Consider the following 72,089-nt stretch of genomic DNA (forward strand, 5'->3'; position numbering starts at 1 on the left):
TACAGTAGGGTTTAAAATTACTAATTTAAAATTATATTTATTATTCAAATTTCTTTTAGAAAAGTAACTATATTATATTATAATTTATTTTGAGATATTTGGAATTTAAAATTAGAATAAAAATAAAAAATTAATTAATAGAATGTATTATTCTCTTTTTTAAGAAAAATATAGCGTAATTGAATTAAAAAAAAAAGAACATCTACATTTTGAAACAAATGAACTAAAAATTAATATGTATTTAAATTTTGAATTCTTTTTGTTTGGTTCATAAAAATAAATTTTTGTTTCTTTATAAAAGAAAAGTATATGAGCTCGGTATGATATATATTATAAGGAAATATATATATATATATAATAAGATTTTATCTAAATCATTTACTCTCAATCATTTAGTCTCAAGTACAATTCAAAGAAGATAATTGATATGAGGATCTACATACTGCCAATTTATATTCATACACAAGATATATCGATCTCTATGAGTTAGGTTACTAATGAAAAATATATTTCTTTATTATTTTATGCCTAGACAATGATTTCCTTAATTCATAACTTAATTTTTTATAATAAATTATTAATTTGTATAACATCAAATTACCATAAAGACAAAAAAATTAAAAAAAGAACTAACTAATTAGTTTTAAAATATATTTTCTTTTAATGATTATTTAGATAAGTTTAGTCAAATTTTTTTTTAACTTCTAATATTGTGTTCCAAAATTTAATTTAATAGTTTTTTATGGACCCAAAATGAGTATGTTTTAAATATTTATATCGCAAGCGCACGAATCGTATATATAGTATAGAGTTCGTGTAAGCAATGATGTCGAACTCAAATGAGTTGTTTAAAATAAAAAAGAAAACTATTTTAAACCAACATTAATAAACTCTAACTTAGAGCACTCCCAATGGAGGAGCTAAAATGTCTAATTCTTTATAATATAGAGAAAAAATGGTCAAATAGTCTTCCAATGGGTAATGTAAACTTATATTTTTTTTACCTAAATGAATAGTATTTTTCTATATGGAGTGAAACACTATTCATCAATGTATAAATATTTTATTATTTTTTTATAAACTTTTGTATATATATGAGTGTGATACTATTATATTTAATTATTTTATGTCTTAAAATGAATAAAATATTTTTTAAAAAATATAATATTTAAATGATGTAGAGAAAAAATAGAGAAGCTGGTGTATGGTATAATATAAAAGTTTGAGGTAAATTATAAAGAAATATGTTTTGGTGATGTATAGGATATTGTGACAAGAAAATTAAATAAAGGCAATCATAAATAAATTAAAGACTACAATATATATAACTAAATCAATAATTGTTAAACAAGATGACAGATTAAAGATTATTAAGATAATAGAATCTACAAAATATAACTTCAATAATATTTATAAGCACATTGATTCCCAAGTTTTAGTAATAGTAGAAATTAATCAAACCATCACTTATTCAAATTCGATATTCTATTTAAGTACAAGTTATTATAGAAATATAGGATTTGTCTTCACTTTTTAAGATATAATTTCAAAGTATTTAGTGTGAATCAACCTAAAGAAACAATAAATAAATCAATGAATATTATTTATAAGAAAAAATATAATATTTTTGTTCTAAGCATTTGATATGCACAATATAATGACACACCTTAATAAAAGAATATTATGATTTTGCACTAATGAAGAACAAAGTGTAAATATGTGCTAACAATAAAAAATACATAATATTTAAGATGAAAGAAGATAATTGAAGAAGAAAAATCCATAAAATTTGTTGCACAAATGGGAGATCAACATACAAAATAAATATTATCTAGTTACATATTGTTTCATCATCACCTTAATAATCTTAAAAATATTAGAAACTCATAACTAGAATAGAAATTACAAAATAAAGAGAATACATACTTGAAAAATACTAAAATGGAGGAGAGAATGGTAGAGAGAATTGGTAGAAAAGATGATGTTAACCAAAAAATTAAGCACCTTAAAATGGTCTTGAAATTCCATATTTATAGCCAAAATGGGAGTATTAAAATAATCAACTTAAATTAGTTAAATTGATTAGATTAATTAAATAAAGTAAATATGTCATGTAGATGTAAATTATAGGTGTAACCATGATTTTGTGGTGAAATATGTAGGAAAGTTGGGTAAAAAATTGGCATTTTTGGACAAGGGGACAAGGAGACATTTGTGGGCTCAAGAGGAGAGAAGGTGGCTGGGCATAGGTGTTGGTGGTTGGTGAGCTGGGCCGTGGGCTCGAGGCAGGCCCAGGCATGGCTGGGAAGGCTGGTGGGCTAGCAGGCTGGTTGATGCGTGCGGCTCAGGGGTTGGTGAGATAGGCGGGCCCAAGCGGTTATTTAACCCACTGTCTTCGGTTCACTTAGGCCGAGCCCAGTATTTAACCCACTGACTCCGACCCGCTTATGCCGAGCTCAATGATTATTTAGCTGTCCACAACTACCAATGGCTGAGCCGCGTCCTATGCGCAAATAACAGTGTCGGCACTCTTAGGCCGTTTATTTCATGCTCACATTGCATATCATAATCATACAATATCTGTATTCAAATATAGGGTAACCTTAGTCCCATCACAGCCACACAAAAGGGTGCAGTTTTCTTACCTTTATTTCCGAGTGCTTTAGTTACTACGAATGACCCTCGAGCACAATCCCGTTCCGAGCCCTAGCATACACCTAGTCACAATCCATAAATAGTACTTCGATGAGTTTAAATTTTAAAGGACAATCCCGGGACCAAACTCGCGCTCACGAGACCTCTAATTCCACCAAATGAAGTGGTGTAACTGTCCCATGAGCCCCCAAGAAAAAACCCTGAAAAGTACCCAAAAACCCAGTTCTGCAAGATGAGTAGCGCTACAACGCTACCGGATGGGCACTACAGCACTAGAGTCAGAGACTCCAGCCCCCTAAGAACGCAGCCTAGCGCTGTAGCACTCCCTACCTAGCTCTACAACACTGCAACCAGAACATGCAATTTTTTGGGTTTTTCCTTCGAATCTCCCCTTAGAGGAGGAAGAATGGACAACCGACCGACCCCTTCGAGGCAGAAGAATGGCTCAGGAATGTAGAGTCGATCCTAGCACACATGAACCTCGGCAACGCAAATCGTATATCTTGTGTTTCGTCTCTTCTGAAAAAGGATGCTAGAATATGGTGGTATTTAGTACAGCAAACTCACGACGTTGCCCCCATGACATGGACTATATTTGTGGAGCTCTTACACAAAAAGTACCATAACTCGGCAGTGATCGCTACGAGGGTAGAAGAATTTGACAATCTTAAGCAGGGAAATCTGATAGTAGTAGAGTATGCTCTACAGTTCGACCGACTAGCCAAGTTCGTGCCAGAGTTGGTCCCAACCGATTTCCTGAGGGTTACCAAGTTTGTTAGGGGACTCAGACCCAAAATTGAGCTAGGAGTCAAGCTAGCAAATCCTGGAACCACTTCTTACGTTGATGCTCTTGAAATGGCTATAGAGGTGGAGAGGCTACAGAAAAATGTTAGTAAGGAAGAGGCTAGTAAGCCTGAACCTAAACAGCAAAATCAGACGCATAATGGTCAGAACCACAACAACAACCATCAGCATAGCAACAATAATGATCAGAAGAGAAGGCATCCTGACAATAAGCAATCCGACAATGACAAAAGAGCACGGACAAGTAATGGGAATAATAGGTCGGTTTATGTAGAATACCTGTAGTGCTCCAAATGCCAAAAGAAACATCCTCAGGAGTGTCATGTGAACACCAAAGGATGTTAAAATTGTGGCTAGGAAGGTCATCGGAAGAAAGAATTTCCACAACTCAAGCACGAAGAGAAGAGGGACAATAAGATGGTTCCAGCCAGAGTCTTTGCGTTGACCCAGGGAGAAGTTGAAGCTAGTAACAAAGTGGTCATAGGTCAAATTCCTATCCTAGATAATATATGTTCAGTATTATTTGATTCAGGAGCAACACACTCATATATCTCATTAGGAATGATAGAGAAATTAGACAAACCTTGTGAAAGATTTAGAACTAGGTTTTGTGACAGAATTGCCTTCGGGCGAAGTAGTCCTATCATCACAGATAGTACGACCCGTACCGATCAAAATCGAGGACGTAGAACTAGAAGGAGACCTGATAGAGCTAGAGATCAAAGACTTCGACATAATACTAGGCATGGATTGGCTATCAAGGCATGGCGCAACCATCGACTGTAGACGTAAGCAAGTGACGTTCGAAACTCCTGACAGCCAGAAACTATGTTTTATGGGAAAGGTTTCAGGACTACGGACACCACTTATCTCATCTCTCAAAGCTCAGAGAATGATAGAGAAAGGATGTCACGCATTCTTAGCAAGCGTCATGGATGTGGCAAATGAAACACCGCTAAAGGTTGGAGACATCCGCATTATAAAGGAATTTCCAGAAATATTTCTTGACGACTTACCAGGATTGCCGCCTACTCGGGAAATTGACTTCAGAATCGAACTAGTACTGGGAACTGAACCTATCTCAAAGGCACCATACCGGATGGCACCAACAGAACTCAAGAAGTTGAAGATGCAGTTACAAGAACTCTTAGACTTGGGTTTCATTAGACCAAGCCATTCGCCATGGGGAGCACCGATTCTATTTGTGAAGAAGAAGGATGGAAGCATGCGGATGTGTATAGATTACCGTGAGCTGAACAAGGTGACAATTAAGAATAAGTACCTGCTACCACAGATCGACAACTTGTTTGATCAACTCCGAGGAGCGACCATGTTTTCAAATATTGATCTACGGTCCAGTCATCACCAGCTCAAAGAACAGGAAGAAGATATTCCAAAGATAGCTTTTAGAACTCGATAAGGACATTACGAGTTTCTAGTTATGTCTTTTAGTCTTACCAACGCTCCAGCCGCATTTATGAATTTAATGAATCGGGTCTTCAAGGATTACTTGGACAAATTCGTCGTAGTGTTTATTGAAGATATATTGGTGTACTCCAAGGACGAAGTCGAGCACGAGGAACATTTAAGATTGACTATGTTACGACTGAAGGAGCATCAACTTTACGCCAAGTTCAAGAAGTGCGAATTTTGGCTGTCGCAAGTGGCATTCCTCGACCACATAGTATCTAAAGATGGAGTTGCTATAGACCCAGCTAAGGTAGAGGCTATGAAGGATTGGCCAAGACCTAAGAATGCGCCAGAGGTTAGAAGTTTTCTTGAGCTAGCAGGCTATTAACTGAGGTTTGTAGAAGGCTTTTCTAAGATATCCATTCCGCTTACCAACCTAACCCGGAAACAGCAAAAGTTCAGCTGGACGGATATATGTGAAGAGAGCTTCTAGTTGCTCAAGGATAAGCTATGCTCAGCACCAGTACTTTGTGTACCGACACCTAACGACAACTTTGTAGTATATTATGATGCATCAAAGCAAGGTTTGGGTTGTGTGCTAATGCAAAATGACAAAGTGATAGCCTACGCCTCAAGGCAGCTGAAGGAATACGAGAAATGCTATCCAACGCAAGATATGGAGTTGGCAGTGGTGGTCTTCGCATTGAAAATTTGGCGCCGCTATCTTTATGGAGAACGGTGTGAGATTTATACAGACCACAAAAGCTTAAAGTATTTCTTCACTCAGAAAGAGCTCAACATGAGGCAGCGCAGGTGGTTAGAATTAGTAAAGGATTATGACTGTGAAATCCTATACCACCCAGGAAAGGCACTACAAAAAAAGAGTCTACAGCGACGACTTTTGTCGTCGTTGTAGATCAAGAAGTCATCGCTGTAGGTCTACTGCAACGACATGTCGTCGCCAAAACGATGTCGGTGTAGGTTCGTATGTGTAGCAATCTACAGCAACGACAAAATGCATGTCGTCACAGTAGTGTTTTACTACAGTGACAATATGTCGGTCGCAGTAGGAAATCCGTTTTTTCGGTTGGACTGGGATATTGTGACTACATGTCAGCGCTGTTGGTGGTGCAAATTTTGAAAATTTGAATTTCAAACACTTCTACAGCAACGACATGTGGTCGTTGTAGGTCTGTCAACCGCTCCATCTACAGCGACAACATGTTGTCGTGGAAGAGTGTGTGGGGTTTATATGCCTTCAACTACGACACGTCGTCGTTGTAGTGTCACGAAACTCAGATTTTCGTGTTCAGCGTGCACCCTACGACGACCACATGTCGTCGCTGTAGGTATACAACTTTTTAAAAATATATTTAATTAATTATATTGATTAAAATTTATTTAATAAAATATAAAATATTAAATATTAATTAAATAAATAAATAAAACCAACTTATTTAATTAAATAATAAAACCAATTTATTAATTAAATAATAAAACCAATTTAACAATATCCATAGTCTCCAAAATGTAAGATAACAAAACATAAGTAGTATTGTCTCCAAAATAAAAAAAAAACAACACAAAATATTAATAATTTAAAAATAGTAATTTAATAAAGCTAAATGTCATCAAATTCAATTCCAAAGTCATTATCATCGGGCTGTTGTGGTGGGTATGGCTGCTGTGGTTGAAAGCTTGCCATCATGGACTGTATCATGTTCATGTCCAAGTTGACAGACTGAAATAGTGGAGGTTGGATGTTCGGATTTGTTGTTCGCAAATATTGTTGCATTTGTTGGAAGTTGTTGTTCTGGGTCATAAAGGCTTGACTGAAGTGTTGAATCATGGACTGGAAAGCCTCAAGTGGTATCATTGGTGGGCCAACTGTTGTGGACGGAAACGATGATGCCTCTGATTGTGAAGAGGATCTAGTGGCGCTTGAGGCAAATGTACTAGTGCCCTTCAACTTTCGTCCAATACCTCGGTTGTGGCCACGACGTTGACCAAGTACCTTTGAGATGACTTGTGTCTCATTGACAGTGGCACTTTCTGCTTCAGATTTAGATTGAGATTGAGATTGGGATTGGGATTGTGTCTGGACTTCTTGCTGCAAGGCATCTTGCAGTTTAGAAACAAGACAATTAGTACATAATATAATTGAATAATATACATAGAAACAAAACTTAGAAAATTACTTACATATGCATCCTTAGGATTCATGTTCACCCATCCACGTGTCGGATGATTGTGCATGTCATAGAACGTATCGATAATGTTGGGTAGTTCCTTAGTCTGAAGATTCATCTTTAGAAAACAAAATTTAACAAAATCTCAGTTAAATATTGAAATTATTATTAAGATAACTTAAAATATTTCAAATTATCTATATATTTTTATTTACCTTATTAAATCGAGCAAAAGCATAAGAAGTCTACCCATGGAGACTTGGATACTTCTGTTTTGCTCTATTGATAGCATTTGCCTTTGAGCGTGCCATGAACTGTGGAGTGGTGAAAAAGTCAACCAACTTCTGCCAACTCTCGTTGTCAATGTCCTCTGGTGGATTCTTTCTGGCTGTCTCGATATCATTTACCAAATGGATTAAAACCATCAGCAGCCAAACCCAAATGAACGTTTCTGGGTTCTTTGGAAAAATCAGGATATTTGGAATCAAATTGTTTCCAAGCACCCCCATCAACAAGATGGCGCATCACACCATCTTCTTTCGACCGTCCCCTACTATGCTAGGTCATATCATTTGTTATATGCCTTGAACCATAAAGATGCTTCAGCCTAAGAGTCAAAGGGAAGTACCGCAACACTTTGTGGGCAACTTTTTTTTCCCTTTGTGTCTTTGTCAACCCATCGACTCTCACCACATACAGGACAACTCTGTTTTTGGGAATTCTCCTTCCATAACAAAAAACAGTCGTACTTGCAAGCATGAATTGATTGATAACCTAACCCTAACTTCCTCATATTTTTCTTAGACTTATAGAATGAAGCCAGAATCTTATTCTCCTTCGGGAATGAAAATTTCATAAACTTCAAAAGTTCATCAAAGGAACTATTTGTCCATTTATTCATAACCTTCATGTGCATCATCTTCGCCAAGAAGTTCAAGGAAGACAACCATGTACAACCAGGATATAACTCAGCTTCGACCTCTTGAAACAGGTCATCAAATTGATTCTCCGCATTATTGCCACCACCATCTGAAATTCCTTCATTTACGCCTTCTTCGTTAGTGTCTTCTTCACCAATAACATCATTGATGATGTCAATCATCTCATCAGTCACTGGAGCCCCGTCGTCCACTACTGGAGGCATATTAACTTCACCGTGGTAGGTCCACTTCACGTATCGTTGCAGAAACCCATATCTGTGTATGTGAGCCTCCACCACATCTAGTTCCTGATTTAGCATATTGACACACTGAACACATGGGCATCTGACTTCTCCTGAAGCATTCACATGATTCTTGGTCATTTGTATAAATGCTTGAAGACCATTCCAAAACTCATCAGAGTTACGTCGTCTATTAGTTATCCAACTCTTGTCAATCGTCATAACTAATTCAAGTGGAAAAAAATTATCACGATGTGATAATCATAAAAAATTAGCTTTATTTGCTAATAATTTTCTTATCACCAAAACACTAATTTTTTTAAGTAAATTATTAAATCTTATGAATAAATTATTAAATTTTATGAATATATATTCTAAAATTTAATAATTTAGTATAAAATTAATTAAATAAATAAATATTTAACTATAAATTTATAAACTTTCTATTAATGATTATTATTAATTTCTACTTTTTAATTTTTAAAAATAACAATAAAGTTTTATAATTGTAAAATTATTATTTTAATTTCCACTTTATAATTTTATGAATATATATTATCAAATTTTATGAATGTATTATAAAGTTTCATTATATATATACATATTTAATTATAAATTTATTAATGATTGTTATTAATTTCTTTGATAATTATCAAATTATTATTTTAATTTTCACTTTTTTTTTTCAAAAATAACAATAAAGTTTTATAATTGTAAAATTATTTTTTTTAATTTCCACTTTATAATTTTATGAATATATATTATCAAACTTTATGAATGTATTATAAAATTTCAGTATATTTACAAATATTTAATTATAAATTTATTAATGATTGTTATTAATTTCTTTGATAATTATCAAATTATTATTTTAATTTTCACTTTTTTATTTTTTTAAAAAATAACAATAAAGTTTTATAATTGTAAAATTATTTTTTTAATTTCTAATTTATAATTTTTTTATATAAATTTTTATTAGTTGCTTTAAAATTAATTAAAAAATTTAATCACACAAACTTTAAAATTATTTTGTAATGTTTAATATTTCTAAATCTACTAAAATTTCGGCAGCATAATGGTTGTAACATAGCCTATCCAAAAATTTAAAATCTGCATAAAAACATATAAATCAGTCCCAAAACATACAATCATTTGAATTCACAAATAATAACAACAAAAAGATATTATAAACATATTATTTATCTAACCTAACATATATATAATTCAAAACACAAATTTTATTTAACCTAACATATATACAATTGAAAACAAAAAATTAATCTAACCTAACAATTTTTATAACTTAATATAAAATTAACTATAAAATTAACAAACATACAAATTTAATTTAAAAACTATTTATGTATACAAATTAACTATCATTATTTATCAATACACTACTAATCACAAAACAAAACAAAAAATATTAAAAATTGGAAAAAAAATACCAAAAAGCTAGAGATGATATCCAAAGAGTACTCTAATGCAATCTGAAAAAATAAAATAACAATAAAAAATTTAACAAACATTTATCAATTAATATAATAATCAATCACAAAAAAAAAAAAAAAAAAAGATTACAAACAATACCCTGTTGACGCCGTTTTTCATCAACTTAAAATGTAGAGCACGTAAACAGTAAAGAATTATGGCCAGAAAAATGCAATAAAACAAGGAGAGTTTTTTACGTGGTTCAGTAGTTAACTCTGCCTAGTCCACGAGTCTTTGTTATTAGAACTTATGAAATTTCTGGAAATTCTTCAAGGATGAATTCTCCAGAGTTTCTCTCAAGATCACCAAATTTCGGTCCTTTACAAAGGTACATGACTTCTCTATTTATAGAGGAAGTCTCAGAATACTATCCCGCACGTTCAGGGAAGTTATCTTGTATATTAATAAATTTAATGGCTTTAAAGCCTGTAACTCCTATATACAAGGAAACGTCCCCTAAATACCAGGGGGCGTATAACTGACTAATAAATATCCTTTTATTATAGGGAAGTTACAACAATAAATGTAGACTGCGTCTCTTTAAGTGGCTCACTAAGCTGTTCGAAATCAACAATCAGCTTCATCAGCATCATGTCTGTCTAGGTCTCTGAGTAACTTACGAGTTACATTATTTTCCCCGAGACCACATTGTTTTGAGCTCACACTCGTGTCAGGCTCGGACCTCTTGATCCGAGGTCACCCGAAAATGGATGTCTTCCGATGTTGATTCTTTCGAGCTTGTAAGGACTTCGAGGTCGCCACAAACTATGAAGACTCGGTGCCTAGGTTGCGAACACGTATTCTAGATATTGCGAGCTCACACCTGACGAATCCAGCTTTCGAGATCACAATTCTCAAGGCTCGAAATCTGGGTGTAACATTTTGCCCCCTCAAAAGTATTTGTTCGAATCCTATGAGAAGGAAACTTTTGAACTACTTTTCTCGGGAACTGCACTGCCACACATACTCAAGTATGGACACGTGTCAGTTGGGTATTGCTCACTCAAGGTACTCGAGTACCTTGGAAATCTGCCCACGATCGTTCGCCTATCACCTTTTCGGCACCATCTTGTCATTTACCCCTGGCCGTCGGATTTGTTAAGGATCCTGGCCAATGGCTTGGATTAATCCCTTTTACCACTTCTGTTAGTCTATATATAAGGCTCCAGTCATCTCCTTCCTCTTACTTTTACGTTAATTAGAGAAAAAAAAGGAGAGAAAAAACCGGATACCAGTCTAGAAGGTTTTTGCTGTTGCATGTTTTCCCAGCCAAAGAAGCAAAGGACCGTCAGCCTGCTCGAGACCGTGAGATCATACCTGCTTCTTCAGTCATTTGTTTCTCTGCAACCACCATTTTCAGTGTGTAAGTATCTGATCTTAACATGTATGTATATCTTCTTTTTCTTTACGCCAGTTTCTGCCTTTGTTGCTTTTGCATTTTCTGGGAATGTGCTGGTTTATTCTGTAGTTTGATATACTAGGATACTTTGACCGATAGATATTAGTTTAGGTTCCCCACAACTGGTTTTGAATCCAGTTCAAATGTAGGAAGACCCAAATATGGTCTTTTTTTTTTTTCTGGGTTTTCAAATTTTGGAGGACATATCTTGTACACCAAGATATCGGGTACAAAATCTTGATTTTAAAGAATGCACGATACTCAAAAATACCATTTTTGAGTAACCGCCACCTTTTTTCCCTGATATTTCAAGATTTTCAAAAATCAAATCCACTTCCTTTCCTTTTTCGTGAAATACACGTCATGGCGCTAATCAGGTCCTCAGAATCAAACTTATCTCGTACCCACGCACTTTTGAGCTTGACTCACCAAGCTCGTTATTCTTAAACCCTTGCTGCATGGCCCTCACCATTTTTTTCTTTCTTGCTAGATGTCACAGAATCTGGAAAGATGGTGGGGGTTGTTGCTTGCCATCCCTTATTCGCCAAAAACTCCGAGCCCAGAGTCGTTGTTTGCTTGGAACCAGCGCCTGATTTGTGAACACGAACTAGCTTGTGAACAAGAAGAGACCCGAGCTCATTATCGTCGTCTAATTGTCGAGGTCATAGAGAAGAAGAGAAAAATCCTTCGAGAGGCTCTTTATCTGGAATCTGACTCATGGCCTAGACCAATCCCCCTTGATCCCAGGCTAAAAGTGACAGTCGTGTACAACCCGGGAGATCTTCGATTCTCATTGATGGGGGAGCCCTCCACCTCGCAGCCGAGGAGGGAAATTTTCGAGGCCGAGCATTATTGGAGCTCGGTTACCTCGCTAGGTCAGATAAACAATATCTTGGCCTTTCATGGTATAAGATTATTGGGCTCGCTAAGGTGTTGAGCCCCTAGCTCCCACGAGCAAAGCTGCCGCGCTCCAGGAGATGGAAACCCTGACAACAAGCTGAGATATGCGGCTTGGAGCCAGGAGCATATGAAGGCAGGAGCAATACTGCCTCTGAAGTCTTTCTTCAAGGACTTAACGAACTTTGTTGGGTTGGCTCCATTCCAGCTCAACACTATTTCTTACAGGGTTCTGTCTGCCCTGAGGTCAATATACCACGAGCTGAAGTGGGAAGGACCGCCGCCAGAAGAGATCCTGTATCTTTTCTGTTTGAAAAGCAATCCCTCCCGAGCTCGGGGAGGAGACGACTTCTATTACCTTTCGAGCTATCCCAAGGAGAAAAAGATGTTTAAGGATCTTCCCAACCATCCTCTTGACTTTGAGAAGGCCTTCTTCTGGACAGATGGCCTAGCTCCGTCCCGATACTATTCATTCAGACGGATTCGTAAGTACCCCAACCTTCTTTGTCTCTGTGCTCGGACTTTTGTCTATAGGCTCGTACTTAGTTGAAATGTATTTTATTTTCCAGCCAACTATCATCATCCCACTCCTTCTGACGAGATGAAGGAGCATAGAGAGGCTCTGCTCCAACTCCCTTATGGCAGGAGATCTCTCTCATACCTTTTGCATGAAGGTAAGCTTCGAGCTTGCGGGCTCTTGGGAGATGGCCAGTCTACCTCGGATTGGTCCAACAAAAAATATGACCGCTGGGAGCTCGTGCCTTTGCCAATAGGCATCCTCCCCCCACGGAGAGAGGTGAGGCCCCCGCCTCCAGTTCGCCGAAGGAGCCTATAATCAGGGAACGAGGCCAACGATGAAGCCTCGAGCTCGGGCTCGGATGATCAAGGTACAGTCATCCTAAGCTCGAAAATGTGGTCCCCCACCCTATTAAAACACAAACCCAATAGGTTAGTATTGTGCGAGGATGATAGGGACCATTTTTATGTATGGACTTGGGTAGATGAACAGGTTCATAGGTTCGATAGCTGGCTCGGGAAATACGACACTATGTATAGCCTGAACGAGGTATGGGATGGAATAGCCATCCAATATGGGACCGACAACTATAGGGACCTTTTGAGGTTGACGTCCACCTATAGGGAAGGTACTCCCCCCGCCTCTTCTGAAGATGGGGGAATTTCATGGTCTCCGAGCTCAAGCTCGAAGGAAAGTTCCAGTTAGGTTTCTCTCCACTCGCCTTTTCATCACTTTGTATATTTGCTTGATGCTGAGTTACTTTATATATTTTTTCTTTTTTGATAACTCATATTGTGGTGTGACTGTGTAGGTGAGATGGACTCCCATCTTGACAATATTCTCGAGAGTGGCGGAGCCAAAAGGAGTAAGCGCCCCAGGGGGTCGCGAAAGATTGACCGGCCTGCCAAGGTCCTTAAGAGGACCGAAAAGACATCTCCTCCACCAGCTCCGCCTGCCACGAGCTCCGCTGTGGGGCCGACTCCACAGGTTGGGGCATCCACTATGGTCGAGCCCTAACCTCCCATCCTGGTCCACCCGACACTCGGTCCACCTCCTAGAAAACCCTCTGCTTCCCTAACCCACAAGTTGTCGGTTTCTACTCACGTTGAGGAGTATGTAGTCGACAATGATGCTGGGTCCCATGGGGCTACACTGGGCTTGGACATCTTATCCCGAGTGGGTCAGAGCTTTAGCAGTATTGATGTTGCTCACTGGCAATTTTTGAACAACACCCGAGACTGCAACACACTCTACGAGAAGAGTGTCGAGCTCACCGCCGTGGTAACTTTTCTTTTCTCGCTACTAGCTATATTTATAGACGGTCTGTATGCTAATGTTGATTTCTTTGTATGCCAGGCTCTTACTGTCTCTGCTCAGCTCAACTATAATTTGAATAACGAGATCCATTCAAGCAAATCCTATGCTCAGGAGGCGAAGGATCTTCAGCTCAAACTGAGTGATGAACTAAAGGAAACAAAGGAAAAGTTTGAGGCAGGAGCCGAGGAGCTTAAGGCCAAGACATCCGAGCTTGAGAAGTAGAACGCTAGGCTCGCGGATCTTGAGAAGGAGAATGCTCAGTTCAAGGAGGCTAATAAAAAGCTCGAAGAAGACAAGGCCGCCACTTTTGATATAATCGAGGGTGAAAATGCTCGCCTCCTTGCCGAGTACAAAGAGAAGAAGGACCAGGCAGTTGATCTAGCTATGTACAGAATATGGGCCAACAATGACGACCTCGATACCAGCTTCCTAGGTCCTCTTGAGGCAAAGCTCGTAGATAAGTGGAATGCTTGACTTGAGGTGGAGGAGGCTGCTTGGGAGGCTGCTCAGGAGGCTACTCAGAAGGATAGTCATGTTATTCGTCCTGGAGAGTCTAGTGCTGCTGGTGCTGAGAAGGCTAAGGAGACTGCTCCTTCTTAATCTCACCTCGGGGCTGTGTCCCTTTATTTTTGTAATTGTTTTAATTTATGCCCGTAGGGCTGATACAATTTCTTTTTCTATATGCTTTACATTTCTTGATTTGAAATATTTTGCACATTTTATATTAAAGCATCGCGTATGTTTGTTTATTTGCACAAACATAGTTTGGATTTAAGCTCGAGGTTCAATGCATTCGTGCACAGTTTGCTCGAATTATCCGCTTCCGATCTCGTTATTCGTCAAGGTCAGATATTACTTTAACCATGAACCTGAAAGTACTTGTATGGTGTGTAATGCAAACAGTTTAGTTATATCTTATTTTTTAGTCACTTTTTCTCGTCCTAGGTTATCTTTCCGAGGTTATGAGTTTGAAACTATTTGTTTTATAAGATACTCCAGCCTCGATCTCCAACTTATCATCGATTAGTTTATGTTCCAACTTATCATCGATTAGTTTTAGCTGGTTTGCTCCAAACCTGTTAAGGTCGTGTTTGGTTTGTAATCCATACACTTATATTTTTAATCTAGTTCGCATATTTGGTTACATCCAAACATTTTTATCTTTTGATAATTTGGTTACGCCAAACTGTCTAAGCTCGTGCATTTGGTTACATCCAAACACATGTATGTTTTTGATAATTCGGTTATATCCAAATTATCTTAGCTCGCGTATTTGGTTATATCCAAACACTTGTATGTTTTTGATAATTCGGTTATATCCAAATTATCTTAGCTCACGCATTTGGTTATATCCAAACACTTGTATGTTTTTGATAATTTGGTTATATGCAAATTATCTTAGCTCACGCATTTGGTTATATCCAAACACTTGTATGTTTTTGTATATGTAACTTTATTTTTCAAGCTGGTGGTACCAATGATGCCCCCTTAATATCCTATGAATGTGACCATAGGTTATTAGATTAAGAGAGATTGCAAAAATAAACCATATTAGACGAAATAAATTTTTATTTGATAAAATCCAAAAGTAAGCAAAATAGTACATATAAACAAGAATGGTTACAGGCAACATCCTTCCTACACTATTGATAGTAAGGTCTTAGGTGTTCGTCATTCCATGCTTGCGGTGTTAGGCTCCCATCCAATCTTGCTAACTTGTAGACACCGGGTCGGATGACTGACTCTATCTGGTAGGGTCCTTCCCAATTTGGCCCGAGCACGCCAGCTGCTGGATCTCGCATTGCCAAAAATACACGCCTTAGCACGCAATGTTTCTTAGCTGAGCTTCGTTTCTTCTTTCTTCGATCAGGTCCAAGGTTTCTTCGAGCTGAGCGTGGTTCGAGTCTTGGTCATAAGCGTGGGTTTGGATTGTAGGAATTTCGACCTCAACTGACAACATACCCTCGCAACCGTACGCCAGAGAGAACGGGGTATGTCTTGTTGATGTTCGGGCTGTAGTCCTATATCCCCATAGGACTTGGGGCAATTCTTCGGGCCATCGTCTCTTTGCTTCCTCCAAATTTTTCTACAACAAACTCTTGAGAGTTTTGTTTAAAGCTTCGACCTGGCCATTCGCCTGGGGATGAGCTACTGACGAAAAACTCTTTATTATTCCACTTTTTTCGCAAAAGTTGGTGAGAAGTCGCTATCGAACTGGGTTCCGTTATCGGATACAATTTTCCTCGGCATCCCATATTGGCATACAATGTTCTTTACCACAAAGTTAAGGACTTTTTTAGAAGTTATTGTCGCTAACAGTTCAGCTTCTGTCCACTTCGTGAAGTATTCTACGACAACTACAGCATATTTCACTCCGCCCTTGCCAGTTGGGAGAGAACCTATGAGGTCGATTCCCCATACCGCAAATGGCCATGGGGAAGTCATCATGGCTAGCTCAAATGGTGGAGCTCTAAGAATCGTGGCAAATCGTTGGCACTTATCACACTTCTTCACGTATTCGAAAGAATCCGACTTGATGGTAGGCCAGAAATAACCTTGGCGTATGATTTTCTTGGATAGGCTGTGCCCCCCAGTATGGTCTCCACAGAACCCTTCGTGAATTTCTTCAATGATTTTCTTGGCTTCGGGTGGAGTCACACACCAAAGTAATGGCATGGAATATCCCCTTCTATACAACCTTCCATCCAAAATGGTATAACGGGGGACTTGATATATCAATTTTCGAGCCTGGTTCTGATCTTTTGGAAGGACGCCAGTCTCGAGATATACGACTATCGGAGTCATCCAAGTAGGCTTAGAATCAATCATACATACGTCTGCCTGCTCTAGCTCGTTAATACAAGGTGCCGAGAGATGTTCAATTGGCACAACATTTAGCTCATCACTCTCAGTGGAAGTAGCGAGCCGAGCTAAGGCATCTGCATTCAAGTTTTGCTCTCGGGGAACCTGTTCGATCGCATAAAACTCGAAATGTTCCAACTCTGACTTTTCCTTTTCTAAGTAAGCTGCCATTTTCGTGCCACGAGCTTGGTATTCTCCCAAAATTTGGTTAACCACTAGCTGGGAGTCGCTGTAGCAATGTATTGCTTTAGCTTTGAGCTCCTTGGCTATACGAAGTCCCGCCAGTAAAGCCTCGTATTCGGCATCGTTATTTGATGCGTTGAAGTCGAATCTTAAGGCAGAATGAAATCTGCTTCTTGCGGGAGTGATCAAAATGACCCCTGCCCCCGATCCATTTTCATTAGATGACCCATCGTCGTAAATTTCCACAGCTCGTGGGCCGGGGTTATAACTTCATCGTTGGTCATGCCAGTACATTCCACTATAAAGTCTGCCAAGGCCTGTGCCCTAATGGTCGTCCTTGGGTGGTAGGTGATCTCGAATTGCCCGAGTTCAACCGCCCATTTAAGAAGTCGACTTGAAGCTTCTGGCTTAGACAAGACTTGTCTTAGTGGTTGATCAGTTAATACATGGATGGGGTGCGCCTGAAAGTAGGGTCGAAGTTTTCGAGATGAATGAATTAAGCTGAGAGCTAGCTTTTCCATCAAGGGGTACCTCAACTCTGCCCCCAGTAATCTTTTACTGATGTAATATACGGGCCTCTGCACCTTCTCTTCCTCTCGCATGAGCACTACACTTATTGCGTGCTCGGTAGTGGCAAGATATAAGTATAGCACTTCTCTCGTAATAGGTTTTGATAAGATGGGGGGTTCTGCGAGGTTCTTTTTAAGCTCCTGGAAGGCCAGCTCGCACTCTTCCGTCCATTCAAATTTCTTGCTTCCCCTCAATAGGTTGAAAAACGGAAGACAACGGTCTGTAGATATCGAGATAAACCTACTTAGTGCCGCCATCCTGCCGGTCAAACTTTGGACATCTTTGTGTCTTCAAGGTGAGGGCATGTCGATCAGGGCTTGGATCTTTTCTGGGTTAGCTTCTATTCCACGAGCGTTTGCAATGAAACCCAGGAATTTTCCGGATGATACCCCAAAGGAGAATTTCTGAGGGTTAAGCTTCATGTTATACTTTCAGAGCACTGCAAAGCATTCTTCGAGATCATCAACATGGTTATCATTAAGTTGAGACTTGACTAACATGTCATCAACATAAACCTCCATGTTGTTCCTTATTTTCTCCGAAAACATCATGTTCACGAGCCACTGGTATGTGGCCCCAGCATTTTTGAGCCCGAATGGCATGACGTTATAACAATATAGTCCTTTGTCTGTTATAAAGCTTGTATGTTCCTGGTCAGGGGCATGCATGGCAATCTGGTTATATCCAGAATAGGCATCCATGAACGACATCAGTCCATGCCCTGCCGTGGCATCCACGAGCTAGTCAATCCTCGGTAAGGGGAAGCAGTCCTTTGGACAAGCCTTGTTGAGGTCCGATTAGTCAATGCAGGTTCGCCACGTCCCATTAGGCTTTGGGACCAGTACCGGATTGGCTACCCAGTCAAGGTAAAAAGCATCCCTAATGAATCAGTTTTCTTTTAACCTGTCGACATCCTCTTTCAGTGCCTTTTTTCTATCGTCGTCCAGTTGTCTTCACTTTTGTTGCTTCGGTGGGAAGCTTTTGTCGATATTTAGCGCGTGGCTCACTATGTTCGGACTTATTCCTACCATGTCCGAATGTGACCACGCGAAGACATCCTGGTTTTCCTTCAAGAAGCAAATTAATTTCTATTTGGTTTCTTCCTGGAGATGTTTCCCGACTTTTACCATTTTGGAAGGATCTGACTCTTCGAGCTCTTCTAATGGTTTGAGGTCAGCTTTCTCCTCCACCCTCGGGTCGATTTCTTCATCTATCTCCAAGATCGTCCCATCTTTATTTTGAATAATGACGAGTGCCTGTGTGCTCGTCTGTTTCTTTCCTCTCAAGGAAATGCTATAACATTCCCTTCCAGCCAACTGGTCTCCCTTCAACGTCCCGATGCCACTAGGAGTTGGGAACTTAACGGCCAGATGCCTTACAGACGAGACTGCCCCAGCCCTACTAGGGCGGGTCTTCCGAGCAGCACATTGTAGGCCGAAGGTAGATCTACTACTACGAACTCCATCATCTTGGTTGTTGAGACTGGGTAGTCTCCCAAGGTTACAGGGAGTTCGATGGACGCCATGCAAGTGGTCCCTTCTCCTGAAAAACCGTACAATGTTGTCGCACATGCTTTCAGGTCGCGAAGAGTGAGTCCCATTTTCTCTAAGGTGGCCTTATAGAGAATCTTCACTGAGCTCCCATTGTCTATAAGAACTCGGTGAACTCTCTTATTCGCAAGCTGGAGAGTGATGACTAGTGGGTCATGGTGAGGAAACTGAACATGGGACGCGTCATCCTCAGTAAATGTTGTTGGTTGAGACTCAATCTTTTGGTTTTTTGGAGCTCTAGGTTCAAGTTCGTAAGGAGACCCGTCCCCAGTCTTTAGCTCGTTCACATATCATTTTTGGGCATTCCTGCCCATACCTGCGAGATGAGGCCCTCCCGAGATGGTTATCACGTCTTCTCCATCAATTGGAGGGGGCCTATCTTCTTCCCTGGCTCGGGAATTGTTGTTTTGTGCAGGTTGTGGCGCAGCTGCCCTCTGGCTTGTAGACGCCTAATTAGTATTCTGGTTTTTGACATATTGTCTGAAATAGCCTCTCGAGATCAATCCTTCGATCTCGTCTTTCAACTGTCGGCACTCAGTAGTAGTGTGCCCAGTGTCTCTGTGAAATCGACAATATTTTCTAGAGTCCTTCTTGGACATCTGATTTCTCATGGGGTCTGGACGCCTGAAGGGGACCTGGTTTTCATTAGCCAGGTATATGTTCTCCCGAGACTCGTTGATCTCGGTGTACACTTTGTACACGGAGAAATATCTTTCCCCCTTTGGCCTCGGGGTTACTCCCTTCGTTCTTCTTTCTCTGGGAAGGGTTTTCCGCAGTAGGCTTTGAGGCTGGTGGGTCCATCGAGGTTGAGGCAGAGTTTACGTTTATCGTTGTAGTTATGGGCTGGGAGGTCATATTCAGCGTCGACCTCGCCTCCTCTACATTGACAAACCTCTGAGCTCGTTTATTAAACTCGGTTAGGGACCTCACCGGTTTTCTCTGCATATCATCCCAGAGAGCACTTCCTGGCATTACTCCAGCCTGGACAGCCATTAGATGACCGCTGTCATCCACATTTCGAGCTCGGGCAACCTCCAAGTTAAACCTTGTAAGGTAACTTTTCAACGTCTCTCCTAGCTGCTGCCGAACGTTAGTCAGAATTGATGCCTCAGGTCTAACCCCCATCATGGCTCTGAACTGCTTCTTGAAGTCATTTGATAGCTGATCCCAAGAAGTGATTGAATGTCTTTTATATTTCTCAAACCAGCTTTTGGCTGGTCCCGTAAGTGATGCTGGAAATAACATGCATCTGAGTTCGTACCCCACGTTACTAGCTCTCATTATGGTGTTGAATGTACTCAGATGGTTGTATGGGTCGGACTTTCCCTCAAAAGTTGGGACGTGAGGGATTCAAAATCCTTGAGGAAATGGAGTATTGGAAATATGGGGAGCGAACAATTCAAGCTCCTCGTCAGAATCCTCATGCCGACCCCGACCTTGCTCATTCTGCAAAAGTCTGAAGGCCTTTTCCAACTGATCAATTCTTTCCTGAACCGGGTCCGCGAGGGGTCTTGCCTGAAATTGGCTGTCGTTGATCACAATTCCAGGCTCGCGCCTCCGCAGGGGATCTTTACGCCCATTTAGGTGATCCCTTAGGTCCGGGTTTGACGGGTTAATATTACCCCGATTCTGATTCAAGTGATCCCGCAGGTCGGAGCGATTCCTGTGGTTCCCAGTATTCTTTCGACCTCGATCATGCATACTGACTGACCTAGTATCTCCTGAATCGTCACTGGTAAGACTTGTTGCATGATTATTTCAAGATGGATCTCTTTCATGCTACCTCATCTCAGCAGTGCGAGACCGGGACGCTTGACTTCTTGTTGATTGGGCGCCTCTCCGCTCCCTGAAGGCTTCTCTGTTCCCTTACCTACTTTCCGCACGTCTTTCCTCATCATCTTGAACTGGTTGAGCATTCCTTTGAGGCGGTGAAGGGTATCTTATAGGCGATGGTGGGAAACATATAGGTGATGGTGGCTGCCACCCATTTTGAGGCCTAGACGGTCCGGAGTTCGCCCGAGACGGGTTGGTTGCATTCTGCGTGTTACCAGGGATTTGAGTCCGAGCCTCTATAGGGGCTCGGTTATTCCCAGTTCCCGCTGGTACCTCCGCAGTTGAATTAACCGGAGCCCTAGCTCGGGTACTTCTTCGGGGTCTCGAGGGAGCGGATTGCTCCGCCGGTGTCGGAGGTTGCTCTGGCCTCCTCGTGGCAACATTTTTTCGAGGACGTCCACGAGGCCTGCGGGGAGGTACATGCACGTCCCTCGGAGGAGGGGCTTGGTTTTCACGCGGAGGTGGGGGCTGAGCCGCCTGAGCCTCTGCGGCTAACCTAGACAACTCCTCATTCCGCTTATTAGCTTCAACCAATTGTGTTTTTCAGCTGTCGATTTTCAAGTTCCACAATGGGAACGTACCATTCAGGATTGTAGTACATATCCTCATCCCTTGGAGGTGCTGGAGGTCCCCGAGAATTGGAGGACTCGCTTCTCTCTTCAGTATCCGGGTTTACCATTGGCTGCATCCCAAGGCGTCTTGGATAGTTTTCTTCATGAATGTTTTGATCGTTTGCGACCATAACTATTAAAGGATCGCATTGCTTAAGGCTCTCAATGAAAGCACCAAACTGTTGACGCCATTTTTCGTCAACTTAAAATGTAGAGCACGTAAACAGTAAAGAATTATGGCCAGAAAAATGCAATAAAACAAGGAGAGTTTTTTACGTGGTTCAGTAGTTAACTCTACCTAGTCCATGAGTCTTTGTTATTAAAACTTATGAAATTTCTGGAAATTCTTCAAGGATGAATTCTCCAGAGTTTCTCTCAAGATCACCAAATTTTGGTCCTTTACAAAGGTACATGACTGCTCTATTTATAGAGGAAGTCTCAGAATATTATCCCACACGTTCAGGGAAGTTATCCTGTATATTAATAAATTTAATGGCTTTAAAGTCTGTAACTCCTATATACAAGGAAACGTCCCCTAAATACCAGGGGGCGTATAACTGAATAATAAATATCCTTTTATTATAGGGAAGTTACAATAATAAATGTAGACTGCGTCTCTTCAAGTGGCTCACTAAGCTGTTCGAAATCAGCAATCAGCATCATCAGCATCATGCCTGTCTAGGTCTCTGAGTAACTTACGAGTTACATTATTTTCCCCGAGACCACATTGTTTTGAGCTCACACTCGTGTCAGGCTCGGACCTCTTGATCCGAGGTCACCTAAAAATGGATGTCTTCCGATGTTGATTCTTTCGAGCTTGCAAGGACTTCGAGGTCACCCATCTTCGAGGTTGCCACCAACTATGAAGACTCGGCGCCTAGGTTGCGAACACGTATTCTAGATATTGCGAGCTCACACCTGATGAATCCAGCTTTCGAGATCACAATTCTCAAGGCTCGAAATCTGGGTGTAACATACCCAAAGGCTCGGGATGATATTAATGAATTGGGCAAAGGCTCGGGATGCTCCAATACAATCTGAAAACAAAAAAGAAATAAAAAATTTAACAAACCCATTACAATAACATACAAAATACACACAAATAATCATAAAAAACTAAATTTAAAACAAATAACTACATTATTGGGTATAAATGAACTAACCTTAACAATGGAGGGCCAAAAATGGCGTCGGAACACCTTGGGCGGCGTTGGGAGGCGGAGGAAAACAGAGAGAAATGTCTCTGTTTTGAGAAAAACTAACCAGAAATGAGGAAGAAAGGTTCTGCTTGGGGGGGGGGGGGGGGTTATATCGTTGGGACCTATAGTAATGACATGTCGTCGCTATAGGGAATACAATGTCGTCGCCAAGGTTGAACGTACTGTTTCACTCAAATGGGTAGACCCTACAGCGACGACATGTCATCGCTGTAGGAAGTGAAATTTGACTTAAATTTTTTGGCGGTTCACATTCCCACGTTTTATTTTTGGACACTATTGCGACGACATGTCGTCGTTGTAGAGTTCAAAATAACTGATCAGTTGATTATATTGGACTCTACATCGATGACATGTTATCGCTATAGGGTGTGCAAAAAAGGCAACCACCTCTGGGCGGTTGAGTTTCCTAAGCATCCTACAGCGACGATGTGTTGTCGCTATATACAAAGATATTTCCCTATTTTTTCTTATGAGTACCCTACAACGACGACATGTCATCGCTGTATAGTAAGTTCCCTCCAAATTCCTAATACCCTACAGCGACGACATGTCGTCGTTGTAGGGTATCAGGAACTTGTAGGGCCAGATCATGTCTTGTTGACGACCCTACAGCGACGACATGTCGTCGCTGTAGCCTAACAATATCAATAAATTAAACAAAATTATTTATCGTGGTTTTCGACAACATACAACGACGACTTTGTAGTCGTCGCTGTAGATGTTGTCGTTGTAGGGTCTTTTTCTTGTAGTGAGGCAAATGTAGTTGCAGATGCGCTAAGCCGGAAGAGTTATGGAAATCTAGCAGCGTTATCCGGAATAGAAAAGTCGCTACAATAAGAGCTGATCAATGCCGGAATAGAACTAGTCATTGGTCTACTAGCTAACTTGTCCATCTAGTCAAGTCTATTAGAAGGTATAGAGATTGGATAAGGGCATGATGACACATTAGTAACACATATGGCTACAGTCAAAGAAGGCAAGGTCACAGATTTCTCTATATCAGGATAGGGGTTCTTGAGATATAAGGGACGCGTATGCGTGCCGAATGACAATGGAATTAAGATGAAGATTTTAGAAGAGGCACACACTACCCCATACTCAGTTCACCCGGGGTCGACCAAGATGACTCACGACCTTAACTGGTGGCCGGGAATGAAGAAAGACGTAGCAGAATATGTGTCCAAATGCCTAGTATGCCAGCAAGTGAAAGCGGAGCATCAGCGACCTGCAGGCTTATTGTAACCGCTTAGTATTCAGAATGGAAGTGGGAAGATATAGCCATGGAATTCATGACAGGATTACCATGAACATATAAGCAGCACGACTCGACTTGGGAAGTGGTAGATAGACTAACCAAGTCAACTCACTTCCTGCCTATTAAGACTACGCACACTGCAGACCAGTACGCAGACATTTATGTTCAAGAGATAGTACGACTGTATGGAATCCCTAAGACCATAGTTTCTGATAGAGGATCGGTGTTTACATCAAGATTTTGGGGAAGCTTGCAACAAGCCATGGGTACCAAGTTAAGCTTTAGTATGACATTTCATCCTCAAACCGACGGTCAGTCCGAGCGTACCATACAGATTTTAGAAGATATGTTACGCGCTTGTGTACTAGACTTCGTAGGATTGTGGAGCAAGTATTTGCCACTTATAGAATTCTCTTACAATAATAGCTACCATTCAACTATCGGTATGACACCCTATGAGTTACTTTATGGAAGGAAGTGTCGATCACCGTTACATTGGGATGAGGTAGGAGAAAGACAACTTCTTGGACCCGAAGCTGTTAGAGAGGCTCAGGATGCAGTGGCACTGATTAGAAAGCGTATGCTTGCTGCTCAAAGTCGACAGAAGAGTTATGCGGATGCCAAGCAACGTGATGTGGAATTCAAAGTTGGAGACCAAGTCTTTTTAAGGATATCTCCTATGAAAGGAGTGAAGCGGTTTGGGAAGAAAGGAAAACTTAGTCCCCAGTTTATAGGTCCTTTTGAGATATTGGACAAGGTGGGAACAATTGCATATAGATTAGCCATACTGCCAGCTCTAGCAGATAGTCACAATGTATTTCACATCTCGATGTTGCGTAGATATGTGTCAAACCCATCTCACGTCCTCAAGTACAATGCAATAGCTCTCCAGAAAGACTTGAGTTACCACTACACCAAATACCCATTTCCATAACACATAAATATAATACTAATAGAAAAGTATTATGGTAGAGTATTATATTGGGCAACTTTTTATGTAAAAATGGCGGTAATATATTGCACATCCCGCCACTTAGAATTTTTTTTTTCATTTCTGAGACTGAGAATCCCGAGACACTCATCTCCTTCTCTTCCCCATTTTTGAGACCTGAGACACCCATTTCTGCCCATTTCCTTCAACATATCGATACAACACACAAATTTTTGAGCTTTCCTTCAACATTTCTGCCCATTTCCTTCAACATATCGACACAAAGAAGAGACCCATTTCTTCGGCTTGGTCGTACGGTCTCCAAACTCCTCACCCTCTCTCTCTCGTCTTTCTCTATCCCTTTGTCAACCTTCGATTTCCAATCGTTGGGCTTTACAAATTTGTTCTTCTCTTCGGTGGTAAGCCAGGTAAGTAATTAGATGAAAAAATTCCCTCAGTCGCACTCTCTCACAACTCTCGTCTCTTTCTTCCTTGCTCTCACATACCCCTTTCTCATGCAGGTGTACTGACGAAGGCTTCTGGGGACTTGGCGATGCGGAGGCTCGACATGCTAACCAACGCATGGCTGGCGATGGGGATGTGGTGTGGTCGATGATGCGAGGCTGGAAACAGGGCTGGGTTTGAAGCTTAGAGCTAGGTTGAAGTTTGAGGGTTGGTTAATTTGTAGAGAAAGGGTCGAGAAGAAAGGGAGAGAGGTAATTTGATATATGTATATATTAAATAGATTTATCTTTATTAAAATAAATGTTTAGATCTGATTTTCTTCTTCTTTAAATCATATTACTGTGTTGGGATTCTGTACAATGTTATTTGCTTAAAAAGTTTGAATTTGAATTTGAGATTTGTTCCTTGAATTACTTTTCAATAAGTTGGTTTAGGTACTTTTCAATTTTCTGGGTAGAGAAAACTAATGGCTAGTTATAACCAATGAAAATGATGCTCATACGGAAATAGCATCTTGTGATTTTTTTTGGTGGTGGAGGCTCTTGTGATTTTTAAAGCCAGGCAAATATGGCAAAATCACACCGCAGGTATGAGTCAGTTTTATACTTTGTGTTATTGGGCTTGTTCCTTCAAAGGCAGAAACCATTATAGCTTCCTAGTCTATTGTGTCGTGTTCATTCATATCATTTTAGATAAATTATTTTCCCTCTTTTTGTATCAGTGGAATGTTTAAAAGATCAAGTGATGGTGCAAGAGTTGTTATTTGTACTATCATGGGAGTTGTCTTTGGATTTTTTATCGGCATGTCCTTTTCGTCTGTTTCTCTAAATAAGGTAAATCATCTTCCATCATGTTGCATTTGCATTAAACTGAAAACCTATATCTATTTGAGAATTTCCATTAGAAATCTTGTTTGTTGCTATTGTTGGGTTTCTTTGTTATTTTGTGTTTTTTGCTGTATCCTATCCCCTGTTTTCTATTGTTTTATACTTGCAATGAATTAGGCTGGACCTTTCTTATGTTCATAAAATATTATAGTTTCCCTCTTGAAATGAATTACCACATAGTATTATGAAAGCATCTTTTCCTGGCAGAATTTTGATGAGGTTTCCTTTTTTATAATGTCATATTCCCATATATGAACTTAAAATATGACAATTTCCAGAGTTTTTGTTTGATGCTTGAATGCGTTGAGAATGATGACCGACTTATCAAACACATTTTAATTTTTTTTTCAGTTTTTTTTGTCTCTTTTCTGAAATACCTTAGCCTTTTATAAATGTAGTCTTATTTTAATTTGTAGAGAAAGGGTCGAGAAGAAAGGGAGAGAGGTAATTTGATATATGTATATATTAAATAGATTTATCTTTATTAAAATAAATGTTTAGAAGAAAGGGAGAGAGGTAATTTGATATATGATATATGTCTTGTTAACCTGGTTATTCTCTTTGTCACTTTCAATAATCTGTTAATTTTCACCCTTTGCTATGCTAATAATATTAATTCGACAACATGTAACATTAGAGCCGGAGAAAAGCTATTGCTGGTAGAGGTCTATGCATTGCAGAATATTGATACTAAGAGTCTAAGAAAATGAAGGGCAGGGAAATTGCTTGTTCCATTTAGTTTATTTATTAATTGTTCAATCATTATTACGAAATAGATCTTAATGATTAGTGGGTTAAGGGTCCTTTATTCTGTTGGTACTTGCAGCTCTTTGGTTTAACTTGAACTTCTTTCTCTCATTATTCAGGGTCAAATTATAACAGCTCTTGTGTGTGGTTAAAATATTTTTAGGGGGTGATTTATTTATATTCATAAATATGTATTTGTTTGGGGGGATAAGAATCTGTCTGTGAAACAGTGAAAGTAATAATTATTGATTTTTGAAATACCCCATCTCTGGCTTCTACTTAGGTTTGAAAATGATATGCTAAATAGAAAAGGTGAACCAGTTGTTATGGGGTTCAGAATAAGTTTGTTTGAATAATTGTCTGTCAAAACAGATTCACAATTATTATGTTTAATGGTACTTTTTAAAAGTTAATAACACATATAAGACTAAACCCCCTTTTGGTCTCTCTCTCAGATTGCATTTCAAGTACTAGTTAAGGCATTGATTAATTTGGATCCTGGTGAGGAAATGGAGTCTCTAAGAAAACAATTTCAAGAATTCATTGCAAGCCTCATGTCATTACCAATAAACATTCCTAGAACTAGGCTTCACAGATCATTACAGGTAAGTTAGTTATTATTAATCTATTACTACTCACATCTTGCCTTATTTCATGATTACTAATTATGTTGGTACAAAATATTTTTCCTCTTCTCTGTTCAGGCAAAGAAAAAAATGGTGAAGCAAGTATAGAAAATTTTAGAAGCCAGGAAAAGTAGTAGTGGGATGATCACCAAAGAGGCTCCAAGAGATGTAATAGATGTTCTTCTAAATGACACAAGTTGTCAATTAACAGATGATCTAATAGCTGATAACATTATAGATATGATGATCCCAGGAGAGGATTCAGTTCCTGTTCTTTTGACTCTTGCAGTGACATATCTCTCAGATTGTCCTGCTGCCCTACAACAGTTACTGGTATGAACCACTTAGTTTGTTGTTTCTCTTTATTGGATTGCTATAGAAATCAAATTATTATAATCATTCTACTTAGACTATTATTATCATTGTATTAGAAAAGATGCCAACTTCATTTCATGATCATTATCATCCTTTCCTTTAGTGCTCTTTTAATATAAAAAAATGACTTGATTTGATTAAGCTGCATTAATCCTGTTTAGCCAGCCAGCTTTTTTCTAATACTAGTGACTCTTTTTTTTGGAAATTTGTGACTTTCGAGTCCTTTTTTTTTTTACCACTTTTACTGTCTAGTTTTGTTGTTTCTGAAGTGGTTTCCTTCTCATTTGTGCCTTGTCATTGGAAATAGGTGACAATGCAAATGCTATATAATAATATAAGGTAGCCAGCCATAGGTTTTGTCCACAATATATAAATATTTATACCTATTAGCCCATAGCAGTTATTCTCGTGAGGATGACATCTATAGTACAAGATTTTTATATAGAAAATGAAGTAAAAAAAAGACTTAGTTTCAATAACTAGGTATTATGCACTTGCTTAGGTTATATTAATATAATCAATAGATTTGAGCTAGCTTGGAATGTACTTTGTGTTAAACCTGAATTTGGTTGGCATTTGAATTGAGTTTTTCAATAGTATATTTCTTGACAATTATAATTCATACGCACAAAAAGAAGGGATGGAAAATCACCTAGAAAAAAAGGGCAAGAATGAATTACAGATAAATGGGTGGTTCGTTGGATGTTTTAGTCTTAAATTATTAAAGACTTGTGTTTTTCTGATTTAATTAGCTATTGGAGTACTTGGTTGTAAGCATTAAGATGGTACCTTATCATCTTAACTTTTTGTATTCTATTTTTATCATTACAATTAAACTAATCAGGTTAGTCTAGTTTTACGCATTCTATTTTGGCCACCAGACTTCATCCAAAGTCAGTACGGATCCTGTCTTTAAGTAATTTTATTGATTTTTTACACGTGATTAAAAACATTACATAATATTTCTTGATACCCCATTTGATTCCATCTACTGCTTGGCATTAGCACATAAAGTGAGAGTTACTTGGTATCTTCTGCTTTGATCCTAGGTGCTGCTATTACTTACAATTTCCATCAAAAGTGCACCCATGTACTTGTTGATGAGCTGACTCCTCTTAGAGAAGAGTTACTAGATGCTATTGTGGCAAAGAAAGCTTGTGTTCAGATTAGCTGGGTTGAGGTAAACAAATATTGTTTTATATTCAGTTTGAAATGTTATTTGATTACATAAATTTATAAGTACATTAAAAAATGTTACTATAGTTTATTTAACTTTTTCTTATATTTGTATTGATTTTTCTGTAGAGAGTTGCAGAAGAAAAGATTTGCAATGAAATCCCTAACTGCAGCAAGTAAGTTTTTATTATAGATATTGACTATTCTGTGTAGATTTGCAATGATCACTCTAATCAAAGTATCACTTCGGGTCTTTATCAGCCATACTCCAACTCTCTCAGCGAAAGGTGTATCAGTCAAACTTGTAGACCAGGGAACTAGTGAAAACTGTATGGAAGGATACACGTTTGTGTTGGACTCGATAAACAGTGTAAACTTTTGGCCCTCCCTTTAATCTCTAAGAATACTATATATATAATGTGCATACATTATAACTTTTGTGTTGATAGTTGAGTATGCCTATTACAACAATCCACTCAAATCATACAGGCAGGAGGGTCAACTACAATCATAATAATTTTTAAATTTTAGGGCTGGATGTGATTAAAAGCTTCAAGATGTATATTCTTGTGTAAACTACACAATCACTACAATATAATTTCAATTGCTTGGTTTGCTCTTGCTTACAAATACAGTATAAATACCGGAATCAGTTGCGATCCCTCTTAGAACTAACTGGAGCAAAGATTCTTTCCATTGAAGGGTTTAGTTCAAGCAGTCAAGTATGGATCTCTCTTTTAAGGCAGCCTATTTTGCTTCATATGGTAATTATTGTTGTTGATTTTTTTTAAAAGTATTTTTATCCTATTTTTATTAAAATAAATAAAAACTTGTGGGAATTCTTTTATTTGGGGTCTGCTTTCTAGAAAGTAGGGTTGTATGCTTCGCATTGTTCAAACTTATCCCATCTTTTAGAAGTATCTGAAACATTTTGAATGAATTTTTTCAGGAATCGAAGCATGAAGAGAACAATTATGTTGTTTGTGTCATCCCTGGAGGGTCACCCTACAAATTTGATTGCTTCAATAAACTCAAAGTATCTAGTGTGAAGGAAATAGACTTGATGCGTGCCATTTTAACTGGGACGTTGGATCGATCCATTTTGATATCACCTTGTGGTGAGTTTGTTTTGCTTCTGTTTATATAAATTGCAGCTTTGCATATTGTCTCTCTTTCCAACAATTTTCTGTTTCTTACAAAAAGTAAATTCTCTGCTCATTTGGTTAATTGTTGCCCAAATTATTGTTGTAGCTGATCAAATGCTTCCAAAAGTCAATGGCCTTGGGTTTCTTGTTGGTAGAGAGTAGAATGCTCTCAAACTAAGCTAAATCTGATGTGTCTAATTTAATGCGGTATAGAAAGTGGTAAAATTAGAATAAACTGTTCTCTAATGTGTCTAATTTAATGGCTATGAAAAGGTTAGAATAAACTAGTAAAATTAGTATAATTGCAGTTACATATAGGCACTGTTGTTGAAACCCAAATCTGCCACCCAACTGAGTTTGACTTCTACCTTAACAGTCATGCTGGAATTCAGGTTCAATTTTTTTGCTTTGGTCATGTTTAATGTCTTTGTTAATTAATATAGAGTTTTAATGAAAGTTATGTCTTGTAATATATACTCTTGCAGGGAACCAGTCGGCCTACTCACTACCATGTCTTGTTTGATGAGAACAATTTCCCTGCCGATGCCTTGCAAGTTCTCACCAACAATCTCTGCTACACGTAAATACTATTCATTTTCATTTTTTGTTCTCCGATTCCAACATTCTATTGTGAACTACTTTTGTTGTTCCTGTTCTTGACCTGATACAGGCATTTAAGAGGCATAATGTTATGTTTTTTTTTTTTTTTTGTAGGATGGAAGGAGCAATGTGCCAAGTACTCTCCTTACTCCACATACTTTGAGGGCAAACTTAGCTTTGCCATGCCCAACTGTGTGTACAACCAAAGTAACAACTCAGAAAATGGAAACCATTCGGTAGTTGGACAAACTACAGAATCTCTTGCATCAAACGGTAAGCTCGAGGCATTTAAAGATCTTACCATTTGACTATGATGTTGAGGCCGATGTTTAGTTAAAACATTTTTATAGTTGCAATCTCTTGTATTATTATCCCTTAATTGTTGAGACAAGCAATTGGATCCATGTTGAACAATTGGATCCATGTTGAACAATTGGATCCATGTTGAACAATCAGTAAGTTGCTTAAAATTTCTGCTGAGTTGTTTATGTCAAGCATAAGTAGAGAAACGAGTATCAGGTTACTACTTGGGTATATTTTTAAATGAGTCCTTTGATTACAGTTTTTAAAAAGACGATGCTTCTTCCTGCCCTTCTTTATTATTGAAATTAATTCCCCTGCTCATGTATGTTGTTCGGTGTGATTATATGCTGAATATCATTCCTTGTATTTTCTCCTGTGTGAATTGATTTTGTTATTAATTTTTAAATTCTATACAAGTGTAACTTAAATAAGTATGTGAATATTTCAGCATGATCTAGAATATGATATTTTAATTATAAATTTACGAATTTGATATTGTTGTTAGAAAGTTACTTAGTAGACTTTGTCTGTTTTCAGTTGGTGAACACAGGAAAGGAAAGGGCAAAAGTCAGCCTTCTTTTTACATGGGCGGTAAGCATCTCTTTTCTTAACATAATTGTGTATAATTACTCCTAGATGTTGAAATTCTTGATTTCAGGTATTGACTTGCATGAAACTTATATAAATTTTTCTTCATTTTGTTTGAGACAACTGTGACAAAGTTCAAAGTGGGATTTTCCTGATTATCACATATATGGCTGTCATGAAACATCTAATATCTAACAATATTTGAACTAAATGTATGCTCTGGTGTATTGAGCAAAACTCATATTGCAGCTCTGAGAGCAAAATATGGTTCTTTTGTTATTTCATTGTTGCTATTAGATGGTTGTCTTTACTTGTCCCTAACTGACAAAATAATATTTTTTCATTACTCTCTTTTTCAAAGGCAAAAAATGTCCAGTTAACAATAATTTCCGCAGCTAGTGTTATGGTGCTCTAAATTTGATTATTGTACCCTTCCTAAGACTATTTCATGGTTTGGAAAACTATCTATGGCTTTGAGGTTTTTTTTCTTAAAAAAATAGATGTTAAAGGAGATAGCTTCTGACTAGACAATCTCTAGAAAAAGGTTGAGATATGACTTTACTTGTCCATTCAAGCCATTTTTGCCAAGTACTTCTGATTTCTGTTTTCCATGGTTGGACTATGTGCTCTTTCTTCTGCATTGCTCATATTTTGATGCTTCTCTGAATTTTCATAATGTGTTTTCTAACCAGGAAGGCAATGTTGCCAACCAAAGGGAACATCTAACTCTTCTCCTTGCCAATATTCACATTCAGAAAGCTAATAAGCAGTCTGTCTTGAAGGTATTCTGATTGTTAATTAAGGTTTTAAAGCTTTGACTTTAACTAATCCTCTTATATAAATTTGACTTAATGATATTTGGAGTCTAATGTCAAAACTGGATATTTATGCAGCATTGTTCCTTTGTAAATTTCTATTTAATTAGCATTTGAAACATTAGTGGTGAAATTTGGGTTTTCAATAAGGTCTTCTATTTCTTTGAAACTCTTTTATGACTCTTTAATTTAAGGTCAATCACTAGAGTCTTGCTTGGTTTCTCACCAATGTTATTGGTACTGCAGAGTTATACACAGTATATCCCTTTGCCAATCAGTGACCTTGATTCTTGGTTGAAGACACCCTCCATATATGTTTTTGATTGCTCTGCGGCTGGGGGAATATTGTGAATGCTTTTATTGAGGTAAAGCTTTAACTCAAAACATATAATGAATTGATATATGTATTGATAATTAAGGTGCTACGTGACATGAATTCATTATCTGTAATTCAGATATTTATATATAAATATATTTGTAAATATAGTGACTTGATTTGATGGTTTGGCAGCTTCATGATTGGGTTGCTTCTAGCTCCTCTAGATCCACAAGGGATTGCATTATACTTCGAGCTTGTGAAGCACATGAGACTCTTCCACAAAGTGCTGAATTTCTTGCAGATGTGTTTACGTCTTGTCTCACAACACCTATTAAGATGGCTTTGAGATGGTGAGCTTCTTCTCTTGTTCGTCTGTTAGGATCGCCTATCGCGTTTATACATCTTTATTTGAGATCATGCAGTTTTCTGGTTTTGCCTTGTGGTGTTTATTCCATATGCCTTGTGACGTGATTGGTTTGAATAGATGCTTTGAAATATACAGAAGTTAGCTAATCTCTGCCTCTATTTTGGGCAGCGAATGCTTTTTCTTATGAGACTAAATTTTTTTTGTTGTATTTTAAGTTGTGGATAACAATTGGTTTTTATTTTTTAAGATAACAATTGGTTTTTGTACTGTGGATCATTAGATCTGTTTTATTAACATAAGGATATAATATTTGCTTCTACATTTACTATCATTCTAGTCATAGAAATTTAGTATAGTTTAGTTACAAGTAATTTAGTTGCTGCTGTTGACAATTTGTGGTATCTAAAAGATGGAATACATACTGTAGTCTTGAAAAAACTTTCAGAAAATGGTAAGAGCTATGTGGGTTTTACAATTTTATTTTTGTATGATACTTCAAGCACTGATCTGTAGACTTATCTCAGTTTTTGGTGGATCCTACTCCATTTTCTAGGATCTTGCAGGCAAAGGACACCAAATGAATTAGATAGAGAGGTTAAGAACTTGAGGGTGGCATTTACTGACTTGTTTTTGAAGCATAACACTTTCAAAGAAACTGCAAAGCCATCGAGATATTGATGCAAAGAATGGAAGAATGTATTTCACTAATTTTTGTATACATTTCTTATTTTGTATTTAGTGATAAAGGAATCTGAATTGGGCATAAATTATGTTGTAATATGATTTCTTAAGCCTAGACTAGTAGACTAAATATTGTAATTACATTTGAGTAATTAATAAAAATCTATTTATGTTACCTTATTTGGCTTCAACTTTCATATTTGTTTTCCTAGTTTTGTGTAAGTAAAAAAAGATTATGTTCCTCAAAGCTAATATAACACACGTGTTATACTAAAGTGTAGTATAACACAAATAATGTGTTATACTAAAGTTTAGTATAACACAAAAAATGTGTTATACTAAAGTACAGTATAACACAAAAAATGTGTTATACTAAAGTGTAGTATAACACAAAAAAAGTGTTATATAATCGACTATAAATAACGTAATTCGACACTTATCTATATATTAAAATAACACAGAAATTGTGTTATCGTTGACAATACAATAACACATCTGTATAACACTGATAAAGTGTTATGTAAAGTACCCTGACCTACGATAACATAGTCGGTCTTAACACATCAGAAAGTGTTATCGTTTGTTTTGATAACACATTTCAGTGTTATTAAAAGCATTTTTTCTTGTAGTGTACGAGGATCGACCGATTAGCATCCTGGATAGAGGGATGAAGGAACTACGGTCTAAGAGTATTCTGATAGTCAAGGTCCTATGGAGTAATAGTTCAGAACACGAGGCAACATGGGAGTTGGAGGAAGACATCCTAGCACGGTATCCGGAATTGTTTGGTAAGTAAATTTTGGGGACGAAATTCTTTTAAGTAGGGGAGAATTGTAGCATCTTAGAATTTTACTTAGCTAGCTAGATAGTAGTAGTAGTATAGTAGTAGCTTGTAGTATTTTAGATTTTGTGGATATTGGTACAAGTCGGAACTTAGTTGGACACTCATAGAAATAGTTATTATTTTTATAAGTTTAACCTATAGTTTAGAAATATTAATTATAACATAAGGTTTGATGAATATTGCTGGTCATAGAAATATTATTCACTATAACCTAAGGTTTAGATAGAATTTTAAGAGCATGACACTTGTCATAGTCATGTTTATTTGAGGATTTAAGCATTTTAAATGAATAATTTAGTAAAAGAAGAATCTAGAAGCTCTAGAACCTTCCAACACCTACTAGAATCACGTATTACTCAGTCAAAGTTGTTTAATCATTTTCAAAAAAGCTAAAAAAAAGTGCAAATACGTGTTTGATATATCAACGTATGCCGATATATCGCAACTATAGGGGTCGATATATTGCCTATGTGAGATACGGAAAACACGTCGACTTCGCATGACCGAAACCACGGAGGCTCGAGAACATAGGGGAGGCGATATATTGCCTATAGGGGCGATATATCGGCCCCACCCTCACATTTTTTAACTCCGTGGAATCCGAGCTTGAAACAACCCTTAACCTCTTGGACCTGCCTCTAAACATTTTTGACCGAGTTCTGGGCATCTGTTGAACAAAAATTCAAATCTTTTTCATTTTATATTCATTTATTTATTCATTTTAAAAGGGGTAAGTTTCAATCCTTGAACTCTATAAATAGGACCTAGTACTCAGCCATTTCCTTCATTCTTCAAGCATTCTTCAGAGCCTCCAAGCTGCTAAGGTTACTATAGAGAGAAACACTTGGGTTTTGGGTTAAAAGCTTTTCCAATTTAAGCTTTTATAAACACTTGGGAAGTAAGATAGAGTGATTATTCGGTATCGAGGTGTAGATTGGGTTCTAGTTCATCCAAGGTATTATTATTCTCAGATCTAGTTCATCATAGTTCTTCTATTTTCTTCCATTTTCTTTCAGAACCTAACTCATTCTTATGACTTCTTGGTTAGGTATTTCAGTTCTTGAAACTTAAGGTTTTTCGCTAAGTTTTTATCTTAAAGGTTTAGTTCTCTTTTTCTTCTCCTTTTCTTTAGAAACTCGTGGTTCTTATGTTGGTTTTTAGGAGGGTTCCAATCCCGTTCTTATCTCCATATCCCAATTTTTGGTAAGAAAAATAGGTTAGATATATGTGTTTATATGTTTATGTGTTATGATATGTTACGATAATATGTTATAGTATGTGATATGAATATATGATTTATGTTTTATGTTGCTTGGGGCTTATAGTTGCTTAGATAGCAAACCCCAAGATTATTTTTATATGTTTTATGTCGCTTGGGGCTTATAGTTGCTTAGATAGCAAACCCCAAGATTATTTTTATATGTTTTATGTCGCTTGGGGCTTATAGTTGCTTAGATAGCAAACCCCAAGATTTTTATCATTATCGTGGGTTTAGAGTTATGATTTACCTTACCTCGCTTAGTAGACAGAGGACCTAGATGGGTTATCATATACTACTTGTGATCTAACCTACCTCTATTAATAGACTGAAGACCTAGATGGTTTTATCACATGCCACGGTAATGAGTTAATGGCTATTAATATTGTAGTCCTATATGATATATGTTTTTACATCATATGTTTATAGTATATGTTTTATGATATAGTCTTATGTTTTATGATGTATGATGTTAGTAGATTTTCCTTGCTGGGTATTAGGCTCATTCCTTTATTTTAGAATGATGCAGAAAAATGAACATGGAAGGCGGGAAGGATTCGTGGCAGCTCGGCATGTGTGTTGAGGATGAATGGACTGAATGAACTGCTGGAAGATCGAGGATGACGTTGTTTAAAGTCTTTTAAATTATGTTTTATGTATTTTCCGCATTTAGTTTTGTAAAAAATTGATTTAGTTTAAAGTTATGTTTTTGTTTTAAACAAATGGGTACCCATACTCCATACCGCATACTTTATTATGTATTTCATATTTTATTAAATAGCCTTATGTTATTTCTTATGTATGTTTCCCAAAATAGTAGCTATGTCTTAGTAGTTTTTAAAGGTCCGAGATCTTAGAATTAGTCAGGTCATTACACTTAAGACACTTAGTTCCTTGTAAATGATATTTCAGTAAACTAATATTAATTAATGAAATGAGATCTCTATCATTTAGCACCTCGAACCAAACTAAAAGGAAACCATCGTTTTACTTCTTCATCAGAAGCTATGGATGTTCATATCTATGATTAACACTCCCACTCAATTATACTATCGAGTTCCCAAGATGTATGTATGGACTAGTCCATAGGGTAAGCTAGTAACGAACAAGTCAAAAAACTACAATAATACAATCAGTTAGAATACTAACCACTCAGAATTGAGATTGAATTGACCTACGGTCAACTATATGATATGACTAGAATAGATAATAACTGTATATTTACTTATCCTATCTACTGTCAATATCGATCCAGTTTGATGTAACAAATACATCCGATCTTATATACTTTGCTGATATTCTAGAAAGAACATAATATTGTGATGTGTAACTAGATCATATCGTAGATTGGAAAGTCGGTGTAAATCCTATGTACTGACTAATCTTATGACTAACTTATTTTGAACATATAATCATATTTATATTCCACTATTATTACGTCTCTATAAATACGATTAGCTATATGCTCGGCATATAATAGAAGTTTATATTAAACAAATAATCATGACGATAAAACATGTGCGTAAAGTGATTGACCAAGTCAAAATTGATTTCTATTCTTTTATTGATAATAAATGAAATTATAAAGAAATTAGGTTTTAATTCAGGCATAAAACCCCAACTGTCGGAGCTAACATCAAGCGTACGGAACACAACTCGACCTAAGAGAGTCGTGGTTGGCAATATGATATGAGGGATCGGCCTTAGAGAGTCGGGCCTGAACATCACCTAAATAATCAGAAGTGTCGATTGCACTTGTTTAACTTATTGGTTATTAACTTGGAACATGTGCTTGTTTTAGTTGAGTTTTATTGCTAAGTGTATTGTTTATACTCTGTTGCTTATTGTATTTGATGATTTGTGTTTTCTTGCTAGACCTTGGCTCACGGGTGCATGTAAGGGAAAGGGAATGTTGGACTAGCCATGAGTTGGATAGCTTTAGATGCGACCTGTACATTTGTAGCTGCTCGAGCGCCACGGCTGAGGGATCAATAGGGACTAGAACTAAAAACTTAATTTTTCTGCTTAGGTCGGCTTATGTAGTAATTGATTTTGAAGTTGTAAATGCCTTGTAAACACTTATTTTTTGGGATCCCTTGTATAGACTCAAACTTTTTAATGAAAACAACTATTCCATTGATCAAAATATTTAAACCCTGATCCGTTAATTATCCTTACTTACACGCTTATATCCAAATGGCTTGATTAGAGGGTCCAACACTATTTAAAATACACAGTGTAATGGTCTTGGCTATCCAGGGCGTTACCAATTTTGGAGCCCCAAGTCAGAGGCATCAACGATGCGTCGTGTCGCTCGTTTGTGAAATTAACACCCACCCAACGTGTGGCCTGGTTCTAGGTGATGCATCGTCTAATTGCTGATGCATCACCTTGTGCCAGGCAACATTTTGCCTGGGTCGTCCGTATGATATCGTATAGTGACGTGTTTTGGCTCCAAAATTCAAATTAAAATGCTATAATCTCATTGGTTGAGTCTAATGAGGTTTCTATACTATTTAAAGAGTTCGTTGGCTACTTGATCACTCACCCCTCTCTCTCTAAAAGAACTCATGCTCTCTTCATCAAGAAATATTGAGTTGTATGAAGAATCAAGGCTTGTGAATCCAAATCTCAATCTATTGTTGTAGCTTCAAGCAACTCCAAGGAGAAGGCTAGGAATAGAGATTTTTAAACAACAAATCTTCATTTCTGTCAAGCCTTGTTACTTTTGTAATTCACATAAATTCATAGACTTGTGATTTTATGTTTGAAGGTTCTTCTTCATGAAAGGTCTACTTTACACTTTGCTTATGTGTTTATGTACTTTGTGATTATCTTCCATTAGAGTTGAATTACTTGTGATTATTGCTTTCAGTTGGAATATAAAACTAAGGTTATAAGACTCTAGCACAACAATAAAAAATCTCTATCTCTAAACCTTTGCTTTGTATCAAAGTTTGTCTATCTCCAAGGTTTATCTACTAACCAAAGCTATGATTGAAAGCTCGTCAATCTCAGCCCTCAACTTCAAGTCTCAAGATGTAGTGAGACTAGATAGACTCTATGGGTCACCTTTTTAGGACACACACCTAAATATAAGTCCTAAAAATGTTTGTGGAGTTTTTAGAACTCTCACTGAGAGTCCTTACAAAACACATTGTAGGACTCTCAATGAGTGTCTTAAAAACATATGTGAGTCCTAAAATAGTAAGGTGAGAAATATTTGAGTTGAATTTCAATAGTGACTTTTAAGTATTATAAAAAAATCTTTAAAGTGAAATAAGGGCGGGCTCAAAAAAAAAAAAGATTAAGCGGGAAAGTAAAAAACTAAAATGAAGTGTTAAAACCAAATACCTCATTTCTCTCTCTCTCATTGTTATTCTCTCTCCCCCAAATAGCTCCTCCATATGATAGCTCCATCTCCATCCATCAGCTCCTCTCTCACGCCTCTTTTGTTAACACTCGCTTACATTTGGATCTTAATGGGAGTAGTTAAGGTGAGGGTTTTATAATTTTTATTACTATTTTTTTTTAAATCTAGAAATTTTTTAAGGGTTTGAGAAAGTTCTCCTGACAAGCTGAGCTACAATTTCTGAGATTTTTTAGAGGTGTTTGAAACAGTGGGTATGGAGAGATATGGGTATTTCAAATATTTAGCTTCAAAATACTTAGAGAGTAACAAAGCTCTTGGGCTCTACTATATAGTCATATTGAATAGAAAATGGCATAATTAAGCTGGATTATATTCATTTTCTACTATATTAGATTGATCCAAAAAGAAAAGAAATAGATAGCATATTAGTTTTGCTTGAAATACTCATATAACAACATGGGAGCCTCTCTCTTGTATTCCCTAACTATATTTTTTTTGTCGTTTGTTATAATGAGAAATTTAGGAAAATCTGCCAGAGTACCTCTAATATAAGCAAAGCACTTTTATGTCTTGTTTTCATGAATATTTTATTCAGGCATATAAATTGTTTAAAGATTGTCAGCCAGATTTAGAGGTTGAGAAATATAAGATTTTTGAAGTTAAAGGACTCATTCAAGTTGGACGGATCAATGGAAGTTTTAACTTGACAAGAGCTATGGGTAAGTTGCGTTCATGAAAAATGAGTGAGTAATTCAACACATCTCATAAATATAATTAAGTAATGACTGTATTGAGTGTGTAATTCAGTTTTGATTACTAGTGAAATGCTCAAGACGATTCACAAATTGGATGTGTATAGGCTACTAAGGTTGTACCAATATAAATTTCAGGTTTTTATATTTATATAAATATACATGATCTTGCTCATACTTGATGTTGTGTTTTCTAATTGCTACTTGAAGTTTGAATTTGTTTTGATTGTCATATTATTTGTCTTGGAGTGGTGTTTCAAACATTTTCTTTGTCTTTCCTTTAGAAAACGAATACAAACTATGCAGATTTATAAATTGAATAGTGCACTCATTCTTAAATACTGTATTCTAATTTATATATATAACAATAATATTAATTATAGAAACCTTTCTATTTAATTTATTTTCTTTTCCCTTTCTGTACAATAGTAACAAAAAATTAAGGAGCAAAACGTAACGAAGAAATTAAAAAAAAACAAGTAATATGAGAGATGTCACTTAAATATAAAACCAAATTAAAGTCATTGGAAAAGAGTAATAAGTTAGCAAAATGCGCTGCTCCTATTTTGGTCTCGTTGCTGCTTGTTTAACGCCCAAAATGTGCATCCACTAAGCGGTAGTTATAGTATAGATCGGGCGGTCGATTCTACAAGGAGGCAATGAATTAAAGTTAATCAATAAATAAAGTTTAGAGATAAATAATATGAAGAAAATAGAACAAGTGATATTTTTGTTATTTTTAAGATTTAAAGATTAGAAATAAAGATAGATTTAAGTGTGATGTAACAATAAGTAACAAGTAGGAATGATCAAGAGTCACCAATATGCATACTCATTTTTTTGGATCTTTGATTCACAAAAATTATACAAATGGATAGTTCACATCCCAACTATTCTTTTGGAAGATTTAACATTGAAGCACAAATATATTTTACAAAAATATATTTAAATGATTACTATTCTTTACCAAGGAAGGATGAGATAAATCTTATGAGAAATCTAAAAATGACATTATACCATTGGTCATAATGCAATAAAAGATTGGACATAAAACCTAACACAAATATTACTTTTACTATTTATAAAATACATAGAAAGAGCATGACTAATTCTATATAGATTTAGCAAAAGTAAATATATATATATGAATGAGATGCAGAAAATGATAAAGATATTATCTATATTATTTTCACTAATTTTCACTTCAAGAAAAATGCTTTTAATAACACCAAAAACGTGTTATCAAAACATACCATAACACTTTTTGATGTGTTAAGACCGACTATGTTATCGAAAGTGTTTGACAAAATCTATATACTATTAGTAAACATAAATATAGATAACAAGATGAAAGAATAGAGATGAAAAAAAATTAAATCACTCAAATATATAAACTTTAAGCATAAGGTGAATCAAAAATACCAAACAAAGTCATAGTGCATATAGGATCATCCTAACCTTCCTAAGAAGGTTAGCATATTATGCTAGAAATTCTTATGAAATTCTAGAGAGAAAATTTGATAAATAAGACTAAAATTTGGTAGAGTTTTGCTACCTAAAAATTACATAGAAATTGTGAAAGAAGAGTCCCTATTTATAGAGGGAGAAAAGGACTAAAAAGAAATTAAACAACAATTTGGGGTTTACAAAATAAATATAAAATATTAATAATAAAATATGATTTTGAAAAATCAAATCTTATTATAAATATTAACCTAGTTATTTTGGTGTATGGTCAATATACCCTTTTTCTAAAGCACCGAAAAAGATGAGCTTTAAAGCTCAAAATGGAAATTTTGCAAGGCTCAATTCCCACAAAATATGGGTTGAAGGTGGCTGGTGGCAGATGTGGGTTTTGACCCATTCCCAGCCAATGGGAAGACGCCATGTAGGCGCTGACTGGGAGACGAAAAGGGCTGAGGTGAGTTGGGCTTACGTTGGGCTTGAGAAGGCTGGGTCTTTGGGCCTTCGTTGGGGTGCTGGTAGGTGAGGAGTTGATCGGGTCAACGGCTGGAGAAGGGAAAGCTTTAGCTACGTTGAAGGAAGCTTCAGTGGGCTACTGGAATGCTGGGCTGTGTTGAAGAGGCTTTGGCTATTGGGTTTGTTGGGCCGCTGGAAGGTTCAACTAGGCCTGCTGAGAAGGAAGCTCGCGGACACGTGACGCAACAAGGGCGCGGACATGTGGCATGCAGGGGTGAAAGCGGGCCTTCAGTTTGGGCCTTCGTTTTGGGCTTCAAGAATGCCATTTTTTAATTGTTTTTCATATTTATCTCTTTATTTCTTCTTCTTTTTCTTTATGCCAAAATGCACTTTAATTCTTACAAAATAACAATAAATTAAATCATAATCAAATATTTTCATTTACAAAATAAATTATATTAATTTCATAAAAATATTAATTAAACTTAATTTATTTTGACCATTAAAATCATTAAATATGCATTTTTCACCACTAAATCACCACCCCCAACTAGCTTATTGTTTGTCCCTAGCAATTCAAGCGGATAAAATTATTACCAAGATGAATTAGTGAGCTAAATTATGAAAAATTATTTAAAATAATGTTTAATGAGAATTTAGAAAATGCTATTTAAAACTATCTAAGTTGTAATTCAAGAGTTTTGTGTGTGTGCACCAAACCATATCGTTCTTTCCAAAGCTAACACAAACAATATTGAAAAATTACCAAAGAATAAAGTCTCAATTCCAAATTCTCACAAAAGTATTGAAAGTATTTTTATGGGAGATGGTTGACACTCTTAGAGTTGGAAATTTATTAATTCACACTCAAAAATTGATGTTATTGTTTTAGGAAAAACAATGTTAACGAATATTGATCAAAAGATAAGCTAATAAATTAATTGGAATCTAAATGATATAAGAATCTTCTTGGATTTTACAAAATGATATTAAGAGCCAAAATAAAGAACAAAACAAAAATAAAATACACAAACTTTTTTTTTCTTTTCTGTTTTTGATGACATAAATTGAAAACAAATGTAGAAATGTTTATTTGACATTTTTTTTTCAACAAAACTATAAAAAAATGTTGATGAAAAATGTTACTTTTGTTCTCTTTTTTTTTCTTCCTTTTTTTCATTCATTTTTTTTAATATATTTCTTCTTTTTATTTTTTTATAATTTTTTTCTTTATTTTTATATAATTTTTTTTGACAAGAGACAACATAAGAATAAAAAAAATTTAAAAGAAATTAAAAGGAAAATTACAATAAAATACAACAAAGGCTCTTTAAAACAAAAATTATCCCTCTAGTAAATTTCATGTTTTATGTCCCAAAAATTAATTTTACCAACTCAAATGATCAATAGAAATTTTCAAAGTTGTTTTCTCATTCTCACATCTCACAAAAATTAAAAGTTTTAAACTTTAGGATTTTTCTCAATTGAATGTGTGAATTTTTTTTTCAATGTTTGGTTGTGCATGACATTACTCTAAAAAATTACTTCCTAATAGTAAAAATAGCAAAAACCATCTCACAAAAAATTTGTTGTCATGAGTTTTGCAAACATTTAACTCAAAATTTCAAAATGGTAATCAAAATATATTTCAACGCATGAATATGCCTATTACCCCAACTTTAAATGAGACATTGTCCTCAATGTCTAACGTTAAGCTCATTGTGAGAGAAAAAGGGAATATGATAACCAACAAAAAAAACAACAAAACCCCAAAAGTAAAATTCGCAACATAAACTAAAGACACATTAAAATAAAGCATACTAAAAAGAAAGATAAAACCTAATCAGTCATTGGTAGACAAAAGTATCTCTCTCAGGTAAGTATACCAACTACATATTTGCATACTATCCTGTATCAAAAATGAATTTTCTTTTATCCTGCGTCTCAAAAATAGAAGTGTTAGTAACATTTTCGGGATAAAGAAAATTTTTGGGTTCAAAATTGTGGAGGAAATTGGGTGATTGTTTCATTGCAAATATTTTGATGATTCCCTCAACGATTAAATCTACCACATCAGTATGATTGCTTCTATTTTTCTTTGGAGTGGTTGGAAGAATTTCGGTATGGGAAAGAATTTCACTCCAAATGGGAATAGCATCATCCTCATCGGGTTTAGAACTGAGAGTAGGGGATGGTGTTATGGCCTCAGGTTGGGGCGAGAATTGACTTAAATTATGTGAAATAATAGTGTTGGTCAATTCTGAAAATTGAGTACTAGTTTCCCTAAAATCTTTCACAAATTGTTTATTGAATTCTCTTTGCTCCTCTATAAATGTGTGTAAAGTGTCATCTAAGGAATTTGTATTAGTGCAGACATTATATGGAGGTTCATGTGGGAAGTTAGTAAAATTTTGTTCAAAATTCATGTGAGGAGGCGGTGCATGGTAGTTGTACTCAGGCTTCCAACTAAAATCTATGGGGTTGGTCCAACTAGAACTATGATTCTTAAGGTCGACTCTTTCAAAGTCACAATAACGTTCATCATAATCTACCTCGGGAACTTTGTAACTTTCTCTTTCAAACTTAGTTTCTAAGACCTCAAGTTCTCGGTATTCTCTTACACTAAGTTTGCATGCACTCTTAAAACGACGAGTACCTTCAGTAGCACTAGAATTATAGTTGTTTCCGAATGAAGAATAATACATTGGAAAATACATCTCGAAACGTTTATTTTCTTCTTCATTCATCTTTTTTTATTTTCTTGTGTGATTTTTTTTTTGTTATTTTGTTATTTTTTATTTTTATTGTTTTACTTTTTTCCAGGTCTATTTGAGGTTTTTAGAACGGTCTCACTTAAGACCCACACTTTATCTAGAACTCCCCGAGATTGCTAGATAATTGTGGAGGGGTCACAATTCATAAAAACGGTCCTCTTACAACTAATACTTACTAGAACTCCCCAAGGTTACTAAGTATGGATGGAATTTTACTCAAATTGTCCTTTAAGCAAAAATTGCTTATGTTGACAAAACAAGCTTTTATTATTATTGTTGTTGTTGTTGTTGTTGTTATTAATTTTTTTTGTATTTTATGATTTTTTTTGTTCAAGATTTAAAACCTAAAAAAATAAATAAAATAAAAACTAATAACAAAAAAATGAAAAATAAAGATACAAATCTAAACAATAGAAAAACAAAAATGATTTAAACAAAAGAAATAAGATGCTCACTAAACAACAAAAATAATAGGAAAAGAAGAACACTAATACATAAAAGAGCTAAAAAATTTCTAAGAAAGTAACATTTATTTTTTTTTTTGTTTGAAAGATGATTAAAAACTATCTAAGTAACCAAAAAAAAACTAAAGTAACCTACAAACACATAAAAAAAAGCACAAGAGTAAGATAGAAAGAAAAAAAAATGTAACAAATCCTAAACACAAGCAATTAAAATAAAAAAACAATAGGAATAAATAAAAACTAAACTAACAAAACATAAGCAACCAATTTTTTTTTTTTTTTACTACAATAAAAGGAAACAAGCACCAAGAAGAAGAAAAAATAAGTTACCAAAATTAAATTAATAAGAGAAAAAAAAATTACACCACAACAAGCTTTTTTTTTTTTACAACAATAATAAATAAAAAGAGAGAAAAAGAAAACCAACAAAAGAAAAATAATAACAAATTAAACTAAGAATAAAACTAACAAATCCTATAAAAGAAAGGATAACAATATTTTTTTTCTTTTTTTTCTTATAGCACAACAATGTAGAAAAAAAAATGAAAAACTAACTAAAAGGAACAATAATAAAAAAAAAATAATGATAGTGATTTTTTTTTTGAGTAAATAGGAAAAATCTAAAAACAAAATCTTAGAGAAATATACACAAAAAGAAAATGATAGAATTACTCATCTCTTTTGTAAAATTTATTGAAATTTTTTTATCACTATTACCTCCCGGCAACAGCGCCAAAATTTATTTAACGCCCAAAATGCGCATCCACTAAGCGGTAGTTATAGTATAGATCGGGCGGTCGATTCTACAAGGAGGCAATGAATTAAAGTTAATCAATAAATAAAGTTTAGAGATAAATAATATGAAGAAAATAGAACAAGTGATATTTTTGTTATTTTTAAGATTTAAAGATTAGAAATAAAGATAGATTTAAGTGTGATGTAACAATAAGTAACAAGTAGGAATGATCAAGAGTCACCAATATGCATACTCATTTTTTTGGATCTTTGATTCACAAAAATTACACAAATGGATAGTTCACATCCCAACTATTCTTTTGGAAGATTTAACATTGAAGCACAAATATATTTTACAAAAATGTATTTAAGTGATTACTATTCTTTACCATGGAAGGATGAGATAAATCTTATGAGAAATCTAAAAATGACATTATACCATTGGTCATAATGCAATAAAAGATTGGACATAAAACCTAACATAATATTACTTTTACTATTTATAAAATACATAGAAAGAGCATGAATAATTCTATATAGATTTAGCAAAAGTAAATATATATATATATATGAATGAGATGGAGAAAATGATAAAGATATTATCTATATTATTTTCACTAATTTGATAATACATAGAATGTGCTATCGAAGAGATAAATATCGATCCTAAAGACCCTTCGAGGGTGGTTAGGCTTGGGAAAAACGTTGGTGATGAGAGAAAGGCAGAGCTGATGAAATTCCTGCAAGGAAATCTAGACGTTTTCGCCTGGTCTCATGAAGACATGGTGGGGATCAGCCTGAGCATCATCATGCATACCCTCAACTTGGACAAGAGCATGCCTGCGAAGTCGCAGAAACAGAGGCGTCTGGGCATGACTCGAGCTGCGGCCCTGGAAGAGGAAGTGGCTCGACTTTTAAAATGCGGTTTTATCCGCGAGGCAAAATACCCGATCTGGGTCGCCAATCCTGTTCTGGTCCCAAAACCTAACGGAATATGGCGGACCTGTATCGACTTTTCTGACCTAAATAAAGCATGTCCCAAGGATTGCTTCCCCTTACCAAGGATTTACCAGTTGGTGGACGCCACAGCAGGACACGAGCTCATGTCCTTCATGGATGTGTACTCTGGTTACAACCAGATCGCTATGAATCCTGCGGACCAAGAGCATACCAGCTTCATGACCCCAACCAATGTTTATTGTTACAAAGTCATGCCCTTCGAGCTAAAGAACGCCGGAGCTACATATCAGAGATTGGTCAACAGAATGTTCGTTAATCAGATCGGGAAAAACATGGAAGTGTATGTTGACGACATTTTGCTCAAGTCAAAAACTGTCGATGACCATGTTCCCGATCCGAGGGAATGTTTTGAGATCCTAAGGAAGTATGGTATGAGGTTGAATCCCCAAAAATGTACCTTCGGGGTGGCGTCAGGAAAATTTCTGGATTTTATAGTCAACACCAGAGGAATAGAGGCGAACCCAGACAAAATCAGATCACCTGACCAAGTTCCCAAACTTAGAAGTTGGTTAAATTGATTAACCAGTGTTTTTTTCTAAAAAACACGAGGTGTCGATAAAACTAACATGAGCTAAGTTTTTAAAATTAAGTATTCTGGACTCAACTAGGTTCCAAAACTTAGAAGTTGGTTAAATTGATTAACCAATATTTTTCTAAGAAAACACGAGATGTCGATAAAACTAACGCGAACTAAGTTTTTAAAATTAATTATCCTGGACACGACCAGGTTCCAAAATGTAGAAGTTGGTTAAATGAGTTGTTTTCCTTAAGCAACTCTCATATATGAGCTTCTTCTAGTTACAGGTGAACTTTTGTCATTTTTCTTATCTCATAATTTTGAAACAATTTTGTATTTTAACTTTCATTTTTGAGTAGTGAGATATTTAAATGATAAGAATGCATAATTTTTTAATTGTTTATTTTTTGTTTGCCTTAGCTTATTTTGTTTTGGATTTGAAATGGGAAAGAACCAAAATTGATTGATGGCCAAAGATAGAATAATCTATATACACATAAATATACTATATATAAACTATAGTACTCTCTTTCATATCCTCAAAGTTGGTCAGCAATAGATTTTAATGGCTAGAATTTGCCACTAAGATAAATTGATATGTATTTTTTGAATTTGGATTGAAGTTTAAGTGACATAATGTTGTGGAGACGCTCCTCTGTTTTCATATAATTTATTTTTATACATCTGGTTTAAATTTCTATTCTAGTATTATTGGTCCTAAATAAGTTTATGATTTCATGGGTTGTGTTGAAATGCCTATTCCCAAGTGCTCCCTCATTTGCTTCTACCTTATTTTTGTGCATGCATAATTGGAACATATAATATAGTACTAATTGAATATATATGTATATATTGTATTCAGGCACTCCTTGCTCTCATGCCCATGGTATGTATAGTTTCTCATTGTTTTCAACATTGATTTATGTTTTTGCTTGTTTATTTCTCTCTTGTTTTGGACATTTAGCATTAGCTAGAGTAGGATCTAGTGAGATTTAGTGTATTTTTCATTAAATTTTTTTATAATAAAAAAACTTGTTTGAAATAATTGGGTGAATCTTTTCTAGTGTTATCTAATGGTGTTCATGTTTTATTTACTCTGTTTATGACATTTTAAATATGTTTTTTTTCTTCTATTTGTTTGGTGTACATTATTCTATTATAAAAATATCCCATTTCCATTTTCTTTATTGTGATTTCAAAATAAATTGTGAAAGTCATGGACCCTTATTGGTGTTGATTACCATTTAGCTTTCATTCATATTTGGGCTTGTAGCAATATTGAAATAACCACCATATGGAAATAATGATTTGATCTCACCCAATGATTTTGGCTCCCTTATTATGGTGCAATTTGGTGCACTTTTCACCCACTAAAACTTGTTATGGATTCACTTATATGAGTATTTCGACTAACATTAACGAATATTGAAGAAATTAGGCTAAAACATTTTACTAGTTAAAATGCTAATGAACTTTTCAAGTGCATTTTTTTTATTATTGTTTTTCTATATGATTATGTTGGATAATAAGAAAATGTAATTCTCTTTATATTATTTTATCTTGTTGGTACATATTGACAGAGTTTCGAGTTCTACAATCAACTCTTGCAAACATGCTTTTTTCTTTTTGACCATTGAGCATACAAATACATTTCACAGCCAGATTTTATGATGCATATTTTGGTTCTTTAGCAGTTGTGTTTTTTATCTGGTAGTACATCATATACCCCACTTTTTCTGTGCTTTTTCCTCAAAGATTATGAATTATTTTAAATTCAACTTACACTTTTTATGCTTAAAGGTGGAAAGTGGCATGCTAAGCGAGACTTTGACACGTATTATGTTCGTAATGATTAACAGACTTTTTTTTTGACAATGTGTTGGTATATTGAGATAGATTTCTATGGATCAATACAAGGCAGCATTTGTAATTGATGTCTTTAGAATCAAATAATGTTTTTCACTTTTTATAAATTTACTCTTCCGTGGATGGTGATGTTTTTTTTTTCGCGTTTTTCTAGTATTTTCTTTTGAAATTTTAGAAATCTAACATATATAATATATTTTGGACACTCAATGCGATATAATTTTAAATCAAAGTAAAAAATGTAAAGACACTCAACGAGATTTTTTAGGACACGCATTTCCAGCCCTAAAAACATTCTTTTAGGACACGCGAAGGGAGCCCTAAAAAGTTTATTTAAAGACACTCAACGAAATTTTTTAGGAAACGCATTGCTAGCCCTAAAAATATTCTTTTAGGGCTTCCAATGCGAGTCCTAAAAACATTCTTTTAGGACTCACAACGTGAGTCCTAAAAAATCTCACTTTTTAAGGCTCTCAAATAGAGTAATCGCAGCTCGCGAGCCCTAAAAACTTTTGTAGGGCTCGCAATGCTAGCCTTAAAATGCCTTCTTTGTAGCAGTGTTGGCAAGACAAGATCAAGTTTCTTCTCACAACATTAAATGTGCACTGTATTCTTGACAAAAATTTAAAAACTTTGGAGACCCCAAATGATGATGATACTCAAGAGGTGATCAAAGAAATTAAGAAAAGAGAAGAAGATGAACTCATTTGTAGATACCACATACTCAATGCTCTATCGGATCGTCTCTATAATCTTTACACAAACACTACATTGACAAATGAGATATGGGAAACTCTTAAGAAAAAGAAGTACAAAACTGAAGAAAAAAGTGTTGAAAAACAATGACATAGATTATGAGCATTAAATGCAAACTTTAATCACCAACCATACTCATAGTCATAAATGCAAGATCAAGTATTTATTTAGAGCATCAAAATCAATAAATGCACATACCTCCTAATCCTTCCATGTGAGCCATTTTGCTTCAAGAACTTCAAAGAGAATCACCACCAAGATCACCAAACTTGAGCAAAGCCTCGAGAGCACTTGTGGAGCTATCCCCTTTTCTTCTTATTACCATATATCCTCATGACCACTTCTAACACCAATCACTCATATAAATACATGACATACTCTTATAACCTTAAGGGATTATATTTACTAATAGGGCTTAAGTGGTCCTTTTTATGGTATACTATAATTTAATGGGCCAACTATAGTATTAAAGGTGCTCTCATGTACCTCTAACATATAGTTAATTTATTAACCATCCCATTATGGTTATTAGTGTAAAATTAGGCACATAATTAATGATTGTGTATTATGGAATTAAACCTATGATTGTATTAGTTCATTATAATAATTCCAACATTCTCCCACTTGGACAATACAATCAAGCCACCATAACAATGTCTATCATTCCACATAAGGTAATCAAATAAAACATACATAACATCATATCTAGAGGATACACATATCATGTATGAATTGACCTTGTAGACATTCAATTCAAAACAATCATCAACAATCAATCCAAACATGCATGAGGTACAACAAAATTGAGATTATGCGCATTCATCTCGTTTTGTACCTGTCACTTCCATGAACAACAAAATATACGTATAAACATACATATGTAACAACAACAATAAAGAAGTGAGTTCATCATCATAATGCATGTTCTTAACAAAACACAAGCCATAAGCAATCCGTACGAAATACTAGCATGTCCAATACAAAAATAACAAACTCCCACTGAGCTTAACAAGCTAGGCTCCCAACAATCCCATTCGGGCAACATGTTCTAAAAACACACATATAGGTAAGCCTTTCGTTAGTGGGTCTGCTAACATGCTAGTGGTAGGCGTGTACTCGATAGAAATGAGGGACTCAGCGACTTTCTCTTTAACAAAATAGTACTTTATATCAATATACTTTGAGCGAGAAGTACTCCTAGTGTTCTTAGAGAAAGCTACTGCTGCAGAATTATCACAATACAATTTCAGCGGCCTCGTGATAGAGTCTACAACATCTAGTGCTGAAATGAAATTCCGCAGCCATATGGCTTGACAAGTAGCCTCATAACACGCCATATACTCTGCCTCCATTGTGGATGAAGCTGTGAGTGTCTGCTTGACACTTTTCCACGATACAGCTCCTCCAGCCATCATATAAATGTAGCCTGAAGTGGACTTTTTATCGTCCACGCATCCCGCATAATCGGCGTCACTGAACCCAACTATATCCAAAGTGTCAGCTCGCCGATAGGTCAACATATGATCCTTGGTACCCTGAAGATACCGCATGACCTTCTTAGCCGCTTTCCAATGGCTAAGTCCGGGATCACTCAAGTACCTACCTAACACGCCGACAACAAAAGCAATATCAGGGCGTGTGCATACTTGAGCATACATAAGGATACCAACCAGTGACGCATAAGGAACAGCTTTCATTTCATCTCTCTCTTTATCATTTTGTGGACATTGAGCCTTTGAGAACTTGTCACCCTTCACTATCGGTGCTTTCCCAGAAGAACATGAATGCATGTTGAATCTTTTCAAGATCCGATCAATGTAAGTTTTCTGAGACAAACGAAGAATACCATTGGCCCTATCTCGAAGGATTTGAATCCCAAGCACATAAGAAGCTTCGCCAAGGTCTTTCATGTCAAAATGGTTGAACAAGAGTTGTTTTGTCTCAGCCAACAGGTCAGAATTATTAGATGCAAGCAGGATGTCATCAACATACAATACTAAGAAAATGAAACTGCTCCCACTGACCTTCATGTATATACATTGATCCACCACATTCTCCTTGAAACCATTTTGAGTGACAATCATATCAAACTTGAGATACCACTGCCTTGATGCTTGTTTAAGCCCATATATCGACTTCTTGAGTTTGCAAACCATGTGTTCTTCGCCAGACTTCTCAAAACCTACAGGTTGAGTCATGTACACATCCTCAGATAGGTCTCCATTCAAGAAGGCAGTCCTTACGTCCATTTGTTTGAGTTCTAGGTCAAAATGGGCAACTATAGCCATAATGATTCGCAACGAATCTTTGGTGGAAACAGGCGAAAAAGTTTCTTTGAAATCAATGCCCTCTCTCTGACTATAACCTTTAGCCACAAGTCGAGCCTTGTACCTCTCTACTTGCCCATTTGAGTCACGTTTGATCTTATACACCCATTTGCATCCGATGGGTCTACAACCTTTGGGTAGTTCAACCAACTCCCAAACTTCATTTTGTGACATAGAACTCAATTCTTCTTTCATTGCATCCACCCACAATGCAGATTTAGGACTATTCACTGCTTCTTGATAAGTGGCTGGCTCAGAATCATCTCCCACATCAAACTCATGTTCCTGCATATAGACAAGATAGTCATCAGGAATAGCAGGCCTGCGGGCTCTTTGTGATCTTCTCACCACAACCTCATCGTCCCCCAAATCAAGATTTTCATCTTGTACTGGATCCTGAGGTTCACCATGAGCTTCTATTGGAACTTGTTCAATCACAAGATCATTAGTAGGATCAGAAGCGGAAGCGGAAGCAACAGGTACAGGGACATAGACACGCTCTTCCCTGAACACAATTTCTCTTGACCCTTGACTTGAACCAAATTCATCCTCAAAATAGACAGCTCGGTCTGATTCTATCACCCTGGTGGTGTGAGAGGGACAATAGAACCTAGAACCTCTCGAACCAATAGTGTAGCCTATGAAACTCCCACTGATAGTTTTCGGATCCAGCTTCTTAGATTGTGGATTATAAGGCCTTACTTCAGCTTTGCATCCCCAAACGTGAAAATGACGCAAACTCGGTTTCTTGCCTGACCACAGCTCGTATGGTCTTTGGAACCGACTTGCTAGGCACTTGATTCAAGATATAAGCAACAGTCCTTAATGCCTCACCCCATAAAAACTCTGGTAAGCTAGAATGAATTAACATAAAACGTACCATATCAAGAAGTGTGCGATTCCTTCTTTCAGCAATTCCATTCTGCTGGGGTGTACCTGGCATTGTATATCTTGCATCAATGCCACATTCCTGCAAGTATCTGGCAAACGGCCCGGGGTTCCTTCCAGTTTCATCATAACGCCCATAATACTCTCCACCTCTATCAGAATTGACAGCTTTAATCTTCTTTCCCTTTTGGAGCTCAACATTCGTCTTGAAAATCTTAAAGGCATCCAAAGATTCAGACTTCTCACGAATGAGCTCAATATGACCATATCGGGAAAAGTCATCAATGAAGGTGATAAAGTATTTGTAGCCGCCCATAGCAGGTGGAACAAAAGGCCCACAAATGTCAGTGTGAATAAGCTCCAATACATCTGTGCATCTATCTGACTTACTCTTTCTAACCTTGGCAGTTAACTTTCCTTTTATACAATCAACACAGGCAGTGAAATCAGAGAAATCGAGATCCTGAAGTACACCATCTTTCACTAATCTCTCCATTCTATCTCTAGAAATATGGCCCAAACGTTTATGCCAAAGCATGGAAGATTTCAAATCTAATCTTGCACGTTTGGAACCAACAACAGCATTAAGAGAAGAAGAAAAAGGACAAGAGGGAGAAGTAACAGAAACAACATCAAGTAAATCAAGCTTATATAAATTTCCACATAAACTTCCATTTCCAACTAACATAGAGTCACGATACAAAGTCAGATTTCCAGTTCCAAAAAGAAGACTATAACCTAGTCTATCCAAAATAGATACAGAAATCAAATTCCTCCTAATAGAGGGCAAGTAAGCAACTTCATGCAATTCCAAAAAATGTCATGTATTCAACTGTAGTCTAACAATCCCAAAAAATTCTATTCTGACTTTAGTATCGTCTCCCATGTATACGTATTCCTCCAAACTATTCGGCCTTCTTTGATTTGCACTGCTTGCAAGGAATTCGTAACATGAATCGTAGCTCCAGTATCTAACCACCAAGTATTTGAGGGCACATCAATAATATTGGATTCTAAGCAAACCAACACAAGACATTTGCCTTTCTTCTCTAAGTGGGCTTTGAGCTTTCGACAATCGACTTTCTTATGCCCGAAACATTGACAAAAGTTGCACTTCCCTTTGAAATACTCATTCTTGTGACCAGTTGAAGATGAACTCCCTTGTCCATTTCCTTTAGGGTGGTTGCCTTTCTTCTTAGAAGGCCTTTGGTCACTAGAGTTGTTGGAAGTGGACTTTCTCTTCTGAGAATTGCTCGGGTTTGTTATCATGGAGATACTTCTTGCTTTTCCCTTTTTCATGTCCTCCTCTTCCTTAGCAAGAATAGCAGTCATCTCCTCAATGGTCCATTGCTCCTTTTGAGCATTGTAGCTTGATCTGATCGAATCAAACTGAGAGGGAATGGTTTCCATCACAAACCACACCATATAGTCCTCACCAAGATCCAATCCCATGCCCTTGAGCTTTTGATAACAACCCATCAGTTTGTCAATGTGAGACCTAATGTCACCTGAATCAGCATAATTGGTCCGATGGAACAAAGTCAGGCATTCATTTTTCTCATTCTTTGAGAATTTCTTGTATTTCTCCCTGATCGCAGCGAGAAAATCCTTTGCAATTTCAGTTTGGGGAATACTATCACGAATGGACTCATCCATGTGATACCTCATAAGCATCAGACAATAGCGATTGGAATGCTCCCAATCCTCATAGGACTTTCTGTCCTTTTCAGTGGTATCATCAGTAGGTTTCGGAGGTGCATCAGTTCTCAAGGCCAAGTCCACTCTCATAAGAGTCAAATTCATCATGAGAGATTCTACCCACTGCTTGTGGTTAGTTCCATTCAGCGTCAACATAGCAGAGGTTCTTGGATTGCTTAAAGCTGAATGAGAAACAAGTGCAATAACCATTAAATGCATGTTGTAACAGAATCATGTCATTTGTGCTCTTTTTCTCATAAACAAATGATCGCAAAGTAACAAATGATCATTATGTATGCTGGAGTTCTCAGACAAATTTAACAAGATGGAACTCATACACAGGTAAGAACAATCTATTAAATATTATAATCAAATACGTTAATTCACTATCGAAAGGATAGATAAATTGTGATTCATAATATTTAATAATCTTCTTCACCATATTAAGCATCTTTAGTAAGTAATTATCATCGATAGGATAATTAATTACTTATAAGGATCTTAATGTTATTTGGAGGAAAATACAATACTTAAATAAATTAATATTTAAGTGCTCCTCATTACCAAACAATTTTCCATGCTTAATCTTACGATAGGCAAGAAAATAAGCACTAATTATTGAAATAAATTACAAAATTTATGCCACAATACTAAAATTAATAACCAAAATATGAATAAAAATCATGCATTAGTATTGTACATACCCAAAAATGATAGAAAATTAAAAAATTCATAAAAATATGAAAAATGGCCCAAAAAATACTCTACACGCGCCCCCACGCGCCTTAAAAAAAAATTTAATAGGGCCGTACGACATGTCGTTTTCCAAAAACGACATGTCGTTTGGATGAAACGACACGCAGCATAGGTCATAAAACGACCTGTCGTTTTGCGCAGAAAAGGGCTGAAAACATCTGAAAAACGACATGTAGTTTTCTGCCTGACAGAGGGAAAACGACATGTAGTTTGCCAACCCAATTACCATGGCCTGAACGACATGTCGTTTTTCCTGGATAAGGAAAAACGACATGTCGTTTTTTTTCACCCCTGTCACCCAAATTTGACCCGTGGGTCTGGTTTTCGGGTCAATCGGACCCGGTTCGCAACCCGGTCGTAAATAACAGCTCCGGCCACCAAATGCGACGCCGTTTTGGGGTTTTGTTCCATTTTTAATCCTCTATCATTTTCCAATACCCATTTACTCCAAAAACACAAAATAATACACCAAAAAATGATGAATCCGAAATGGGTTTCTCCATTGTTAAAACTCATATATAGCTCAATGGAAAATGTAAACAAAATGCTCCCAAGACATATATGAACACATTTGGAGGAATAAAACTCATATTCACACAACATCAAACTTATTAATCCGAAAAAACATCATAAATTTCAGATTTGAGAATATGGGTTTATTAAAAAAATTTGAGCTCTAAAATCAATAACTTTGGCTCTTGATACCAATTGTTGAAAAACAATGACATAGATTATGAGCATTAAATGCAAACTTTAATCACCAACCATACTCATAGTCATAAATGCAAGATCAAGTATTTATTTAGAGCATCAAAATCAATAAATGCACATACCTCCTAATCCTTCCATGTGAGTCATTTTGCTTCAAGAACTTCAAAGAGAATCACCACCAAGATCACCAAACTTGAGCAAAGCCTAGAGAGCACTTGTGGAGCTATCCCCTTTTCTTCTTATTACCATATATCTTCATGACCACTTCTAACACCAATCACTCATGTAAATACATGACATACTCTTATAACCTTAAGGGATTATATTTACTAATAGGGCTTAAGTGATCCTTTTTATGGTATACTATAATTTAATGGGCCAACTATAGTATTAAAGGTGCTCTCATGTGCCTCTAACATATAGTTAATTTATTAACCATCCCATTATGGTTATTAGTGTAAAATTAGGCACATAATTAATAATTGTGTATTATGGAATTAAACCTATGATTATATTAGTTCATTATAATAATTCCAACAAAAAGTACCAAGAAATTCCTCATTACTCAATACATGGGATTTAAATTCTTTGATGGTAAACTATTACCCTTACAAGTACATGAATTTCAAGTTATTATGAATAAGTTGTCTACTCTTAAGATAACATTCCCGAAATACTTCGTTGTGGGAGGAATTATTGCTAAATTACCTCTATCTTGGAAAAACTATAAAATGAAAATCTTCCATAAAAATGAAGAAATATCTTTGTACCGAGTCTTGCTTGTTTTCTTGATAAATCTTGTGAACTGAATCTTTTTGTCAAATCTGGCTCTGATACTACTTTAGGTTTTATTACCCTATTAACCCTAAATCAGTTCACTCAAACTAGTAAAAACCAACAAGGTTAGTATTTTCATTTGCATACAAAACAAATGGTTGTGAAATTGTCACGATACTCAATAACAGTAGTACAAAAAAACTCCAATTCTAAGAATATAACCTTATGACTAATTCAGAAATGGGAATAGAACAAACTTTGATTATCCCTTAGAGCTTAAATCAAATTACGGAAAATATTCATACGCTCACATAGAGAGAAAACCAGAGATAAGAGAAGTGAGACAAGAAAGAAATCAAACACAGTGAATTATCGAGATTTGCCCCAAATATTGAACTACTTCATCATTGAGCTCGCCTCATGGATGCAGCTCGATTCACTTTTATTTCTCTCTTTTGTTTCAGAGTTTACGCAATTTTCTCTCTCAAACTAACACTCGCCCTTTTCTTTCTTTACATGAACACTTCGTGAGCTTACTCTGTCACAAATGTGAAAGATCACTGGATATGCTTCTCTCTCTAACTTTCTGACTTGTTTGTTGGACAAGTCTTTTCGGAACTTATCCTCAGTGAAATGAGCAAAAGAATCTCACACAATAACTTCACAGGCTACACAGTTGCTTGAAACAGAAGCATAAAAAAATGACAAACAAAAAGACAAGCGTTGCTATTCCCCAGAATGAGCAGGACACTGTAGAACATCAAAAGATTCTTTGTAAGGACCTTCAAAGTGCACCACTTGCACCCAAACCTCAGGGCTACTGAGTTCACCTGGGACCCACTTTCGAGCCATCAAACTCAATAAAGGGAGTAGGGGAGAGGAAACTCTTACGTATGCATGCGTGTATGCCATTTAATATATATACGAGCCTGATTTGCAGAAACGTGTTCAATATGACATATCTAGTGTCACCTAACTATCACAGGAAAAGTTAGAAACGTGTTCAATATGCTCAGCTTTAATCCTAATGCTCAGTTTTCATAATGCATGCTCTTCTGAGCTCCCTTCTGATGAAGAAATGGGTTGCTTCTCTTTATTGTCCTCTCACATCTTATTTGTGTCAGTTAATAATATAAATATTTGTATGAGCGGACATGTAGAAACGTGTTTAATATGAAATATTTGGTGTCACATAACTATAAATCGAATGGTCCCTTTCTCCCATAAATACCAGTGGCCATCAAAAGTGTTAAAACAAAGTTTATCAAAGGTAGGAAGAATGAAGAAGTTTGTTACAATTTTAGTGGCCACGATGGTTGTGGGTTGCTTTGGTCGACTACAATCCGACATTGGTTTGAATTTGAATCGTAGGTGTATGGTACCTGGTGAATACTGTCACTGGGCACAAGATAAAATTTGCTGTGAAGGACTGTATTGTGAAGGGGATTGGTTCGGTGAGAATCGAAGATGTGTCAACAATCCAGATTGTATACAACCTGGCCATGGTTGCGCTTTGTTATCAGCACCGTGTTGCTACCCGATGAAGTGCTCAGCTGCCCAGAACGGAGTATGTTACATCCCTGGATTGGCGTTATATGTTGCAGAAAACGTCTCAACTTCAACTTATTAGAAGTACGTAGTACTCTTATTGTACTACGAAATTAAGAAACTATTAGCAAGGCTGTTCATTTAAATATATATATATATATATAATGCAGTCCTGTATGTTTCTTATTTTCTATGCTCTTTAAAACTGTTTGGTGGTTCTATGTTCAGGCATGCTGGTGTGGTTTGTTTTAGTAATCAAAAGTACCCTTGGGACGTTTGTTTTTGTTGGTTTGGTCTCGCTTGACATCACTCCCTTGGGGCGTTTGTTTTAGAGTTTCTCGTGTTTTTATTTGTTTGATTCTGAGTTCTTGTTTGGTGTATTTCTAAGCCTTTTACCGTTTAATGATGGGTGTTTATCCGGGGGTGACCATTTATCAGAAAAATGGAAACTAGCTCACGTGGATACCTCCAACCAGATTATTTTAATGCGGAAAAAAAAAACAAATTTTTATTTGGCCACAAGAATATTGATCATCTCCGATGCACAACTTTATGTCTGATTCTAAATCGTGTCCTGATTGGTTTTCCTATATATGCACAAGTTCGTGTGTAAATAATCACATGTTTTGATTAAATACGTTATTTATAGATAGTCGTTTGATTAATACCAAAGGAAACTTTTATATTTTATGAGTACAAAATAATACTCTCTTCGATCAGTCTAATTTGGATGAAAGTTAATATCAAAAAACACACTTTGATACATAAGTTTTTACTACTATTTAGTATTTAACGAACGTTATTATTTTAACAAAATACTCGTTTCAGTCTAGTTTAATTTTCATATATAAAATACTACTATGTAGTATCTAACCTTATTATTTTAACAAATTAATAGAAACTAATTATGTAACAATAAAGTTTTTTAGATACATATTTCTATCCATAAATGTTTAAAATTTTATCTTTTAAAAATCATCATGCAATTAATTACATACTTGTTATCTTTATAAACATACTTCAATATATAGTACCGTTATAGTAAATTCATATATAAATACAGTATAAATTAGGAAAAGTATTATATTACAGTTAGCTTGTTTTTTGAATGCCGTATTTCCTGATACATAAATAAAATTAATAAAAACATATGACCACATTGACTGTATAATTATAACATTACTTATGTTTACATATTTGTATACTAACGCCTCGTTTGGATGGTGATATGTTGGATTGGATAGGATTTGATAATTTTTTATAATGTAATTTTTTTATTAAATTAGAAAAGAGCTAAAAAAAAATATTATTTCAACAAACCTAAATAATCCCCTAGTATGGGATAACTTAATCCCATTAATTTTTTTTGGATAATTTTATTCCATCCTATGTCCATCTTTCTTTGGTAAGAAAAAAAAAATCTACTTTTGTACCTGTTACCCTTAATATTACCATGATGACATGGCACATTAAAAATGCATGTGAACAGCACGTGACTCATCATTAATGAAGGTCTGGTCGACCTACGACCCGGTTATCAAAAGAAACTTTGCTGCTTGATAGACGCAATGCTAAATAGCAGGAAAAGAAGATGGACAGAAAGATGCGACCAGAGTTGCTCGTTTGACCGAGACAAACGCTCAAATACAGTTATAAGTTAGATATTTTAGGGATATTTGCTAATTTAAATATAAACAATATTATTTAAACGTTTGTGCTTGTAACGCAAGTTAAGGACGGCCCATGACCCATATGTACATCCATGAGCCTATAAATAGCACTCATATGATTTATTTATTTCATACATTATAATTTGTACTCATAGAGAACTAAGGTGTTTATTGTTATGAACAGTTCCTTGTGCGCAGTGGAAATTGCAGTAATGGTAGTATTGTATACAGTAAAAATATTTCATATAAACAACTTTATATGAGGATTATTTCTTATGTAATATGTTAATAAATATAATTTGTATATGTAAAAATAATACGAAATGATTTACCTTTTGTAGCCTATCAAGAATTCTTAAATATTTTTGTATATATTTCGATCTTCCCATCCTGGCTAAAGAGAAATGTTTTTTCTTTTTAAGTGAAAAAGATGATAGTTTTTTTTCTCTGTGCAAAAATGGTTGTTTTTCTATTTTCTATCATATAGAATATATATACAGTTATACTAATAAAAATAATATTTAAATTTTTAATAATAATAATTAAACACAAAGTCTTACATTTCATTTTAAAATCCTTTTCAAAATGTTTTATTATTAATAAAATAAAATAAAATAAAATAAAACCAATAGCTGATCACCATCAGTAGTGCTACACGCATAGGGCAGCCCAAACAGCCCTATGCATGTGGCACTCTCTGTTGACGCCGTTTTTCGTCAACAGTGAAATAAGAGCACAAAAACAATAATTGGTTATGGCCAAGAAAAATACGATAAAACAAATGGGATTTTTTACGTGGTTCAGCAGTTAACTCTGCCTAGTCCACAAGTCTTTGTTATTAAACTTAAGATGATTTCTGGAAATTCTTTAAGAATGAATTATCTAGAGTTTCTCTCAAGATCACAAAAATTCGGTCATTTACAATGGTGCATGACTTCTCTATTTATAGAGAAGATTTCAGAATACTATCCCACACATTTCGGGAAGTTATTCTGTATATGTAAATAAAATTAAATGGCATTAAAATCCTGTAGTCCTATATACAAGGAAACGTCCCCTGAAGATCAGGGGGCGTATAACTGAATAATAAATATCCCTTTATTATAGAGGATTTACAACAATCAATGTAGACCGCATCTCTTCAAAATGGCTCACTAGGATATTCAAAGTTATCAATCTACATTGTCAGTGATGTTCCCACCCAGGTCTCTTACTGACTTTCGAGCTATGGCATTTTCCCAAGATCACATGACTTCGAGCTCATACTTATGTCAGGCTCGGAGCCCCTGATCCGAGGCCATCCGAGAACAGACGTGCTTTGATGTCTGTCTTTTGAGATTGTAATGGTTTCAAGGCTACCATTTTCGAGGTTGCCCGCTGCTTGTAGGTTCGGTGCCTAGGTTGCAGACTCGTGTTCCAGGCATTACGAGCCCATTCCTAACGAATCCAACTTTCGAGATCACACTTCTTAAGGCTCGAAATCTGGGTGTAACATTTTGCCCCCTCAAAAGTATTTGTTCGAATCCTATGAGAAGGAAACTTTTGAACTACTATCTTCGGGAACCGCATCGTCACACATACTTAAGGGTGGACACGTGTCGGTCGGGTATTGCTTATCCAAGGTACTCGAGTACCTTGGAAATCCGCCCACGATCGTTTGCTTGCCACCTTTTCGGTGCCATCATGTCCTTAGTCTCTGACCGTCGGATTTTATAGGGATTCTGGCCAATGACTCAGATTAACCCCTTTTTTACCATCTATATATAAGGCCCTGGTCATCTTCTTCCTCTTATTTTACACTCATCAGAGAAAAAAGAAAAGAGGCGAAACCAGAAGCTATCCCAGAGAGCTTTTTGCTTTTGCATGTTCTCCCAGCCGAAGAAACAAAGGACCGCCAGTTTGCTCGAGACCGTAAGGTCATACCTGCAGCCTCTCCTTCAATCAACGATTTCTCTGCAATCGCCGCCATTGTGTAAGTATCTGATGTTCTTTTCGTTTTCCTTTATGCCGGTTTCTGTCTGTGTTGTTCTTTTATTTCTGGGAATGCACTAGTTTATTTTCTTAGTTTGACACACTAGGAAGCTCTGACCGATAGGCTTTCACGTTTAAGTCTCCATGCTAGGTTTAAGTCACTGGTTCCAAATCCAGTTTTGATGTAGAACAAGGTCTCTTTTTTCTGGGTTTTCAAAATTTAAAAGACATATCTTGCACACCAAGATATCGGGTACAAAATCTTGGTTTTAAAGAACACATGATACCCAAGATTACCTTTTCTGAATAACCGTCCTTCTTTTTCCCTGATATTTCGGGATTTTCAAAAAATTTATCCACTCCCCTCCTTTGTCTCGTAGAATACATGTTCTGACTCTTAATCAGGTTTTTAATATCGAGCTCGTTTCGTACCCAAGCACCCGAGTTTGTCTTGTCAAGCTCGCAATTCTTGAATCCTTGCATGCATGGACCTCACCATTTTTTCTTTCTCGCTAGATGTCACAGAATTTGGAAAGACGGTGGGGGTCGTTGCTGGCAATTATGTATTCACCGAAAACCCTGAGCCCAGAGTCGCTGTTTGCTTGGAACCAACGTCTGATTCGTGAATACGATCTCGCGCACGAACAGGAGGAAACCCGAGCTCACTATCGCCGCCAAATCGTCGAGGTCATAGAAAAGAAGAGGAGAACCCTTCGAGAAGCTCTCTATCCGGAATCTGATTCAGGGCCCAGACCGATCCCCCTCGATCCTAAGTTAAAAGTGACCATCGCGTACAGTCCGGGAGAGCTCCAATTCCACTGATGGGGGAGCCTTCTACCTCGCAACCAAGGAGGGATTTCTTCGAGGCCAGCACTACTGGAGCTCGGTTACCTCACTAGGCCAAATAACTGATATCCTGGCCTTCCACGGTCTCAGGCTGTCAAGCACCTTAAGGTGTCGAGCCCTTACCTCCAGCGAGCGAAGCTGTCGTGCCCCAGGAGATGGAAATCCTGATAACAAGCTGAGGTAGGCGGATTGGAGCCAGGAGCATATGAGGGCAGGAGCGTTATTGCCTTTGAAGTCATTCTTCAAGGACTTTACGGACTTTGTTGGGTTGGTTCCATTCCAGCTCAACACTAATTCTTACAGGGTTCTGTCTGCCCTGAGGTCGTTATACCACGAGTTGAAGTGGGAAGGACCTTCACCAAAGGAGATTATGTATCTCTTATGTCTGAAAAGCAATCCCTCCCGAGCTCGGGGAGGAGACAGCTTCTACTATCTCTCGAGCTACCCCAAAGAGAAAAAGGTGTTCGAGGACCTTCCCAACCATCCACCTAACTTTAAGAAAGCCTTCTTCTGGACAGATGGCCTGTCCCTGTCTCGATACTACTCATTCAGACGGATTCGTAAGTACCCCAACCCTCTTTATCTCTGTGCTCGGACTTTTGTCTGTAAGCTCGTACTTAGTTGAAATGTGTTTTATTTTCCAGCCAACTTTCATTGTCGTACTCCCGATGACATGATGAAGGAGCATAGAGAGGCTCTGCTCCAACTCCCTTATGGCAGGAGGTCTCTCTCATATCTTTTGCATGAGAGTGAGCTTCGAGCTTGCGGGCTTTTGGGAGATGGCCAGTCCACCTCGGATTGGTCCAACAAAAAGTACAACCTCTGGGAGCTCGTGCCTTTGCCAACAGGCATCCTCCCTCCAAGGAGAGAGGTGAGGCCTCCGCCTCCGGTTCGCAAACGGAGCCCGCAGTCGGGGAACGAGGCCAACGACGAAGCCTCAAGCTCGAGCTTGGATGATCAAGGTACAGTCATCCTAAGCTCGAAAATGTGGTCCCCCACCCTGTTAAAACACAAACCCGATAGGTTAGTATTATGCAAGGACGATAGGGACCATTTCTATATATGGACTTGGGTAGATGATCGGGTTCATAGGTTTGATAGTTGGCTCGGGAAGTATGACACTATGTACAGTCTGAACGAGGTGTGGGATGGAATAGTCGTCCAGTATGGGACCAATGACTATAGGGACCTTTCGAGGTTGACGTCCACCTATAGGGAAGGTACTCCCCCTGCCTCTTCTGAAGATGGGGGAATTTCATGGTCTCCGAGCTCAAGCTCGGGGGAGAGTTCCAGTTAGGTTTTTCTCTACTTGGTTTTTTTTTTTTATCTTCTAAGTTTGTTAGCATTATGTTTAACTTCGCTTGGAACTGTGCAGGTGCTATGGATCCCGACCTTGACGCCGTGCTTTTCAGGGATGAGGGAGCTCAAAAGAGTAAATGCCCGAGAGGCTCGCGAAGATCCGATTGGCCATCCAAAGTCCCCAGGCACAATGAGAAGACCCCAACGGCTCAAACTGCTGCGAGCACAACTGAGGAGCCGAATGCCCAGGTTGAGGCATCTGTTTCGACCGCACCTGCCACGCTTCCTCCAGCTGCAACTCAGCTAACCATCGGCCGACCTCCGAAGAAACCTTCGATTTCCAAGGTACTCCTGTCGTCGGCCCGACCTCATGTTGAAGAGTTCGTGCTTGATGGTACTGCAGGGACACAAGGAGCTGTACTTAGCTCGGACGTCCTTTCTCGAGTGGGTCAGAGTTTTTCAGGATTCGGCGCTGACCACTAGGTCTTGTGCACAAGGCCCCAGACTGTAATACTCTTTATGATAAGAGTATTGAACTTACTGCCGCGGTAATTTTCGCAACTCTCCTTTAATTGCTTATGTCTTGGCTCGTGATCTAATTCATCCTTTGTGTTTCAGGCCTTCGTCGTTTCGGCACAGCTTAATTATAAGCTGACCAACGAGGTGCATACGAGCATGTCTCTGGCCCAAGAGTCGAGGGATCTCCTGCTTAAAACGGCTGATGAACTCAAAGACTCGAAGGCCGAGCTTGAGAAGGTGAAGGCCGAGCTTGAACAAGTGAAGACTCGTCTTGCGGAGCTGGAGAAGGCTAATGCCAAACTCGAGGAGGAGAAAGCTGCCACTTTCGAGATAATGGAAAACGAGAAGGCCCGCCTCCTTGACGAGTTCAAAGAGAAGAAGGAAAGGGCGGTCGACCAAGCCATGTACAAAATCTGGGTCGATAATGCCAACCTCGACACCAGCTTCCTAGGTCTTCTTGAGGCGAAGTATGTAGAGCGGTGGAATGCCCGTCTTGAGGCGAATAAAGCTGCTCGGGAGGCTGCTCAGAAGGATAGTCATGCAATTCGTCCTGAGGGGTCTAGTGCTGCTGATGCTGAGAAGGCCAAGGGAATTGCTCCCTCCTGAACCTCACCTCGGGGCTGCGTCCCTTTATTTTTGTAATTACTTTAATTTATGCCCGTAGGGCTGATACAATTTCTTTTTATTTTAATACATATGCTTTACATTTCTTGGTTTTAAATATTTTTCACATTTTATATTAAAGAATCGTATATGTTTATTTATTCGTACAAACATAGTTTGGATTTAGGCTCGAGACTCAATGCATTCATGCACCGTTTGCTTGAATTATCCGCTTCCGATCTCGTTATTTATCAAGGTTGGATATTACTTTAACCATGAACCTGAAAGTACTTGTATGGTGTGTAATGCAAACAGTTTAGTTATATCTTATTGCTTAGTTACTTTTCTCATCCTCGGTTATTTCTCCGAGGTTATGAGTTCGAAACTATTTTTCCATAAGATATTCCAGCCTCGATCTCGACTTATCTCGAAGTAGGTTTAGGTTCCAACTTATCGTTGATTAGTTCTAGCTGGTTTGTTCCAAACCTTTTAAGGTTGTGATTGGTTTGTAATCCATACACTTATTTTTTTTTAATAATTTGGTTATATCCAAATTATCCTAGCTCACGCATTTGGTTACATCCAAACACTAGTACGTTTTTGACAGCTTGGTTATATCCAAACCGTCCCAACTGGCGCATTTGGTTATCTCCAAACGCTTGCATGCATTTCGTGTATGTTATTTTATTTTTCAAGCTGATGGTATATATATACCAATGATGCCCCCTTAATATCCTATGAGTGTGACCATAGGTTATTAAATTAAGAGAGATTGCAAAAATAAAGAGAAATATAACATATTGAACGAAATAGATCTTTATTTGATGGAATTCAAAAGTAGACGAAATAATACAGATAAACAATCATGGTTACAGGCAACATCCTTCCTATACTATTGGTAGTAAGGTCTTAGGTGTTCGCCATTCCATGCTCGCGGTACCAGGCTCCTATCCAATCTCGCTAGCTTGTAAACACTGGGCCGGATGACTGATTCTATCTGGTATGGTCCTTCCCAATTTGGCTCGAGCACGCCAGTTGCTGGATCTCGTGTTGCCAAAAATACGCGTCTTAACACCAGATCCTCCATACTGAACTTTCGATCTCGAACCCTCTTGATGAAGTACCTGGTAGCTCGTTGCTAGTAGGCAACGTTCCTCAACTGAGCTTCGTTTCTTCTTTCTTCAATCAAGTCTAAGGTTTCTTCGAGCTGAGCGTGGTTCGAGCTTTGGTCATAAATGTGAGTTCGTATTGTTGGAATTTCGACCTCGATAGGCAACATAGCTTCGCAACCGTATGCTAGAGAGAACGGGGTATGTCCCGTTGACGTTCGAGCTGTAGTCCTATATCCCCATAGGACTTGGGGCAATTCTTCGGGCCATCGTCTCTTTGCTTCCTCCAACTTTTTCTTTAGCGAACTCTTGAGAGTTTTGTTTACAGCTTCGACCTGGCCATTCGCCTAAGGATGAGCTACTGACGAAAAACTCTTTATTATTCCCTTCTTCTCGCAAAAGTTGGTAAACAAGTCGCTATCGAACTGGGTTCTGTTGTCGGATACAATTTTCCTCGGCATCCAATATCGGCATACGATGTTTTTTACCACGAAGTCAAGGACCTTTTTGGAAGTTATTGTTGCTAACGGTTCAGCCTCTGTCCACTTTGTGAAGTAATCTACGGCAACTACAGCATACTTCACACCGCCCTTGCCAGTTGGGAGAGAGCCTATGAGGTCGATTCCCTATACCGCGAATGGCCATGGGGAAGTCAACATGGTCAGCTCGGATGGTGGAGCTCGAGGAATCGTGGCGAATCTCTGGAATTTATCGCATTTCTTTACATATTCGAAAGAATCCGATTTAATGGTAGGCCAGAAATATCCTTGGCGTATGATTTTCTTGGACAGGCTATGCCCCCCGGTATGGTCTCCACAGAACCCTTCATGAATTTCTTCAATGATCTTCTTGGCTTCGGGTGGAGTTACGCATCGAAGTAATGGCATGGAATACCCCCTTCTATACAGCTTTCCGTCCAAAATGGTGTAACGGGGAAGTTGATACATTAACTTTCGAGCCTGGTTCCGATCTTTTGGAAGGACTCCGGTCTCAAGATATTCAACTATCGGGGTCATCCAGGTAGGCTCGGACTCAATCATACACATGTCTTCCTCCTCTGGCTCGTTAATGCTAGGTGCCGAGAGGTGTTCTATGGGCACAATGTTTAGGTCATCATTCTCGGCGGAGGTAGCGAGCCGAGCTAAGGCATCTGCATTTGAGTTCCTCTCTCGGGGAACCTGTTCAATTGCATAAAACTCGAAATGTTCCAATGCGGATTTTTCCTTCTCTAAGTAGGCTGCCATTTTTGTGCCGCGAGCCTGGTATTCTCCCAAGATTTGATTAACCACAAGCTGGGAGTCGCTGTAGCAATGCATTGCTTTAGCTTTGAGCTCTTTGGCTATACGAAGTCCCGCCAGTAAAGCCTCGTATTCGGCCTCATTATTCGAGGCCTTGAAGTTAAATCTTAAGGCAGAATGAAATCTGCTCCCTGCGGGGGTAATCAAAATGACCCCTGCCCCCGATCCATTTTCATTAGATGAACCATCGACGTAAAGTTTCCACAGCTCGTGGGCCGGGGTTATAACTTCATCGTTGGTCATGCCAGTACACTCCACTATAAAGTCTGCCAATGCTTGTGCCCTTATGGTCCTCCTTGGGTGGTAGGTGATCTCGAATTGTCCGAGTTCAACCGCCCATTTAAAAAGTCGACCTGAAGCCTCTGGTTTAGACAAGACTTGCCTAAGTGGTTGATCAGTCAACACATGGATGGGGTGTGCCTAAAAATAGGGTCGAAGTTTACGAGATGAATGAATTAAGCTAAGAGCCAGCTTCTCCATCAAGGGGTATCTCGACTCTGTCCCCAGTAACCTTTTGCTGATGTAATAGACGGGTCTTTGTACCTTCTCTTCTTCTCGCACGAGCACTGCACTTATTGCGTGTTCGGTGGTGGAAAGGTATAGGTACAGTACTTCTCCCGTAACAGGTTTTGATAAGATGGGGGGTTCTGCGAGGTGCTTTTTAAGCTCCTGGAAGGCCAGCTCGCACTCCTCCGTCCATTCAAATTTCTTGCCTCCCCTCAAAAGGTTGAAAAACAGAAGACAACGGTCTGTAGATTTCGAAATAAACCTACTTAGTGCTGCCATCCTGCCGGTCAAACTTTGGACATCCTTGTGTCTTCGAGGTGAGGGCATGTCGATCAGAGCCTGGATCTTGTCAGGGTTGGCTTCTATTCCACGAGCGTTTACGATAAAGCCCAGGAATTTTCCTGAAGATACGCCGAAGGTGCACTTATGAGGATTTAGTTTCATGTTATACTTCCGGAGCACGCCAAAGCACTCTTTGAGGTCATCAACATGGCTATTGTTAAGTTGGGACTTGACAAGCATGTTGTCAACATAAACCTCCATGTTGTTCCCTATCTGTTCTGAAAACATCATATTCACGAGCCGCTGGTATGTGGCCCCAGCATTTTTTAGCCCAAATGGCATGACATTATAGCAGTATAGCCCTTTATCCGTTATGAAGATCGTATGTTCCTGTTCGGGGGCATGCATGGGAATCTGGTTATATCCAGAATAGGCATCCATGAACAACATCAGTCCATGCCCCGCCGTGGAATCCACGAGCTGGTCAATCCTCGGTAAGGGAAAACAGTCCTTTGGGCAAGCTTTGTTGAGGTCCGAATAGTCAATACAGGTTCGCCACGTCCCATTAGGTTTTGGGACCAACACCGGATTGGCTACCCAGTCAGGGTAAAAAGCATCCCTAATGAATCGGTTTGCTTTTAACCTGTCGACCTCCTCCTTCAGTGCCTTCTTTCTGTCGTCATCCAGCTGTCTTCGCTTTTGTTGCTTCGGAGGGAAGCTTTTGTCTATATTTAGCGCGTGGCTTGCTATGTTCGGAATTATTCCTACCATGTCTGAATGTGACCATGCGAAGATGTCCTGGTTTCCCTTCAAAAAGCAAATTAGTTGTTATTTGGTCTCTTCCTGGAGGTGTTTTCCAACCTTTACCTTTTTCGAGGGATCAGACTCCTCGAGCTGAATCTCTTCGAGCTCTTCTAAGGGTTTGAGGTCAGCTTTCTCCTCAACCCTTGGATCGATTTCTTCATCAATCTCTAAGATCGTCCCGTCTTTACTTTGAATAATGACGAGTGCTTGTGTGCTCGTCTGTTTCTTTCCTCTTAAGGCAATGTTGTAGCATTCCCTTCCAGCTAACTGATCTCCCTTCAATGTCCCGACGCCACTAGGGGTTGGGAACTTAATGGCCAGATGCCTTACGGACGAGACTGCCCCCAGCCCAACCAGGGCAGGTCTCCCGAGCAGCACGTTGTAGGCCGAAGGCAGGTCTACTACCACGAACTCCATCATCTTGGTTGTTGAGACTGGGTAGTCTCCCAAGGTCACGGGGAGTTCGATGGATCCCATGTAGGCGGTCCCTTCTCCTGAAAAGTCGTATAATGTAGTCGCACATGCTTTCAGGTCGCGAAGGGAGAGTCCCATCTTTTCAAGGGTCACCTTATAGAGAATGTTAACTGAGCTCCCATTGTCCATGAGAACTCGGTGGACCCTTTTATTTGCCAGCTGGAGAGTGATGACCAGTGGATCATGGTGAGGAAACTGAACATGGGACGCGTCTTCCTCGGTGAAGGTTATTGGTTGGGATTCAATCTTTTGTCTTTTTGGAGCACTAGGTTCGGGTTCATAGGGAGACCTGTCCCCAGTCTTTAGCTCGTTAACGTATCTCTTTTGGGCATTTCTGCCCATGCCCGCGGGATGAGGCCCTCCCGAGATGGTTATCACGTCTTCTCCATCTATCGGCGGGGGCCTATCTTCTTCCCTGGCTCGGGAATTGTTGTTTTGTGTGGGCTGCGACGCGGATGCTCTCTGGCTCGCGGTCGCTTGATTATTACTCTGGTTCTTGACATATTGCCTGAAATAACCTCTCGAGATCAACCCTTCGATCTCGTCTTTCAGCTGCCAACATTCATCAGTAGTATGCTCGGTGTCTCTGTGAAACCGGCAATATTTGCTGGAGTCCCTCTTGGACTTCTGATTTCTCATTGGGTCTGGACGCCTGAAGGGGACCTGGTTTTCAATAGCCAGGTATATGTTCTCCCAAGACTCGTTGAGCTCGGTGTACACTCTGTACACGGAGAAATATCTCTCCCCCTTCTTTTTCTTTCCTCCTTCGGCCTCGGGGTTACTCCCTTCGTTCTTTTTTCTCTTGGAAAGGTTTTCCGCAGCAGGCTTTGAAGCTGGTGGATCCACCGAGGTTAAGGCAGAGTTTACGTTTATCGTTGTAGTTACGGGCTAGGAAGTCACATTAAGTGTCAACCTCGCTTCCTCTACATTGACAAACCTCTGTGCCCATTTGTTAAACTCGGTTAGGGACCTCACCAGTTTTCTCTACATGTCATCCCAGAGAGCACTTCCTGGCATAACTCCAGCTTGGACAACCATTAGGTGACCGCTGTCATCCACATTCCGAGCTCGAGCAACTTCCAAGTTAAACCTTGTAAGGTAACTTTTCAATGTCTCACCTGGCTGCTGCCGGACGTTAGTCAGGGTTGATGCCTCAGGTCTAACCCCCATCATGGATTTGAACTGCTTCTTGAAGTTTTTAGACAGCTGATCCCAAGAAGTTATCGAGTGTCTTCTATATTTTTCGAACCAGCTTTTGGCTGGTCCTGTCAGTGATGCTGGAAATAACATGCATCTGAGCTCGTAACCCATGTTACTTGCTCTCATTATAGTATTGAATGTACTCAAATGGCTATACGGGTCAGACTTTCCCTCAAACGTTGGGACGTGATGGATCCGAAATCCTTGGGGAAATGGAGTGTTGGAAATATGGGGAGCAAACGGTTCAAGCTCCTCATCAGAATCATCATATCGATCCTGACCTTGCTCATTTTTCAAAAGCCTAAAGGCCTTTTCTAACTGATAAATTCTGTCCTGGACTGGGTTCGCGAGGGGTCTTGTCTGGAATTGGCTGTCGTCGATCACAATCCCAGGTCCGCGCCTCCGCAGGGGGTCTTTACGCCTATTCAAGCAATCTCTCAGGTCCGGGTTTATTGGGTTAACATTACCCCGACTCTGATTCAAGTGTTCCCGTAGGTCGGAGCGATTCCTGCGGCTTCCAGTATTCTTTCGACCTCGATCATGCATGCTGACCGATCTGGTATCTCCAGAGTC

General features: G+C 37.6%; 2 protein-coding genes and 1 long non-coding RNA gene across 3 annotated transcripts; 2 read left to right on the top strand and 1 right to left on the bottom strand.

The window, feature by feature from the left end:
• Window positions 1–29,398: 29,398 nt before the first annotated feature.
• LOC133783955 (uncharacterized) lies at window positions 29,399–30,500 on the top strand. Its single transcript, XM_062223525.1, has 4 exons — window positions 29,399–29,502; window positions 29,768–29,854; window positions 30,082–30,250; window positions 30,384–30,500. Exons 1-4 carry the CDS (start codon window positions 29,464–29,466, stop codon window positions 30,437–30,439), a joined length of 351 nt encoding a protein of 116 aa, XP_062079509.1. The 5' UTR covers window positions 29,399–29,463; the 3' UTR covers window positions 30,440–30,500.
• A 1,987-nt stretch (window positions 30,501–32,487) lies between these two features.
• Window positions 32,488–34,125, top strand: LOC133783956 (uncharacterized). Its single transcript, XR_009871046.1, has 4 exons — window positions 32,488–32,550; window positions 32,830–32,948; window positions 33,095–33,252; window positions 33,823–34,125. It is a non-coding gene; the product is annotated as an uncharacterized LOC133783956 (long non-coding RNA).
• Window positions 34,126–54,082: 19,957 nt separating this feature from the next.
• LOC133783957 (uncharacterized) lies at window positions 54,083–56,884 on the bottom strand. Its single transcript, XM_062223527.1, has 2 exons — window positions 56,732–56,884; window positions 54,083–55,324 (listed from the first exon to the last, which is right to left on the bottom strand). The coding sequence occupies exons 1-2, from the start codon at window positions 56,754–56,756 to the stop codon at window positions 54,303–54,305; spliced, it is 1,047 nt and encodes a 348-aa protein (XP_062079511.1). The 5' UTR covers window positions 56,757–56,884; the 3' UTR covers window positions 54,083–54,302.
• Window positions 56,885–72,089: the final 15,205 nt, after the last annotated feature.

This window comes from Humulus lupulus, chromosome 6 (genome assembly GCF_963169125.1).
Source record: "Humulus lupulus chromosome 6, drHumLupu1.1, whole genome shotgun sequence".
NCBI classification, from domain to species: domain Eukaryota; kingdom Viridiplantae; phylum Streptophyta; class Magnoliopsida; order Rosales; family Cannabaceae; genus Humulus; species Humulus lupulus.

Coding starts and splice junctions, on each gene's coding strand:
- LOC133783955 (XM_062223525.1), top strand. CDS start 29,464: ATGGAAGGATACACGTTTGTGTTGGACTCGATAAACAGT. Junction 29,503..29,767: donor TGTTGGACTCGATAAACAGT/GTAAACTTTTGG, acceptor TTACAAATACAG/TATAAATACCGGAATCAGTT. Junction 29,855..30,081: donor GGTTTAGTTCAAGCAGTCAA/GTATGGATCTCT, acceptor GAATTTTTTCAG/GAATCGAAGCATGAAGAGAA.
- LOC133783957 (XM_062223527.1), bottom strand. CDS start 56,756: ATGACTCACATGGAAGGATTAGGAG. Junction 55,325..56,731: donor TCACATGGAAGGATTAGGAG/GTATGTGCATTT, acceptor TTTCTCATTCAG/CTTTAAGCAATCCAAGAACC.